At 34.9% G+C, this 60948-nt stretch overlaps 5 protein-coding genes, 1 long non-coding RNA gene and 5 pseudogenes across 9 annotated transcripts; 5 read left to right on the top strand and 6 right to left on the bottom strand.

The window, feature by feature from the left end:
• Positions 1 to 475: 475 nt before the first annotated feature.
• On the top strand, positions 476 to 2077 carry LOC120128202 (sm-like protein LSM36B). Of its 2 annotated transcripts, none has more exons than XM_039145939.1 (4): positions 476 to 614; positions 719 to 841; positions 1673 to 1786; positions 1949 to 2077. In XM_039145939.1, the coding sequence occupies exons 2-4, from the start codon at positions 727 to 729 to the stop codon at positions 1978 to 1980; spliced, it is 261 nt and encodes an 86-aa protein (XP_039001870.1). In that variant the 5' UTR covers positions 476 to 614; positions 719 to 726; the 3' UTR covers positions 1981 to 2077. The 2 variants fall into 2 exon arrangements, with proteins under 2 accessions (XP_039001870.1, XP_039001869.1); XM_039145938.1 differs by having other exon boundaries at positions 498 to 598; positions 681 to 841.
• Positions 2015 to 5210, top strand: LOC120128332 (annotated as a pseudogene).
• Positions 5211 to 7294: 2084 nt separating this feature from the next.
• On the bottom strand, positions 7295 to 11179 carry LOC120128253 (annotated as a pseudogene).
• Positions 11180 to 12917: 1738 nt separating this feature from the next.
• Positions 12918 to 16330, top strand: LOC120128255 (annotated as a pseudogene).
• Positions 16331 to 17202: 872 nt separating this feature from the next.
• On the bottom strand, positions 17203 to 19301 carry LOC120128256 (annotated as a pseudogene).
• Positions 19302 to 25475: 6174 nt separating this feature from the next.
• Positions 25476 to 30094, top strand: LOC120128252 (TOM1-like protein 6). 3 transcript variants are annotated; one of them, XM_039145971.1, is made up of 10 exons: positions 25476 to 25947; positions 26380 to 26458; positions 26565 to 26663; positions 27256 to 27369; positions 27499 to 27653; positions 27755 to 27836; positions 27926 to 28011; positions 28245 to 28419; positions 28450 to 28547; positions 28809 to 30094. In XM_039145971.1, the coding sequence occupies exons 1-10, from the start codon at positions 25817 to 25819 to the stop codon at positions 29899 to 29901; spliced, it is 2112 nt and encodes a 703-aa protein (XP_039001902.1). In that variant the 5' UTR covers positions 25476 to 25816; the 3' UTR covers positions 29902 to 30094. The 3 variants fall into 3 exon arrangements, with proteins under 3 accessions (XP_039001902.1, XP_039001901.1, XP_039001904.1); XM_039145973.1 differs by having other exon boundaries at positions 25479 to 25947; positions 28245 to 28547; positions 28809 to 29295; positions 29386 to 30094; XM_039145970.1 differs by having other exon boundaries at positions 25478 to 25947; positions 28245 to 28547.
• A 618-nt stretch (positions 30095 to 30712) lies between these two features.
• On the bottom strand, positions 30713 to 32861 carry LOC120128331. The gene is made up of 6 exons (XM_039146028.1): positions 32530 to 32861; positions 32297 to 32441; positions 32095 to 32196; positions 31631 to 31716; positions 31370 to 31455; positions 30713 to 31216 (listed from the first exon to the last, which is right to left on the bottom strand). Exons 2-6 carry the CDS (start codon positions 32332 to 32334, stop codon positions 30713 to 30715), a joined length of 816 nt encoding a protein of 271 aa, XP_039001959.1. The 5' UTR covers positions 32335 to 32441; positions 32530 to 32861.
• A 352-nt stretch (positions 32862 to 33213) lies between these two features.
• LOC120128257 (regulatory-associated protein of TOR 1-like) lies at positions 33214 to 34021 on the bottom strand. Its single transcript, XM_039145974.1, has 3 exons — positions 33916 to 34021; positions 33449 to 33769; positions 33214 to 33350 (listed from the first exon to the last, which is right to left on the bottom strand). Exons 1-3 carry the CDS (start codon positions 34004 to 34006, stop codon positions 33238 to 33240), a joined length of 525 nt encoding a protein of 174 aa, XP_039001905.1. The 5' UTR covers positions 34007 to 34021; the 3' UTR covers positions 33214 to 33237.
• A 1477-nt stretch (positions 34022 to 35498) lies between these two features.
• LOC120128258 lies at positions 35499 to 36777 on the bottom strand. The gene is made up of 4 exons (XR_005516619.1): positions 36677 to 36777; positions 36173 to 36256; positions 35975 to 36085; positions 35499 to 35572 (listed from the first exon to the last, which is right to left on the bottom strand). It is a non-coding gene; the product is annotated as an uncharacterized LOC120128258 (long non-coding RNA).
• Positions 36778 to 50707: 13930 nt separating this feature from the next.
• On the top strand, positions 50708 to 51843 carry LOC120128254 (annotated as a pseudogene).
• A 6901-nt stretch (positions 51844 to 58744) lies between these two features.
• Positions 58745 to 59293, bottom strand: LOC120128330. Its single transcript, XM_039146027.1, has one exon. It carries the CDS (start codon positions 59291 to 59293, stop codon positions 58745 to 58747), a length of 549 nt encoding a protein of 182 aa, XP_039001958.1.
• Positions 59294 to 60948: the final 1655 nt, after the last annotated feature.

The following is a 60948-nucleotide window of genomic DNA, read 5'->3' as shown; positions in this document are numbered from 1 at the left end:
TAAAAAAAATTAAACTTTAATAATTGAAATAAGAATGAGAAGAAAGTTGAATGATTGAATTTATAATTTACTCGTATTTTATTTTTTAAAATATATTTATTACTTGTTATATAGACCGATTGATAATATCCTTTAAGTTCAAAAGTTAACCAAGTTTGGAGATCCCATAAAGTACGACAATGAAATAATAAAAATCGTTCTCTTCATGAAATTAGCAAATAATGTTAATGGTAAAATAGGATATTATTTTTATTAAAGATTTTGATTCGAGTAATTACGTGTGTAGAATGTGTATATATTATCAATTAATTAAAAATTTCTTAATATATATTATTTTACAATCACTTAGATTATTAGAAAAAACCGATCCGCTCATGACACTTGGAGGATATATATTCTCAAATCCCAAAAATCTGTAAGGCGATAATTGAAAAGATGAAAAAGTTGAAGGTTGTAAATGTAATTTAATGAATAGCTAGGGTTCGTAATTTAAACGACCCGCTCTCGTAACTACTCGTCTACTCCAGATCCTCCAAATTGGAAAGCAAATTTATACTCCACACCAATTTCCCTTGCAACGAATTTCTATCGAACTGATCAAATCACTGCAGAAGGTATGCTCTTTACACAGGATTCATGAGCACGATTGGTTTAATTGAATACAACTTTCTTCTTGTTTCTAGGGTTATATTCTACTAATCGCTTTCTTTAATTCCAGTGAGGAAGATGAGTACAACAGGAGAGAAAGGGTCAACGACTGCAAAAACACCTGCTGATTTCCTTAAGTCGATTCGTGGTCGGCCGGTTGTCGTGAAACTGAATTCCGGCGTTGATTATAGAGGTTGCTCTCTGAGCATATGCTCTTTCGCTTTGTGATTGTTTCATCTGTTTATGTTTCTGTTCCTTTTTTATATTAGATTTGTTTGTCCATTTTCTTTTGGATTTTTATGTTCGATTATTGTTGTTAATGTGCTGGATTAAGTTAAAGATGGAATATCTTCGAAAGTGTTTGTTGCTGGAGATAGATTTGCATTGACATCTTGTTTGGCTTTGTTTATTCCAGGAAGTTCTCTCTTTTATGCATGTATGTGTAGAGCTTAGCTCAAGCTCTAGGAAAGGGAAACGATAACCGATACTTTCGTATAAACATCATGGTTTTATTGTACACTTTTTCTCGTGTAGATGGCCTATGCTACTCTGACTTTAGTGTGTCGGATATGGGTATGTGTCCGATGTCAGTTTGCTCAATATCTTCTATAAGTTCTTAAGTTTAATTGAGAGATCTTCCAATGGTCATGTCCCATGCCCGAGTTTCGATCATGCATTCTCTCTTTCTTGCATGTGTAGACCTTAGCTCAAACTCTCGGAAAGGGAAACGAGTACCGGTTACATTCATATAAACATCATGGTTTTACACTTTTTCTCATGCTGGTGGTCTATGTTACTCAGACTTGAGTGTATCCAACTTGGGTATGTGTTCAATGTGGGTTTGGGAGATGTCCAAAGGGTCATATCCCCATGCACGAGTTTTGATATGCGTCTAACATGAGTGTTTCAAGAAAAAAATGAAAAAATAAAAGCAAAATATAGCAGATAGTTATTCTGTTTTAGATTCACTAAATTTCCTTTGTCTTGGATTTTCACACCCTTAATATTCCTTCCTCATTTGCAGGCATTCTAGCTTGCCTGGACGGGTATATGAACATAGCCATGGAGCAAACGGAAGAATATGTCAATGGACAGCTGAAAAACAAATACGGCGATGCTTTTATTCGAGGGAATAACGGTAATTATTCTCGGATATCCTTAAAACTTTTGATTATTTGTGCATCCTTAAAACTTCTTAATTTTTTCTCCTAATTCTTCTTAATTTTAATGATGGAAAAAACACTTCTCTTGCTTTTAAGGTTGATGAATTAATCTCTAAATAGTTGAGAGATGTCTGCAGGGCTTTCAAAGCTGGATTTCACATGGAAGTAATAATTTAGGTATAGAAAGGAAGCTGATAAAAGAGATGGGTAGAAGGCAGCACAGAGCCAATGATCTTGGTCTAAGCAACTCACCTGTAGAAGCATTTGTAAGATAATAATAATAATAATTATTACTTCTTAATTTTTTCTCCTAATTCTTCTTAATTTTAATGATGGAAAAAACACTTCTCTTGCTTTTAAGGTTGATGAATTAATCTCTAAATAGTTGAGAGATGTCTGCAGGGCTTTCAAAGCTGGATTTCACATGGAAGTAATAATTTAGGTATAGAAAGGAAGCTGATAAAAGAGATGGGTAGAAGGCAGCACAGAGCCAATGATCTTGGTCTAAGCAACTCACCTGTAGAAGCATTTGTAAGATAATAATAATAATAATTATTACTTCTTAATTTTTTCTCCTAATTCTTCTTAATTTTAATGATGGCTATGGCAGATTAGGAATTTCTGTTAGGAAGCAGAAAGCTTTGGCTCATTCTGCAGAAAAACCCTACATTTTCAACCCCTTTAGTGTCAAAAGTGGTATAGAGGAGCAAATCAAAGTAAACCCCTTCTTCAAATCCTATGTTTTCATATAAACTTTATGATATCTGTGTTATATTCAGATTTTTGTAGATAAAAGGTTCACATTTGATTAATTTTTAATATTTAAATATTTAATTGATTATGAGAAAGGAATTAAGGTTGAATTAGTTTATATATATATATATATATATATATATATATATATTGTAATGTCCATAGATTGTGAAGAAAATGTCACTTGAACTAAGAGAGGAGGAACAAGAAGTGAAATCAACAATCAAACGCTTTAGAAATTGTAATTTTCTGCAACCTGATGGAGAAACGTCCGGAAAATGTTCTAATAAAAGATTGCAAAGAATTACGTAAAGAAGGATAAGCGAGGTTAGATAAATTTGGCGTGAATGTAACAAATATGCAGATCATCTGATGAAGATGGTAATAGAACAAGCCAATGATGTGAAAATTCTAAAGGATCCTTCGGAGGAATAAAACCCACCTGCTGCTTGCTGATGCCAAAGGAGAAGACATGTTGAGACTCTAGTGCGTAGGATGTAGTTTAACCTTCATAGTGTAAAAAAAAAAATGCTATCATTATATTTTTATTATGTTTTAGTCTTATATCTTTGAAAAATAAACAGAATTATTGATATAATATATTTTTTAATATTTTTAATGATGATATGATATTATATTATTATGATATGTCAATATTACTGTTAATGTTTAAAGACAAATGTCTAAAATGGAACAAAAGACTTTAAATCTTTGATAATGAATATTCATATCCCTGACACATGTAGTGCTCAAACTCAATACTTCAATGTATAACAACAAGAAACGTTGCTTCATGCTTTTAAAGACTGCACGAAAACGAGGGAGGTTTTGCAACAGTCAGGTTTGGACCAACGCTGCTATTCAGGCGAGTTTCTCTCTTGCAAGGCTTGGATCGAGGCGGAGGCTTCAAATATGACTGAAGAATGCTTCTCCAAACTGATGCTACTGCTGTGGAATATATGGAACCGAAGAAACAAAAAAGTGCACTCAGATGTTTTCCAACCGGCGATAGCGGTGGTGGAAGCTGCCTGGCTCCTGAGTGCTAATTTCAATTCTGCTGCGAGCTCATGGAACAGAACCGCCTCCTCCACACAGAGAACTACAGTCAAGCTTTGGAGAAAATCAGATTTTGATTGCTTCAAAATTAATGTTGATGGCGCTTTTATCGCTAATACTGGACAAGCGGCAATTGGTGTCATCGCTCGGGATCACAACGGCGTGGTGGTGGGAGGGCATGCTCGGAAACTTAGCGGAACACTCACAGCTGAACTGACTGAGGCTGAAGCTTTTCGAGTAGGAATTGAAATGGCTAAGGAGAACGACTGGACTAAGGTGACCATAGAGGGTGAATCTCTTGCTGTAATCAACAGACTTCGCTCCAAAGAGGCTGATCTTTCCGTTCTGGGAATTCACCTCTCAACTGCTCGAACAGTACTGGCCGACTCCCCGCTTCTCACCGTGGACTACGCTCCAAGAGAAGCTAACCGAGCAGCTCATGAACTAGCAAAATGGGCAGTGTTAAATTATAATGTTACTTTATGGTTTGCTAGTGATTATCCTCGACTTCATTATGTATCTGTTTGTCATGAAGGGCCCAATAGTTAGAAGGACAACTGAATTTGTTAGAGTTGGATGTGGGCGTTTCACATGACGAAGGAGCTTACATGGAGAATTATAAAAATGTAATCTACTTCTAAATATTCTAACCTTACGATTTTCTTGTACCGACAGTTTGTAACTGATGAGTCGACAGACCACCGTAAACTTCTGCCTATTTTTCATGCCCTGATGTATCCGAGAGGAACTCCTGTGCAATGACCTTATCTAGTGTTGTTTGAGACTGTGAAATACGATGTGAAATATATCTAAAATAGGTAAATGAAATTGTAAATCAGGTTGTAAAGTGGATGAGAAGCCAGAGGCCAATCAAGACAATTGGACCCACGATTCCTTGTAAGTACTTAGACAAAGGTAGAAGAAGATAATGATTATGTTATTCACTTGTTCAATCCTGAGATCGACATTTGTGTGAAATGGTTGAACTCTAAGCAAACCGATTCGGTGGTTTACGTATCATTTGGAAGCTTGGCATCCCTAGTAGAGGATCGAATGGAGGAGTTAGCAATGGGTTTAAAGAGAAGCGACAAAAATTTCTTATGGGTCGTCAGAGAAACCGAACGGAAAAAGATTCCGCCCAATTTCATAGAAGAAACTTCAGAGAAAGGGCTTGTTGTTTCATGGAGTCCTCGAGTACAAGTGTTGGCTCACGAGACGGTGGGTCGTTTCGTGAGTCATTGCGGTTGGAACTCGACGCAGGAAGGATTGAGCTCAGGGGTTCCAATGGTTAAAGTGCCTCAGTGGATAGATCAAACCACGAATGTTAAATTCATTGCCGATGTCTGGCACGTGGGAATCAGAGCCGAGGTGGATGCAAAAGGAATCATCCGCAAAGAAGAGATAGAGAGGTGTATAAGGGAAGTTATGGAAGGAGATCGAAGTGAAGATATCAAAAGGAACGCGTCCAAGTGGAAGAAACTGGCAATAGAGGCAGTTAATGGAGGTGGAAGCTCAGACAACAACATAATTGAATTCATAACTCAACTTACTTGCAAGGACCATGTTCCTAAATCCCAACTCCAACCATAGTTCTATAATCATGTCATTATTAAGAGTGCAATGATCACATCGAATTGTAGCTGAATTTCGATAAAATTCTTAAGTTCAAGTTTAAATTTAATTAAATATGATCTGATAATCCGATTAAATCAAGCCAGATTATGGTTTAATTATAAAAAAATTATTTTAAGTTAAAGTTTCAATTTGGTTGGGAATCTCTTATATCGTTCATATATTAATTGATAAAATATAAAAGATAAATAAACTTTTATTCTCAATTTATTGATTTAATGTACTGTTAATATCTCAAATTTGAAATTGTCATTATGAGTAAAAAAATTGAATTGATAATATCATTTTATAATAAAATTTATGTAATACATTAAATAATTAATTAATAAATCAAACATCAATTATTATAACATATTTTAATCAAAATTCAAATAGATTTCTCTATGTTTTATTTATCACGCTTAGAAGAAAATAAGAAAAAACGAAAACTCGAATTGATTCAATCAAATCAATTACGAACTGAATTATTTTTGTTATTTTTTTATTGCTTATCACAACTCACATCGCTGTGCTAAAATCAACACTTATTGCAAATCAAAACTCATATTATCAATATAAATGCAGGATATTACATTAAAGATCAAATTTATAAAAAAAATGGATTTATAAAATTTAAGAAAATAAAAATAAATTATTAATAAAAATATATGATAATTTAAGCAAATAACGACCTGTCACTCTTTTCATAGTTCATCCTTGTATATCACCTAAGACACCAAACATGTTAAAGTAAATGAAATATTTTTCTTTTAAAATTATATTGGGTGATTATAAAATAATATATATTATATATTTTTTTAGTCATTGATACCGCATACACATCATCCAAATGCAGTTGTTGAAACATAAGACCTGTAAAAAAATAAGACTTTCTTTTGTCACTAAAATTGCTCAATATAATCAAATAAATAAAATATATTAAATATATTTTGTCAAGAGTCTACCTGATGATTTTATTATCACATTTTCTTATTTAGCAAGATAAGGCGATATTAAATATATTTTTTATAAAGATTGCATTGTGGTTTTATTGTGTCCTGAATGGCAATCGTATAATTATTATTGTACCGATAATATTTTCGAAAGAGTTAAAACCTATTACAAGTCATTGTACTGTATCTCTTCGTATTTACATCTCATTGATATGAATTAAAATAGATTTTTTTAATTAACTAATAATATTTAAAAGGGTAAACTATGTCAGATGCCATTAAACTTTGTCCGTTGATTCGTTTATACCACTGATTTTTTAATTTCACAAATTATAATTATGAACTTTAGTTTTACATTCAATTTTTTACTTCGTCGTTAAGTCACTAACTAGACGATGACATGGCTAACGGTTGTTGATGCCACACCAAAACGACGTCGTTTTGGTACGGTTATTCGGACGCTTAAAACGATATCGTATTAGACATTAAACTTTTAAGGTGTATCAATTTTGCCACTGAACTTTTAAATAATTTTCTTTTTTACCACTACACTTTTCGACCGTCGCCGGCAGCCAAGCACTGCCATTCATCGGTCATATGTCACAACAAGATCATCACCAAAACGTTCGTATTTCACTCCTCTTTCTTCCCACTCAAAATTGAAGAAAATCCATTTCAACGTATTAATACTTCAATACCTTTCAATGATCGACCGATGAAGTTAATTTTGAGGTATGTTGTTCGTCTCCTCGAAATAATGTTCTTCACCGTTCAAATTTTTTTAACAAACACCTAAAAATCCCATAAATCTAATAGTCTCCATACATCTAAAGTATGGTAGATTTTTTTATGTTTAATTTCGTCGATTTTAAGTAAGTTTCATGAAGAACTAATCATACGAGAAGAATGGGTATCCAAATTTAAATATTTTGGTATCAATTTTTCTAATGACGAATGGTCAAACATAAAAAGTGTATTTGGCATTAATGCAACTCTGGACTAATCTTTTGAGTTAAATTAAGTTTTGTTCACTCTTAACTATAATACGAGTAATGCTATGAATTCCAAATTACTAGCAATTTAGTCTCTTTATAATACGAGTAATACTTCTTTGGATTTATATTATGTTCTTTCCCATTTGTAAGCTCTCTTACACATCAAACAAAACAAAGAAAGGGACCGGCGAATTCATCATTTTTCTTTCTTCTTTCATTGCCAGCATGATTTTGTACTTTGTTCAACTCAAAGTATTACTATAACATGCATTCTTGAAGATGAACCTTTCAAACACTCGAGCTCGAACTCAGATCCTCCCTCGGAATCTTCATCCGGTTTCCTCTCTTCCGAATTAACTAAACCTTCCCCTTATTTCCTGCAAAGAATCACAGGTAAAATATAATGTTCTCTGTTGTCTCACTCTGGTGGTCACAACTCCGAGGCTTAAGAGCAGTGGAGGTCTTCAGCAGATTCTGATATATATGTCATTAATCCGAGTCTGAGGAACATAGATTGTAACAGTATTTGAAATGAAAAAGGAAAGCCTTGAGAGAATTTGAGTTCATGATATGTCAGGGTACTCCAATAACATCTCATTCATGCGTAACATACGAACTACCGGTTAACGGAAGCATACCAAGGAAGCTTGAATGTCTCTTTCCACCACCCTTGTTTTGCGCTACTGGTAACTATCTTGTCTAATCGAACAATGATTTCTGAAAAAGTCGGTCTTACAAGAGGTTCTGGATCCCAGCATTCTGCAATAAGCCTGTTCATACAGTAATGGAAGTCAAGCTTAGAGCGTTAGCAAGTATATAATCCTATTCTTGATCTCGAATCCTGGACTTACTCTCTTAATTCTGGGGGATAACTTTTCAATTTGGTTTTGAGTGGTGGTCTCTTTTGTTCGAAACACATCAATTTCACAGCCTCTTCGGTCGGCTTAGGATGAAAAGGCACTCCTTCTGTCATCTGAACTCATATAGGAACAAAACAGGACAGGCATTAACTCTTTTGACGCATAGATAGTATTACAGATGAAATAGTCACAATGGAGGAATTTTTAGGAGACCATGTACCTCATATAGCATAACACCAAAAGAATATGCATCAGCACTTCGATCTAATATCATGTTTTTTTGAATCTCAGGTGCCATATATATATCTACAATGAAAATACCAAATCGTTATCGGTTCAACCGTTATCCGAAAGCCTACATGTATTTACTTGTACTGAAGGCATTGAAAAAACAGAAGAAAGTCTTTTAGTCACATACTTGATGGATCGAGTTGTTCATCTGGACATGCTAATTTCACCTTGTCGGCTGATAATTTCAACAATCTCAGCAAACCAAAACCGGCTATCTTCAACTTACCACCACTATCCAGCAAAATATTTCTGGCACCTTAAAATTTCAAATATTAAAGGACAGTTCATCACAACTAGATTAAAAAATTTCAGCCCTTATTTTAACTTCTAGAGTGGTTCCCTTACTTTGGCTGTAAGTTGCAGTGGATGATAGGATCTTGTTTACATTCATGAAGGTAATTCATTCCCCTGATATCAAGAAAATATAAGGTCATAAAGTGAAGAACGAAGAGACATAAAAGACCAGAATAAGATAAACGTAGGATAGAAGAACGAGAAGCATAACCAGAACGTTATCGTTTGAGCCTTGCATAGGTGAAAAATAGGACTAAAGGTGCTTAAAAAGCGATGCTATGGCAATATATTATTGAAATATGAACTAAACCTGGCAATGTCAAGAGCAAATCTTAAAACTTTGGATAGTGATAGACGCCCTTTCTTTTGAAGGTAGCTTCCCAAGTCACCCTGAAATGAGGATCATCACCTTAGTAATGTTAAAGTGGTGTCTTTCTCTAGGGAAAAAAAACAATTTTGCTGCTAAAACTACTCTTTGGTGTAGAACCAAACTGAATGAAACTATGTACAATGAATCCGAAATATCAGAAGCGTTAATATATAAATGCAGGAGAAAGAAAATGAAGTTTGTATCCTTAATTGACCAAAGACGGTTGTGAGGTTCAGTCCATTTATTAAGAACTCCGAACAACATATGTCTTTACTCGATACACTGTTTCTCCACACATGTAAAACATAGCGGTCCCGGTGTCGAAATGCTACATATATCCTAATATTTTCCCCCTACCTAGTATCAGTTTATCTGCTCACGCATTTACATTTTACATAGTAACATGCAAATATACTGATAAAATGGACAGATCAACAATTCAAAAACACATTCTTACATTTGGATGATAATCTAAAACAATCATCATGGGAATATTTTGCGTAACAGCTCCGACAAATTGAATGACATTTGGATGTCGAACTTTTTCTAGTAAAGTTAGCTCATACTTGAAAGCATTTCTGTTAAGAGAAGAGATACAAATATACTTCTGTATTAGGCTCTGCACCAAATCGGATGTTGCCATTCACATGAGTCAAACACATATCTAAAAGGAAACAAGGTAAGGTCATACATGCTCTCAGGGTCTGCATAGCTGTCCTTGTCTAATATCTTTACAGAAACCCTAGTGCCATTCCATTTTGCCACTTGGTATGATCCCTGGAACGTGATTTACGAAATGTCAACATTTAAGCATCATATAGGTATTCTACTCTTGCAAACATGAAGAATTCTAATCATTTCACAGCATAGTGAATGAAATGCAGAACACTATCTGCAAATCAACCGACTTCTTTCAGATTGGACCGTACCTTTGCAATACCGTCAGACTTCCGAATTTGAAGCTCCAATGGGTTGAGCTCGTACTCTGGCACCTCTTGAGGGTTAGTAACAGTCATCGGTGTCTTCCTGGTTTTCTAATATCAGGACAGATATGTAAATTACAATCTTCATACAGGACTAATTACATAAATCATTGATTAAAAAAAACAAAAATGATAAATAGATGGGAGAAAAGGAAGATAATTTGCAGCCTTACAGGAATTTTGGCTCCTCGGGCCTTCAAAATCTCATACGCTTCTACATTGCCATAGTACTTTGCATCAGCAGCTGCCTGGCCATGTAAGAATAACTATATTTACATTGCTTATCCAAAAAAGAGTCCCACGTTTTCCTTCAAAAGGAATATGTGTGTGTGTGTGTGTGTGTGTTAAAGAAGAAGCCTACCGTGCTACCCCAACGATCACGGGCATCAATATTAGCCTGCCTTTGAAGAAGAAGATTAACAACCTCAACATGACCTTCACAAGCAGCGATATGCAAAGCAGTACGACCATCAAGATCGATACTATTAACATCAATCCCTTCATTCAACAAATCCTCCACTCCTTTAACATCCCCACGACACGCCATGAACAATAGCTGCATGGTCGAGTCGAGGTTATCCGGCACCGACATCTCATCCCCCGATGCTTTTCCTCCGAATGGGGTCCAACGACGATTGCCGGCCGAAGCTGAACCGTCGGTTGTTCCTCCGAGGGTCAAGCGACGCCTGGCGCGTTAATTGACGGCTCAGAGTCCGTTTCAACGGCCCCGTCGAAAACTGCCGGGAGATCCCCCGTTTCAGCTGCGACGCTAAGTTGTCCATCGTCATCTTTGTTTCTTCTTCTTCTTCTATTGCAGTACAAGGAAAGGGTAATCCGGAAATCAAGAGAGAAATATGGGAAAACAAGGGGAATAGTGTGTTACATAATAATCAAAGAAAACCCAAAGTGCAAAAGATTCTTCTCTTTTGGCTCCAAGTAAGATCGAGAGCCAAAATGAGAAAGAAAAAAAATTAAGCTCAGGGGCTCTCGATAATGGAAACAGAGGAAGAGGAAAATGATATTATGACGATGAACAAGTAAAGGAAGAGATGGTGAGGGAAAGAAGATGATTTGAGATCCGAAGGAATCGCATGGAAACAATGGTGAATGAGAAAAAGGAGGGAAAATGGTGGAAAGTTTAGTTTTTTTTTTTTTTTTGTTTTATACAACAAACCATTGCCTTTTCCCTTCATTCTGTGTCCATGAATGTTTCAACTGAAAATCACCGAAAATGGCGTTCATGAAAATAAAAGGCATAATATTCAATTTAGCCCCCATGTAATAATATTGTTTTCATTTTGTTACCTAAAATTAAACTATCACTCTGTCCTCCTAAAATTTACTTGAAAATAACTAATAATGTGAGTCAATAAAAATGTGATAAGTGACAAATAATTTCATTATGATATGCATAAAGAAAATACATCACTCATTGTTATTTGTTGATATCGTTAGATTTTTAGGATAAGACATAATTTAAAAATTAAGACAAAATGATAATTTAAGTGTTAAAATAAAAAAAAAATTGATAAAATAAGTATAATTCAAGGACTAAATCATAGATAACGATTCTTCTTTTTTGGGTAAATTTTGTATTTATTACATAAATTATCAGTTTTGATTTGTTTTAATATTTAAACTTTTAATTTTTTCAAAATCATACTTAAAGTTTTCTTTTTGTTTTATTTTAATATTCGTCGTTAAAAACTTAATGCGTTTAGTACATAAAGTATTGGTTTTGATCCGTTTCAGTACCTAAATTTTCAATTTTTTAAAACATAAATATGATTTAGGTACTAAACATGTTTTGATACCTAGACTTTCATTTTCTTTAAAACTTAATGGCAGAGTATTAAAATAAAATAAAATTTAAACTTTATGTATTGTTTTAAAAAAATTAAAAGTTTAAATACTAAAATAAATCAAAACTAATAATTTAGGTACTAAATGCTTACTTCACTCTTTTTTTCTACATTACTTTTGCATCAACTTTTTGTATGCTTGTGGGTAACGTTTCTTTCGGTGCTTTAATGGTTTTTCTTTTAAAATATAAAACTATTGTAATAATATAATAGTAGATGATCTTTTTCAGTCATTATCGATGTATATATATCTCGTAAATACAATTATTTGAATTTAAAATTTTTATAAATAATATTATTATTTTTAACCATATGAATCATTTGATAAAATATATTTTCATTACGTCAAATTAAAATCAAATTAGATGAAATTGTATTAAGGTTAAAATCATACTGAAATCAAATAAAAGATGTTAAATTTTAGGTTGAGATAAGACAGGCAAAAACATATGTCGCACCACCTCATTTGTCAGCCCTACTAAGATAGCAGTAATAAAATAAAGTTTTGATTTTACCCCCACCTCAATGTGCCCTTGTATAAGAACGGTCCAAGATTCAAATTATGATATTTTGTAAATATATTTATCAAAAATATATTTTATGTACTGAAATATGTATAATTTTTATAACTTTTAAATTATAATAAATATTAAATTAGTATTCAACTGATTTAGATTTTACCCTTGAAGTGAGTATTCCTCAAAGCTAGTGTTATGACCCTAGGAGATTAAAAAAGAAAATTAGACGAAGAAGGGAGAGAATTGAAATTAAGGAGAGAAAAGAAAAGATTTAAGAAGTTTAGAATTCATTTAATCAAAAACATACCTTCTCCTCCTCTGATACATGGTTTATATAATTACAGTGTACCCTAATTACCCTACAACTGATAGTTCTTGTTGTACTAAATATAACAACATAAACAATTAAGCAAGTTGTTTCCTAACCTTAGTGGTTGTAGAACATGTCAGATCCATTCTCAATTCTAAATCCTTAATCCTTTTTCTGATTTCCCCAATTCTCTTATTCCGATTCTTATCTCTTCTCCTCTGTGCGTGACAGCTAGTGACTGGATAGAGCAACTTTTTTTATTGGAAAAAGTAGGGTAGGGATTGAATTATATTCTTGCAATGTTAAATCATAAGTTACATATCATGTGTTAAACCCAGGTAACAGGAGATCCTGGCAAGATGGTTGCTGTGCAAAGAAATTTAAGCAAGTTTGGGATCAAAGAAATTGCTAGAACAGGAAAGGTGATGAGCTTTCCTATAAAAACTAGATGAACTTTTCCAGTTGGTACTTGACTAGTCTTCCATCAATGCACTTCATTTATCAGTCCAACGCTGTTATTTCATATGCTCGTCCTCTATCTCCTATTAGATTGCTCTTAGAAGGGGAAAAATGGGTGCATCTGCTCCATTTTGGCGATTTTCAGCGGCTTCATATCCTGATCTTGAAGAAACAGCACCTGTTAACCCTCTTGCAGGGGCCAGAGGTAGACCAGTAGTTAGTGAGGCTGATGTTTATTTGGGGGGGGGGGGTAAGCATTTCTCTTTGTATTCCACTTCATTGCGTATGCTCCAAAATCGGTATTCTCTACTTATGCAGGGGGATGTTATCCAGTGGAGTCGCCTGATGGCTTTACAATCAATCAGGTTCTTGATGCTCATTGGGGTGTTCTCATTGATGAAGATATAAGAATTCTTATTGCTGGTTGTTGAGTGTGGAGACTCTTTTTTACTCACATATCCATTATTGTGATTTGTATGTTCTGTTAGCTGTTAAAGAATACATGAGAACCGGAAGATTAATGATTCATAAGAATCGTGTAAATTGACTTTGAAATTTTATTTCTTGTTTTAGAACACTGTTGGTTCTATGTCCCAAAGGGTACTATAATGGAGAAATTTACTAGCATAGTAGGAAGTTACCTTGTAAATCACCTGCATTCAACTTCTTGTCTTTTTTAACTTTCTCTAAATGTATAATTATATGATATTTTAGTGAAGATTTTTGGGACTCATTATAATCCATGAAGAAAATAACGGTCATTTCTTTCCTAGTATGAAAATTGTATTCTACCTTGTCCCCCATGCATAAGATGAGTCGTCTCTTGGAACTTTCTTATATCTTCCAAGCTAATACAGATGGTATTGCTTACTGTGTTCCTTTAAATGATGATATATGTAGTTTCACTGCTGCTTAATTTCAAAATACTTTTGTGTTTTCAGGGAACCTTAACTTTAAAGAAATAAAAGTCGCTCAGAGCTTAGTTCAGTTATTTTATTCCAATAGGAAATGAACAAGAAGATTGATGTTGTCATTAAAGAAAAGAATCTCTAAGAGCTTTACGGCTTCTGAATTTAGTAAAAAAAGGAGAACCAGTTATAAGCCAATATTAGTTTTGATTTTGGCCCAGCTTGTTGATGCTGAGCTAGCATTTCTTCTCAAGTCACAATTCTTGTCCTTATTTAAAATGCATCTTGTAGTATTTCATTGTATTTTTAACCTAAAACCATTGCCATTTGTGCTAATATGTCTCAGACAAGTGGACATCAATCTCATACTTTATCCATGCTTGAAGTCAAGGGGCTCTCTCGCATTACAACTGTCATCCCTGGTACTGATGAATCAATTAGCAAATTAGTGCAGCAACTCTACAAGCTAGTAGATATGCATGAGGTGAGATTATTTGGAAGGGTGCATTTTTCAGATTTTGCTGGAGCAGCAACTACAAAACTATGAATTTCTTACACCTGAATCCAGGCAACATGTGCATCTATATTTTTTGTTTATTCCTGATTAACTTCCATCCTAAATTCTCTTCATGATTCTCTTCATCCTAAATTCTCATATTTGGCTGCTTATACGTAGAAAGGAAGTTCTTTAAGGTGAAAACAAGATACATTAATTCACATTTTTTTATCTTTTGATTTTCATGTTTGATGAACACTACATTATCCATTGCATAAATATCTTTTCTGGTCTTATAATTGAAGGTTTCTTTCTTATGATATGTAAGTGAACATAATGGCTGAAAGTGAATTCACTTCTTAGGTACGAGATCTTACACCCTTGCCCTTTGCTGAACGAGAATTAATGTTGATAAAGATTGCTGTGAATACCCGCTACTCGAAGAGATGTCCTTGACATTGCCAACATTTTTAGGGCCAAGGCTGTCAATGTTTCTGATCACACTGTCACTCTCGAGGTAAATATTTGGACACCTTGATGTTGATCTTTTGTGCGATATTCTGTATCTGAAGTCCCTAGATATATATTCAGACACAGATGCCCCTATTGAACACATACTCGTTTTAGATACTCACCTTTAGCTTCTTTTTATCTTATAAGAGGTGATTTTATGGATGGACATTACCAGTTCCTGTGCTAACATTATTATGAGAAATACGCAATATGATAGAATGCAAAACCAGGACACTGGTTTCACAGAAATCTTTCTCCCATGTTCACTATCTTCCTTCTTTCCTTGCTAGTTTTCGGAATGAAAAGACGGCAAGATAGTCGGATGGATGTTCCATAGACCATCCTTCTTTAGATCCATTGTGTCATTTCCCCTAAAATATCTGCATTGGACATCCGTATTTTAGGACATTCAAACATATGATATGGGGTATTATTCTCGAAATATGCATAAAACCTTAGAAAAGTTATAACATACCCACATGGAGCATTTACCTTTATCTCGTACCCATCCCGAGTCCAAGTAATATAAGCACCTATTGCATGTGAACTGTAGTCTGAGGCCGGGGTGATTTTTGCATTCTAGTAACTATACTTTCCGACTGCCGGTCCTCTTTATGACATTGTTTTTTCATGCATGTTCCAGCTTACTGGAGATCTAGACAAGATGGTTGCACTGCAGAGATTGTTGGAGTCTTATGGTATCTGCGAGGTTCGTCTTCCATTTCTTAAGAAATTTACAATGACGTTTCTTATTCTTTAATATATCATTAACGTTTGGCTTCCATGTATTGCATGCAAAATCTTCACAGAAAGATAGCATCACCTTACACAGATAATCTCTCTGTTAATCTGACTCTTCATTTCGCCAAGTATTTGCCTCAAGCATATTCGAACATTGATATATGATACAATTCTTCGAATATGTGATAAAATTAAAAGAAAAAAGTCACTGCATATTCTCGTATCTGATGCATACTCATATAATAACATTCCTTTCTCTGTATTAGGTTGCTCGAACAGGACGTATAGCACTGGTGAGAGAGTCGGGTGTAGACTCTTAAATGTCTTCATGGATATTCTTTTCTCCTATTAGTTGTAAGAAGTTTCAAGTTATTGGTGTGATAAGAGAATTTTGCTTTTTTATACTACTTGTGTTTTGGGATTTTCTTTTTTCTAGTGAGAAGGTTAAATATTTTGATAATAATCAAGTTTAGGGAAGTTTGCATAGTCAAAGTTCTAGTGAAAAGATTCTAGCTATGTGTGAAAAAAATTTCTCCAACTCCATAGTTTTATATTTTTGTCTAAAAGCTTCAATAGATATGCATATTTGATAATCGAGCTCAATACTGAAGTATATCACTTTAGTTCTGGTTGACATATCAGGTTTCAGGTTCAGTCTTGGACAATTCCTCCAATAAAAATGCATATTTGTACTTAAGTACTTACACGAGGGTAAAATGTTCTAAAAGTCCTTCCATTCAAACATGATAATTATCAAACATAACCCGTATAAACACGAACATTAAAATGCGATCATGCGGACATGTCTAACACTACAGACAGCTTATTTATCCTTAACATTCAGTAATAAAGAAACACTACACAAGCACCGTTGTGCAGTATGGTTGCATCAATCATGGGAGACTACAACAACTGTTTCCCAACATTGCGACCGGTGAAGAGGCCAACCGGAACTGCTGGAGCGCTCTCAAGGCCTTCGGCTTTGTCTTCAACATATGTAATATTCCCTTCTTTGATCTAAGGTAAAACCATTTTTAGATATTTCGGATAAAGGTGATAGAAATGAGTAACGATAAACCCTTGCATCCTAATCGCCTTCGGCACAATATATATCCAGCTGTGCACTGCATCGAACTACTCATTGTTGTACTGTGAGATCATTCCACATGCTGCAATACGACCATGGACCCTCATGTTGGCCAGCACAGCATCGAGCATCTTTCCCCCGACATTTTCAAAGTAAATATCAATGCCTTCTGGAAAGAGCCAGCCACAATTTTACAGCATTGGAGGAACTGCTGTTACTAAGGTTGTAAAATGTATCATGTAATTCGAGAATTGAGCCAGTCTGGTTAGCAACTACTGATATACTTCGAGAATTGTAGTACTGACCTTTTCAAGCAGCGTCCAGGTCTGGTTTTCCTTGTAGTTGAATGCCGCATCAAAACGAGCTTATTCTTCAGAAATCAACCTTTGATAAAGAAATTATGAAGATGTTTATAAAAAAAAGGCGAAAAAAGCAAAATGAAGGTAGAAATGACAAAACAGAATACTTTCTCTTTGCTTCCAGCACTTCCAACAACATAGCAGCCCAAAAGTTTTGCAAATTGCCCACAAGCTGACCAACTGCTCCAGATGCAGCTGATACATAAACATACTCCCCCTTCTTAGGGGAGCAAATCTCGTAAAAACCAGCATAAGCAGTCATACCGGCCATACCTACATTGACAAAATGAAGAGCAATTGGATGGAGAGAAACATTATGGAGCCAGGAAAAAAAAGTTCTAAACTGAATAGATATACTCCTTAGTTTGCACGTCCTATCAACCATACAGGTTTTGCTCCACTTGGTAGTGACATAATATCAGGGCCTATAACTAAATCTGGATTACAAATAGGATGTAACCCAGATAATAAGTGGCAAGAACTAAACTATGTGACTCAACTTTATTCAGTTTCTCATGTTTATGTTCTCTGACAATATGTATCCTTGATGTTCTATCCCTCACAGCACAATATAACTAACAATTTTCAGTGACAAGAAAAAGCTAGCACGATTTGCTTAGAATATGATGCAATATTTTTGTCAGCGATTTCAGACAGATTACTGCTTATGTTTATGTAGAGATTTACTCTCCAAGGCTAGTGCAGTGGCTACAGCAATGTTGTTCCAACTTTGTTTTGCTTAAAGTACTCCTGCCAGACACATTGTCGGACATGGGTATGATGAGGATATGATCCTCCAAACACATGAAAAAATTATGAAAATGAATATAACTGAGTCGGACACATAACCCGTATTCGACACTCGCACTCAAATCCAAGTAACAAACGACTACATATCTAATAAAGGCCATTCCTTTTGTATAGTTTGATGCCATCTTCACAAATTAGCAATTCGACTTACCAAGAAGTCCTGTATAGTAGGTAAGGGGAACATCTGTGTTTAATTTTGAACACAGTATCGGTATCTGTTATGAGAGTATACTCTTCCCAAATCCCAACCATCACCCCCCAAATGAGATCGCCCTTTTCGTATCCCGAATGAGTAGAATCCAACTTTGGCCACTCCATAACCGCTTACAGCCGGACAATGTCAACATTTAAAGGCAAAGTAATATGAGTAGAATAAAAAAAACCACGTGTTCCTTTTCTTTTCTTTTCTTCCCATTATTCGAAATTGAATCGGAACTCGGTTTCAGCTGCAGCATTTGTACTCAGCACAATCATAATTTACTATGTTCCTCCAACTCTTCCTTTTACCTAAAGTACCCGACACAATTTCCGACATTAATATGTTCCTCCAAAATTATGAGAAAATTTTGAATATACAAATACACATACTCATACTCATACTCATACCCGTGCCCAACCCTCATTCCATTTGAATCTGGAGCATGTGAGAGAGCTCAGTCATCAAGGACTGCTGTTATGGTTCGGTCACTGAAAATCTAAATACAATTATCTCTAAGCATTGTACTTGAATCTTGAACATCCAACACAATTCACTAATTCACTGTTGTTGCACCTCTAATACATCATCCATGGTTGATGGTTAAGATTTTTTTAACAGTCAACAAACATAATCTGAAAGAACCTATAAATTCAATATATGAACATTTTCACGAAAATTGATCTACGACTCTACATTAACTTAGACTTGTGATAACCAAACTTCAAATCGACCCAATAATTACCAGAAAAGTTAACATCAAAACATGCATGCAAAGATCGGTAACTGAAAAAAAAAAGATTATTGTGAAATTGCAATTATCCAACTCACCGAGCCAATCTGGGAAGACGCCACATACGAGCCTTGGAGATTCTTCAAGCGATTTCTCATGAAGGATCACAAGACAAGTAGAGATCTTGACTAAAATCGCATCTTTAGTACCCTCTGGTACTTCCAAATGAATGGTGGTTTCTTTTATCTCCATGTCCGATTCTTTGGTAAACCGGCATTCACATAGTTCTTGAGAACCACCTGCTTGTTCCTCACCGATTCTACACCAGCCATTGTTGTTTGAAACCACACACAAAAGAAAATTGAAGACTGAGAATTCAATGTGAAGATGCTTGCAGAAATGCCGTGATCTTATAGTGATGTGAAAAGAAAAGAAAAGAAAAAGTCAAATTTGATATGTTGTAGAACGGAATCATTGATGAGTCCATATTCGGAGGCTTGAGCTTATTATATTATCTGTCCCGCGTGAATGGAAAAAACGTTCACATCATGGAGTCTTCCCGAATGGGTAGCAAATAGCAGAACAATAAGTTTAGGTGTCAATAAAAAGAGAGAGGATAAACAAAGTTTTTCATCACTTAGTTTAATGGGTAAACTATTCTAATGACCACTTATCTTTTTATCTTTTTACACTTTTGCTCACTAAATTAAAAAGAAATTAAGTTTTGGTCACTTACATTATCATTGTATTAAGTTTTAATCATTGGAAAGTTAAATTTGTTAATTTAACATAACACATTAATAAAAAAATTTATATTTTTAACCCCTAAACTTTAAGTAAAGTGCTAATTATGAGTCTTTTCGTAAATATAAAACAGTTTAGGGATACATTTTTAATAACCTTTTTTTATTTTTCTTTGGCATTGAAATCATAGTTTTCCTCCACCAATGTTGCACGTCTCCATCCATAAGTTGTTTATCTTCCCGTCGTTGGTCAGTCCGACTTTTAAGATTATGATGGATAAAATTGTTGGAGGGAATTGAAATTTGACAATATTACTCTCATTAATCTTTTGGTAACTTATTCATATATTGAATAAAAATATTTTTTTATTATTTCAGGTCGGCTCGGGTTTCTAATTCATATATTCGGGTCGGGTCGGGTGAAACTTTATTTTAGTCGGGTCAGGTCGGTTTTTTAAGTGTGATATTCGGGTCGGATCGAGTTCGAGTTTATGGTGAAAAATACTCGACCCGAAAATATATATACATTTACCTTATATATTTAGGAATAATTACAATAACACCCTCCTATATATATTTTTTCAATTAAGTCACTGTTTTTATTGAATAAAAATAATTTTTTATTATGTCGGGTCAGGTCGGATTTCTAATTCATATATTCGGGTCGGATCGGGTGAAACTTTATTTTGTTCGGGTCGGGTCGGTTTTTTAAGTGTGATATTCGGGTCGAGTCGGATCGGGGTTTTTAAGTGTAATATTCAGGTCGGGTCGGGTTTTTTAAGTGTGATATTCGGGTTGGGTTCGAGTTTAGGGTGAAAAAAACCGGATCGACCCGAAAATATATATAATTTTATCTTATATATTTAGGAATAATTACAATAATACCCCTCTATATATATATTTTTTCAATTAAGTCAATGTTTTTATTGAATAAAAATAATTTTTTTAATATTTTGTGTCGTGTCAGGTCGGGTTTCTAATTCATATATTAAATAAAAATAGTTTTTGGTATATTTTTTGGTAACTAATTAACATACTCCGATTGGAATGTATCGAAATATTACTCTATCTTTTGGTAACTTATTAGCATATTTTGATTGCGATAATTTTAACTTATGATGTTATTAGCATGATTTTTTAATTTATTGAAATGAATAATCAATCAATAAAGTGAAGATTTAATATGTTTTAATTTTTTTATATAATATATATATAAGTTGTAAAACAAACTAAAAAAATAATAAGAATGAATTCTGTCATTTTACATTACTGAAATTAAATTCATCTGACATGTCTGCGAACCAAACAAGATATGGAATTTGATTTCAATTCCTTTGCATATTCCAATTCCCTCATAAACATTCCAGCGAACCAAACGTCACCGTAGTGTTTCAATACCACCTTCATGTTGCTGGCTTCATCCATGCCTTCCGTCCCCATCTTTCTTTATGTGATGCTATGGAGATCTTCCATTTTTATTTTATAAATATTATCAAATATTTTGATTAGAGTCGTTGATTATAACTCGAATTCGATAATATGTTTCATTCAATTATATTCGAATTTGAAATCGTAAAAAAAAATAGCAACTTAAACTAATATAACCCGAGCTTGAAATTCATCACATCGGACTGGTCTACAACAAATGGATTCAAACTCGAAACTATGAGGTACGGATCAAGGAGAAAAAGAAATGTGCTTTTGCAATTTGCGGTTAATAGAGAGAGAGAGAGTGACAGATAGAATGATTGCATATCCTGAAATCATATTTTCTACCGCACAACGAATGATTGTCATGTTTTAGCGTTGACTTGCTTTTAGCTTCCATTGTCTCACACCAACAATAAATTCCCTTAGAAAATATATTTAATTCTTAACTTATAATAACACTTAATTTTATTAAATAAATGAAAATACAATCTCGAACAAAAAATCTACAAAATCTGAAATAAACTAATCACATTGAGGTCATTTTATTAAAATCATTCACTAATATTAATTATTCACTAGATAATAAGAAGACGATTAAAAAATATTAAAAAAGTACAAATAAATAGGTGGTGAAAGATAGGCATTATCTATACTAATACAATAATATAACAATAACAATGATGATGCAGACTTTATTACAACTAAAGCGTAATATATTTGGAGTGATTGTGAATATTTATTAATACGAGAGAATCGATCTGATATTTTAAAATATGAGTAGATCGATATGATATCCAAGTAACCACTCGAAAAGACGACGATAAATTTAATAATATTAAAATATTGTGAAAGGTACTATAAGAACAGAGAGACTTTTTTTTATATAGTTTGGGATGATTACAAGGTACATATGTTCATATTATTTCATAGCCATTGACAAAACATGCACACTCTACTGACACAACTGCTTAAACTAAAGACCTTTAACGAAAATAATACTCGTTTTAACCATTAAAATCATTAGATGAATTCATCTATCATTTATTACTCGTCGAAAAAAAAGACTTAAACAAAATTAAACAACATAACTTGGATGCAAAAATATAATTAGAGATATAGATAAGAGAAAAGGAGAAAAGAAGAAAATTAAATATATGAAACAGTACAAAAGGAAATAATAGGATGATAATTGTTTGAATCAAATATCGTAACATAATTCTCCTAAATAAATAATTAAAAGATTTATTTTTAATAATCTGAATAATTACAAGGTAATATTTATTTAGAACTTTTTAATCTATTAATAATGTACACACATTTTATAGTTGTTGCTGCTTAATTTCAAAGTTTTTATAAATATCAATATTCTCTTTTACTATTAAGCCCAATTGATGGATATTTAAAAAATTCTTTATCATAAAAATTCTTTTATTTGAGACAGAGAAAAACTCTAACGGAGCAAAAGAATAAATGGGCTAGAGAAATTTGAAAATAATTAAATATATACTTATTTTTTATACATATTATAAATTTATAATATAATTATTTGATATATTAACATTTTATAATATACGTTAACTTTGAAAGATATTTGTAAGATTAAAAGTTTATTATTATATCTCAAACAATAATTTTTAAATATATATATATTTAAATAGAATCACTACTAACATGTCTACATCAAATAATCAAATCAATAAACAATTGAATCCATGATTAAACAAATTTAAATTAATAAATTAGCTGGCTCTATTCTCATATGTAATGGGGTGAGGGGATGTAAGATAGTATGCTAACCCTAACGCCAGATTGAGAGTAGCTTCTGTGGAAGACCTCCGGCAGTCAGAATTATGAATTGCCCACCGTGAGACTCAATCCCACGACCACAAGTTTAAGAGCATGGCGTTCTACCAACTGAGCTGGACGGGATTCATTATATTTACTTGCAAGATCTTATAAAATTAAGGGTAAATTATTGAAATGGACATTTTCGTTCCATAAATATTCCTTTTTGCTCGCTAAGTTAAAAAATAAATAAAGTTTTATTCATTTACAATTTTTTAACCCCTTATATTATCGATTTATAAAATTTTGATCATCAAATTATTAAATATGATAATTTATTGAAAAGTTTCATGTTAATTAATAAAATAAAATTATTAATTCAAGATCACTATATATGCGACTAAACTAGGATTTATTTTTCATTACCTTTGAATTATATTCTTAATTATTGATTACTTCATGGCTAGTGTAAAGCCACTAACAACCGCACACAATTAATAAACCAAAGTCAATATGATATCCATGATTATCTCACTGTCCATCACTTTAACATGAAAAGACTATTTATAGTTGATGATTAGGTATTATGGATAATATTTAAAAAATATATTTAATGAAATAAATTAATAAAAAATATCTTCTATATTATAGCAAATTCAATATGTCATATATAATGGGGGATTTTTTAGTTCGATTTATATTTGGGTTTTATTTAAAAAATGTTAATAGAGAAAAATAAATACCTAATTGGGTATAGACCAAGTAGGATGACGACCAGTCAAAATTAATTAAAAAGATTATTAGTGTATTTAATAAAAAATATTAGTTGCTTGGGTCAAAGATTTACGCCTCCAACAAATACAAAATTCAATGTCACAATCATTTATTTTCCATTAAAATTAAGGGTAAATAATAAGTACACTTAATTATACTCAAACGATGTGTTAGATTATTGAATTTTAAATATTTTAATAATTATTAAAATTACTAAATTGTTACAATCAATATAACAAGATGAGACACTAGATCCCTTAGTAAGATTATGAGTTCGAATTAAATTTATGAATGAAGCAAATTGAATCGAGAATGTTGTATTGCCTCTGCAATATCAAATTTAGACTAGTTGATGATTATACTAATTTTTTTAAAATTATTATAAAATATATTGATGTTATGGTACGTATACGAGTTTAATAAACTTAATATTACTTAATATCGGTTTAATTATTTTGTAATTTTTAGAATTTTAATGATTAAAACTATCGTTTAAAGAAAATAAAATAATATAATTAAAAGGCAATAAATGTAAGGGGGAATTGGAATTTCTGAGTTTAGGGGAAAATGACAGGCAAATAGCATAATGGGTATCGTATGATGAGCACATACCGACAATAATTGTTATTATCAGTAAATTTCTATGAAACTTTTGTCCCATCTCACATTACTTTCCAAAATTATACTAAATAAATAGTTAAATGCTGAATAAGCTTTTTTTTTAAATAATTTAAATAAAGTTGTTGCTATTACCTTCTTGTCCTTCACCATGAGTTCGAGAGAAACCAAAGAACTTGGCATGACTCATGAAATTGAAATGCTTTTTTTAAGCAACTCACAAGTTTAATCCATTTTGCTTTCATTGATAAAAAAATGTAAGTTGATAGATTCTTTTATTTAATTAAATTATATTTATCATTTTAAATTTTACATACCCTAGATTGGGGAGTCACCCTTAACTTAAACTTTAGTGTACCAAAAAAAGAAAAAAAAGTTTAAATGTAAATTTATAAAATAATATAAGTACTCGAATAATACCAAAAATATTTATATTTATTTTGAATAAAACCATTGATGCATATCGATTGAAAACTTTTTATGTTTTTTCTTTTTCATTGATTCCCTCAATTATATAAAAATATTACCAAAATAGATAGACTAAAGATCTTAAATCGTATGCAAAATAAAATTTCAATCGTGAACCTACAAAGCAACATAAATGCTCGATTAACACAATTTTTTTTATGTCTATCTTGAATAAAACACGAAAAAAGATCTTTAGTCTATCAATTAGAATTTTTAGGTTTTATTTTATTTTTTTATGTTTATTTCAAATACATATGTTATGATTCATTTAAATTTAGTTACAAGAGTTAAATTATAAAAACAAATAAAATAAATTATTTTAGGTGGGACTCAATCACAAGTCCTTTTTATGTTATGATGTTAAAAAAGACTTATTTTTTACAATAAAAATGGATGTCCCTTGTTCCCATATGTAATGTGATAAGGAGGATGTAAGATAGTAGGTTGTCCCCAACACTAACTTAAGAACAATTTCCATAGAAAACTTCAAAATTATGAAATACCCTCTAAATTAATTTTTGACAACAAATTACTCCTAATTTGGGCCACATTTTATTTAAGATAGAAAAATAGAATCTTTGAGATAAAAGGGTAAAATGGTACTTGCAATAACTTGAAGATAAGAGTGGGATTATTTCGCCCTTTTCAATAAATATTTTTCAATGTAATCGTTGACATAAAATAATTTCGAGCCGACCGCCTTATATTGAAATTCTCTCCCCCACCCCCACAAAAAAAAAGGAACGAATTTCCCGTAGAAAAATGAATTCTCTTGCTTAAAAGTTGGTTTAATCTTTATAAAAAGGAAAGCACAGAAAGAGTTTCCCTTTTATAATTTTCTTTAGGGGTTTGGTTCCCCCCCCTTAGATTCCAAACACAAGGTAAGGTAAAGGTGGCGAGGTTTTTGAAGCGGAAAGCTTGAGGTTGTCTTTGTCGTTGTTCGTCTTCGTTCATTGCGTGGAATTTTCTCGGGAAACAAGCAGAAGCTGTTGTGAACGGAAAAAGGGAAAGCGAAGAGAAAAGGAAACATGATGATGATGTCATCAGCTTCATCATCATCAGCCGCGGTAGCTGTAGACAAGGCAACGAGCGATCTTCTAATCGGTCCTGATTGGACTATGAACATCGATATTTGTGATTCTGTGAATTCTAATCATTGGTAAAAAGCTTTAATCTTTATTCATTTTTTCTTTTCTTTTCTGTTTTTTTTAAAGAAGTTGTCTTTGATTTTCTTTCTTTTATTAGCTTTAATTTTTTGAGTTTTACGTGTATGTTTTTTATGTTTTAATAATTTGTTAATTAGTTTCCACAGTTGTTCTTGTTTTCCTTTGGCTTGAGTACTTGATATGATTGGATTATGGATTTTGATTTTCTTACTTTTTGTGGATGGAATTTATTGAATATATTTTGGGGTTTAGGTTGAATTATATGAAGATAATTGAAGAAAAAAATGGTATAATTTCTCTTTGATGTCTTTGTTAAAATCACCTATTGTTCGGATTTAGAGTACTTGTTCTATTTATTTTTCAGTGTTTTTCTTTTACTGATAGGAAATTAATGTAAAATTTTGCTTTGGATGTGAACCTGTCAGGTCAGCAAAGGATGTTGTAAAAGCTGTGAAGAGAAGGTTGCAGCACAAGACTTCTAAAGTTCAATTACTAGCCTTGACGGTAATTTTTTTCAGAGAATAATTTTTTGAGTTCCTTTCTCCGTTGCGTGGATATCTCGTGTGTAGATGTATTTTTGAATTAACCATGTGCCGTTTTCCGTTTGTAGCTTCTGGAAACAATGGTGAAGAATTGTGGTGATTACGTCCATTTTCAGATTGCCGAGAGGAATGTATTGGGGGAGATGGTCAAAATTGTGAGGAAGAAGGTAACTTCCTTTAGAATGCATTATACTGGCTTAGAGCTATTGTGTTTCGAGGATCATTGATAGCAGTGGAGCAAAAGCTATGATAAAAAGCAAGGAGCACTGTGAATATAGTTGTGCAATGATTTGTATGTGGTATGAATATGTTGGTGGAAAATGAAAGCAGTGCCATAAATCCCTTCAATTATGATGGATGTTAGTTATACTACGCACTAGTGGCCATACATGCATATTGAAATTTAAGTTTGGGTCGCTGTTAGGTGGGAGGACACCAGTTGTGTTCTAGAAAGACATGATGACTGGTGCTAACGAACAAGTGATGGATGCTGAAAATCGTTGAGCTAGTCATGAATGTTAATGTTACTGGTTGTCTGGTATTTTTCTTTTGAGGAGATTTCTTTTACCAAGTCATTGGTTCTGCTGAAATGTAGTGTTTCCTTTCTATCCATGTTCTCATATTATTTTAACAGCATCTGATTTCTATCTGTTTCAATCATGTTCTCGTATTATTTTTGCTTCATCTGTCATCTCTTTCTATTTAAAACCTCAAGTGTATTTGTCGGTTTTAATGAACCTGGCTCCCTGAATTCTGCAGGCGGATATGCTAGTGAGGGATAAAATTTTGACACTGTTGGACTCTTGGCAAGAGGCATTTGGTGGTCCGGGGGGTAAACATCCTCAGTACTACTGGGCATATGATGAGCTAAGGGTAAGGATAGCATCTTAAGTAGTTGCATTTCACAGCAGACTGGCATCAAGGATATGATATCTGAGGATGTCCACTTCTAAGATCAACTACTCTAGTGATTCTAAAATTTTGTATCTGTATAAATGATAGCGTTCGGGAGTAGAATTTCCCAAGCATTCATCAAATGCAGCTCCCATCTTTACACCACCTGCTACACATCCAACCATGAATCCTGGTTATGGAATGCCAAACAATTCTTCTAGAAGGCTTGACGAAACAATGGCTACAGATATTGAAAGTTTAAGGTCTAAAATCATTTTTCAAGTTCTGTTTATAAAGTGTTTGTGTTCACCTACTGGTGTTTTTGTCTCCTTTTCCGGGCTGAAATTTTCCTTGATAATCTTAGTTTGTCTAGCTTAGACTCTATGAGGGATGTTATGGAGCTCTTAACTGACATGCTGCAAGCTGTGAACCCCAGTGATAGTGCGGTATGAACAACAATAATAAAACCTTTTTCTTTAATTTAATTGACAGCAGAATCTTATATTACTGCATTTGTTTTTTATTGTATTGGCAGGCAGTGAAAGATGAAGTGATAGTTGATCTTGTCACTCGATGTCGATCCAACCAAAAAAAGCTGATGCAAATGCTGACAACTACTGGGTTAGTCGTCTCCAAATTTAATTTTTTAAATGGCATTAATGCTGACAAGTTCGGATCCTGTTCTCTTATAAATCATCATAATATTCATGGTCCTTTTTCTTACCTTTGGCATTCGACCTGTTTGCTTTTGTTATTTGTCTGCGTTTATGTGCCGATTTCTTAAAACTGGAATTTCTTTCTTTTGTACATGGCCTATTGTGTATATCTAAAGTTCGTTATTGTCTATGTGATAGGGATGAGGAACTTTTATCTCGAGGCCTTGAATTGAATGATGGTCTGCAAAGCTTGCTTGCGAAACATGATGCCATCTCTGTAGGTTCCCCCTTGCCAGTTGAGGCTGCTGGAGCAAGTTCCAAGCCTACTGAAGCAAGTAGCTCCAACAAATCAAATGAAGTGAAGAGCCCGGCATCTAATATCAGTCCACCTAATATCAGTCCGCCTAATATCAGTCCACCTGGACCCGTTGCTACTGTGACAAGAAGCCAGATCGATGAAGAGGAAGAAGAGGAAGACGATTTTGCACTGCTAGCTAGAAGGTTCCATACGACAACTCCTAATTTATTTTGCATGGTGCGGTTGAATACAGCTTGTAGTTAAGGCAAAATCTTCCTAGAAAGAATCGCGGCATTAACAACATCCTTGTTTTATATAATTTATTGTATATCGGACCCTAACTCAATCCTTGTTAACTATTTGTGGCTTTTGTAGAATGCCGGCAATTGCTTATAAATAATCAGACCTCATAAATATGTTAAATTTAGTCCGGTTCTTGACTGGTTCGCTTATTCTGAGTGCAGGCATTCCAGAGCACAGTTCCCGTCTTCTCAGAGTGCATCTGCTGGAACAAGTAGGGCCATTGTGCCAATCAGCAATGCCACTGCGGAAACTTCATCTGTGTCGACTGCCTCAACCACTATTCCGAGCAATGCTTTAGCTTTACCAGATCCACCTGCACCAGTTAGGACTTCAAAAGACCAGGACTTGATTGATCTTTTAAGCCTCACCCTGTCAACGACATCGGCTTCCACTCCCCATACCCCTCCAACGCCATCTTCATCTCACCAAAATATGCACCAAGGTACTCCTAACAGCCAGGGATATCCTTATGCTTCCCAAACCTACACTGGAAGTCAGGGACTAGCGGCATACAATAGTTATGTTGTTCCATGGGCTCAACCTCAGACACCACCTCAGAAACCATCCCAGCCTCAATACCATTCCCAGCAGAACGTACAAGCATCACCTCCAATGGACCCACAATCCCAATCACAGACCCAGTTCCAAGCAAGACATCAAATTCAAACTCAAAATCAGTTGAATTCACCATTGCAGGCCCGACCTCAGTTTGAAACACAGCCCCATCATCAATTCCAGCCACAATCCCCATCCCAAAGGCAGTCTCCGCTCCAAGCACAACAGCAAACTCATCGTCAACCCCAGGCACAACCCCCAACTCAAAATCAGTCATATGGACAACCTCAATATCAACCATATTTTCAGCCTCAGTATGGGTATCCTCCTCCACCATGGGCTGCTACTCCTGGTTATTTCAGTGGCCAAAATCACCATTCTTCTGCAACCATGTTCTCTGCTCCCCGAGCAAATAGCATCACATCAAATTCTCCCACGGCAACCAGACCCTCGCAACATAATAGTTCATTCCCTGCAAGAGAAACAAACGGAGGAGCACCAATGAACGGAGATGCTTGGACGAGTACCGGTCCGAGGAACGCCCCTCCTGCTATGGGACAAAAGCCCTTTATCCCATCATACCGATTGTTTGAAGACTTGAATGTGCTTGATGGTAGGCATAAGATGACAACAAGCAGTAGTACATCTGCTAACCTGTCAGGTAATAACACACAAAGCATGGCTGGTAGGAGGAAGTAAGGAAATTGTATTAGGGGGTCGAGCTGTATGCGTAGGATATATGTCCATGTTAAACCTCTGGTGTAAATTCGTATCGAAGACGCGGGTTTGTCTTTTTCAGATTGATGAGCCTTTGGATTTTGTGTTTTAGAATTGATTTGTGATTCAATATTATTGTTGTTATATTAGTATGGTTTGTCTGGTTTGGTGCCTTAAAGATGTTAATAGCCTCCTGCCACTTTCATCTTCAATTTTAATGATCAGCGTCCCTTGGTTCTGATTCTAACCAAGTCCATTTGTGACTCATAAATTATTGGGTAAATTACATTTCATATCACTAATATTGTTTGGCTACAAAAGAAATCTCTTTTCAAAAAAAAATAATTTAATTATCCAATTTAAATATTATTACAAATAAGTTATTTTGTTATTAAAAGTGAAACAAACGTCTACCGGGAATTGATTGATATAATGATAATTTGTTTTTAAATTCATGTATTCTATTGATTTTGGTATTGATTTGAAGTAACATTTAATGAACAATCCACAAGTAATAATATTTAATCTTCTTTTTGTTTTAACAACGCCCTTTATGATTAATGAAATATAGTTACAAATTTATAACTGAATTAATAATCTAGTGATCTCAAGTATATTTTTAGAAACTTAGAACCACATATAATTGGATAAGCTGTGTTATAGCAGAATTTGAAAGCAAACATTCTATGAGGTTTTAGCTTTAAAGGGACGAACTTAGGGCTTTCCATAACTAATGTTCTTGCAGTACTTGAATTTATTAACACATTGAAACCGATGGAATAAATGAAAATATTTACAATGCATCCACCTCTCTCTCTATATAACATTCAGAATGAATATACATCCACAGTGGAATTGCAAATCTGGCAGCAGCATATTCCCAAATGCTGATCTGGACTTGAATATTTCTTTTGCAACCATTAACTTGGATCTCCCACTTCCCCAAACAATCAAATATCATCTTTGTATGAGAGTTGTCATCAGCATAGATAGATACACAGGTATCGGACGCACTGGCAGCGAGTAAGACTTGGTAGGGATGGAAGGTAAGGCAGCTCACAGAACCAATCTTCTGCGCCATGAATGTATGTTGCTTCTGAATGGTGCCAAGTGGCTTGCCTTCCAGACTGAAGACTTTGATTAGCTGTTTTGCCAACCCACTGGCAATTATCGGGGCATGTCTGTGAACATCCAAAGCTGTAAGCGATCCTCGGTGAGCAACTATTGTAAGGTATGCATCTCTCTGATTTCTAATATCGAGGAACTGAATATCACCGGCCTGGGATGCACTAACAATCTGACAAATAACAAGTGTAAGTTTGTTAATTTTCTATATTTCCTTGATCAAAACCTTGAACTAGACGTTCAAGGAGGAACAAGGATGATTACTACTGTAACATTGAATCGAAACACCTATTTTTACTAGTGATAAGACCTATGAGTTGCTTACCTTTCCTTGATCAAGTCCAGGTTGAAAGCCAATACCGACGACTCTTTCTACTTTGCTGAGTGTGCGGCCTAGTTGTGCAAACCAGCCTAAACATTAAAAGAATATTAATGGATCAGATAGATAAATAAATACCGATGACGTGAAAGTATTTTCTTCTGGAAAACGGCACGGGGTCGATTAATGAAATTTTCAGGAATGACAAATCAAAGAATTTCATCCGTATGTTAAAGTTTTATCAATCTTATTCATCGGAGTGCTTACATGACGGGTGTCCGGATGTCATATAGTCTGACAGAACCATCCACAAAACCAGCTGCAAATTGACCAGCATGAACTTAAGAAGAATCCTGTTAGTGTGAAAAACAAAATATTCAACACGAGATGAACTACCAATAGGGGAGGAAGGGGCCAATGACAAAAACTATATTATGAATGGTCAAAACAAATCTGATTACAAGACAAAACAAAAGAGCTAAATCATCAACGAAAACGAGAGAAAAATCACTCGCCACTGACTGTTCCAACATAGCACGTTTTCAACTACAGATGCCTCTTATTGGCCAACTCAATAGTGATATGCAGTAAATTTTTAAAACTTGTACATCATAACTTTATAAGATTACTACTTTGAAAAGGTACCTGTTGCCGCTGACGTGTATACAAGCATACTCAATCCAGTCGTTTAACAATATACTACCGCAATGCATAAGAGATTGAAGACTCATCAGTGCCAAGACACTGCAATCCGAGGCTGACGGTATTGGCTTAACAAGTTGCTCATTATCCAGATCCCAAAGCATGATGGATGATATCTCCCCAGATGAATACTAGTCGTGTGACATCAGAGCAACGAAGAACACTATATTAGGCATCCAACTGTACAAAACGAGAATGTGCAAGAGATAAACCTTCTAAAGAAGTACATACAAGATACCCAGACTGCTGCTGCCAGTCCAAAACTGCATTCAAACTCCGCACACCAGATTTGTGACCTTGGATAGAAGAAAACGCAGTAACGAGTTTCTGTTCCCCCTCAGTGTATAATCTTTCCAAACTCGGATATTTCCATCGGCTGCATGAGATCAGCCATGGATCATTACCATTATTATTAAAAAAAAACCACAAAAAATATGGGACAAAAAAGGGGGAAAGAATATTACTTGAAGCAACAAGCTGTCATCAAGCTCATTCCAAAGACAGTTTAGAAATTCCCTTTCTGGAAAATCATGATTGTCAAAACCATTGAGGAGAGTGGCCTCCTCACAATCCCATACCCTGGAAAGGAAAGCCCAACAATTAATATGGGAGCATGATTTACAGAAATAAATTGTGAAAGTGTCAACAAAAACAGCATATAACAAGCAGCTACAAACTCACTCAACTCATTTCAGAAGCACTGTCCCTTTTTTAGTAATAAAACAAAAGCTATTTGTAGAAAGCAATTTACTATATATAACCTTTCATGCAGAAAAGAATTATACTCAACTCATTTAAGAATCACTACCTCAAAATGATTCTTCCAAAACGAAACAAAGTATCATATCTACTTAATACAAGGATAAATGCCAAAATCTTAGGCCATCAACTTTGCTTCAGAATGGAAGAGAAAAGTTGATCAGATTCTCATGGGATAAAAAAAAATTGTTCTTACAATGTAGAAGTACTTGAGCAAGAGGCTCTCGGATTTATATAACAGGCATATGCAAGCAAATTATCAATGCACAGAACTATAACTTGTGCCCACAGGCTTAAAATGTTTAAAAACCATTCCACACGCTATAGCATGTTAACTAAGATCATGTAACATTGAAATTAGCTTGCTTTAGGAATCCATAAAAGCATAAATCACATACCTTATCCGTTCATTCTCATCTGCTGCAATTACAATAGGAGAGAGGTTGCAGCAAGGCTGTTCTAGTACCTGTCTCAAATCTTGTATCCCAGCTAGCAATTTGACTATTATTGTTAAGTTTGCTAACAGCTATCAAAGGAAAAATGAGAAACCTATTAGTTCCATAGTTAAAATTGGCATAAGAATGGGATAAAAAGAACCAAAAAAAAAAGAGTCAAAAGGAATACAAGAGTGCTGGCATTTAGCAATATGCTCCAGTGCAAATCTTTCCTGCTCCTCTCTTTTGGTCAATAGTTCTTCACTTTCATCTGATGCAGTAAGCAGAGGCTTGGAGAAGTGGCCGCAACTAAAATTATATATAGTTGATTCAGGAAGTAAACTGCGCTCTGATCCAGAAACAGAACCTAGAAGTGGGTCAGCCAATCCTGAGTCGGGGGAATTCATCAGGAGAGGCCTGAAGTCTAAAGAGCAAACTCTACGAATTCCTGCAAGGTAATTTTGCCGAGGAGGGCTAACAGGAGGTGTTCTAAATGTTAAAGGTAGATGACCTGCCAATATCATCTCCAGATTAAATCTCGTAATTTTAACGTCTAACTAGTATAAAAGAAAGCATCACAGAAAGCAAATACCAGGTATAAGAAAATGTGAGAATAAGGATGTGTGTTAAGGAACTAACAGAGAATAAATGAGTTACCTCCACTAATGTCCAACCATGAAGAAGAACGAAGAGTTGATGAGGAAGTGGTGGGATCACCAGGGAAGGCACTGTTACCAGAAGGCTTCATAGATTTTGTTCTTGTTCAATTCCAATAATGGAAAGTACCCGCCACCCTAGACTTGATACACATGGAGATGGGTCCTTAGCTAAAGCACACATAGCCAGTACACACTGTGAGTACATTGCATTGTCCAAAGATTTTGGCCTTAAATTATGAACTTCCCCATTACTAACACAATCATTCAATATTTCAGAATCAGACTGATGAGATGAATCATCAGACAATGGAGACCCATGCATGATTCCAGCAGTAGTAAGAGGACTGCTGGTGGATACCCTTCCGTCCCGAACTATGGAAGTTAAAGGACCTATCTGGGATGAAACTATATTTCCACTTACTGGGCCCTTTATATTAGCCATGAAAGGCAATGAATTTAACCGGGAATTAGGCTGAGATTTCCAGTATGCAGCAGCAAATGATTTGAGGTGCTGCTTATGTCCACAGGCAAAGTGTGCCAAAGCTGCCAAAGACAAACAAAGCATGAACATTCATCCACCAACATAATTCAGGGACATAGTGAATCTGTAGAACACCAATTCAACCCCCAATCAGGAAAGAAAGCAATTCGAAGACAGAATCGTGTTTGTTCTAATGATGGTTTCAGAGGCTGAGAGAAATATACATAGAAAAAGGTATTCTAGAATCATAATTGCAAGTTGCTCTAATGTTTTGCATCACAACATAGAACATAATCTTTTAGTTTTATGTACAGAAACATGTATCTTAAAAATTATAGGAAGCTCACACCAACCTAATTTGGAATATATTACAGGTAATCATCAGCCAATTACAAAATAGAAACTTTTCAAGGTGTTTCAATGTGTCAAGTTTCTGTCATATTCATTCATTTTAATGTTAATAATTGGGAAGAAAAAGCTCTTAAGAAAATTATCAATCCTAACACAAAACATGAATGAGATAACCACCAGATACCTACAGCAACTTCTGCTCGGACAAGTGGGCTTCCATCAGAACCAACATTCAGAAGGCTTTTAATTATAATATTCTCAGCTCTATTCTTTTCAACATCATCACATTCTTCATCCCCTCCAATACCATCTCTAGAGTCAAACCCAAATCAAGCAAGGTAGCCAATGCATAAACTGCAGAAGCCCTAACCTGAAATTAAGCAGGCATATATAATTACAAATATCTGTAACCAGAAAACTAGAAACAATCCATTTATAAGGTACATCTAAAATAAGGGAGAAAATATACCTCAGGTTGAGGCTCAGAGAGTAGAGGAGCACATGTTGCAGGCACATCTGCCTACAGACCTATCACCTGAGCCTCAGCAAAATCCTCCCACAGCTTTCCAAGACAAAGGCAAAGCCACTGAAGCAATAAGGGTTCAGTTTGTTCCTCATTTAGCATGAAAGCATGAAGATGCTTCAAGCACACCTGGATTAACCCTGTTTTAATACAAGCTTCCTGGCCACGTCTATGACCATCCACAATGACAGCCAGAACAAACACAGACATTGCACGCTGCTCAGGGTATGCTTCCACACTATTAAGAAAACTAATGAAATAGACATGACCACCATCCTTTACCAGATCAACCTGACAGGACTGCAGACAAAGATGATAGAGTTTCAAGATTACCATTGTATTAGGTAAAAGAAATATTATAGTTCCACAATAAGGCATCAAATATAATAAGAGAACCAGAACCGATTCCCAAGTGTCAATAAACAAAAACAGCAAACTGTCCATACATATTTTATTCACGACTAAGAAGAAGTGAAAACATAGAATGTTGATGCTACAATGACAATTTTGATCACAAGTAGACCAGCTATATAGAAGCTTCAACCAAATAGAGAAGAGCACTTAACAACTCCTTGAATGCCAGACTAAAAGGCAAGCTAGGGCAAGCTATGCGTGTTATCACGATATAGTATTCATAAAGAGCTATATTGACATATGCAAACAAATACCCATCTCAATACTATGAAGCGTCAGTTAACACACCTTATCAAGTGCCAAAATCTTTGTCCAAATGAAGACGAGGATTTGCCGCAGTTCTGGAGTGGTTGTTTGCAACAGCTTCAGAACATAGGGAAATATTCCAACAGAAAGGGCCTAAAAACAAAATCCACTCTGCAAGTAAACAATAGCATGAAACACAACAAAATGCAAATAGTGAAGTGTACAGCCATAAAGAACTACCAGATCTACAGCCCAGGGTCCCATATCAAGGAATCTTCCAAGAAGATCTAGAGCACGAAATTGATGGCATTGACTAAGCAAAACCTGAAATATCAAAGGTTGAGCTTCAGGTTTTGCTGGTCAGATATTACATTGAAATTTTATGTATAATTAAACATAATGAATATGAATTGTTCGCATGTCACTGTCAGTGGCCCTGAATAGTAGCACACCTATAATGGATGTACTTCCATATAGACTACTCTTCATATGGACAAATGAAGCTCAAATTCATAATAAATGGGATTTCAGTCCAAAAATGAAGTTGTTAGCTACTGCAGCGTTAGGCAGCTGTGATTCTGAAGGATTGTTTCCCCACCTTACCACAAAAAATATCTTAGGTGGCTGAGGACTCAATATAGAGTGAAATTGTTAAACATAATCCAACAAAATTTAAAATCACCATCAACAAGGGCAATTGAATAGTGACCCTCACAACTAAATGACAAGGAAATATTACAGCACCTGAAGCACAATAGGCAATTGCTCTGGTGGCTTTTATGCTCAGATCCATGGTCAAGCCATACCTCAAAGGTTGTCAGCTGTTCAGTGAAAAATGAACTTGGTTAAAACAAAACAAAAGTACACCCAGATATGAGGGAACACAAGGAACAGAAAATAAGCACCTCCTCACTTTGCTACTCAATTCTTGCAGGTTCCAGTACACATTAATCAAATTCAGGGAAATAAAATAATATTACTGTCAACACACTTTTTCGTCCTACTAGGATTCAAACTCCTAAAAATAGGATAAAATTTTGCTAGGATTCAAACTCCTAAAAATAGGATAGAATTCTACTATGATTTAAACTCCTAAAGATAGGATACACAAGCACTATAAATAGCCATTGTAACTCACTATTGTAAGACATGATTTACAGACAAAATACAGAGGAAAACACGGAAAATACAAAGGCAAAGCTATTGTAAACGATTCGAAGTAATAAAGATGAAAGCTTTTTTTATCTTTCGTTTGTTTCTCTTTACTCTTCACTTTCATGCGTTGTTAATCGTGTTTTTTTTGGAGAACCCCAAAGACAAATGTTTTAGCCGATGACTCAGAGAGAGTTTTTTCGAAACTTTGATTTCAGATCTACGCTCTCTAGAGGCTATTTCGCAAAAACAAATTACATTTTTGGAATGAGTGTACGAAAATCTATCAAAAAATGAATTTTTTTTTTATTTTTGCCGGTTTTAATCTTCAATGTTCTTTGACATTTACCCACTTAATTTACATTCCTTTCATTTTAATCCCTTAATTGGTTTTTTTTATATATATATATATACATACTTGCTAATTTTATTTTTAATTTATCACTTTTTTAATTTCTCTATTTATATACGTTATTACCCATATATATATATATATTTTATTTGCATTTTTATTATTACTATTATATTTATTATTATTTTTACTATTATATTTTCCTTTTATTCTACTTATTTATATTATATATGTATATTTTTTATATTATTATTATTATATTTTTTTACTTTCTCATTCTTTTATTATTCTTGTATTATTACTTGTATTATTTTTATATTATTTATTTTGTTATATATATATATATATATGCGTATGCTCTTTTTAAATATTTTAGTTTTTATACCTATTATTAATATATATTTGGTTTTTTTTTAAGTGCTATATTTTATAATATTATACATATATTTTTCTATTAATTTTCTATATTTTTTTATTATATATATTTATTTTCTTTTTTATTGATATTATTGTTTTTATATATACATTTTACTATATATATATATATATATATATATATATATATATATATTCTACACAAGTTATTTATATCTACCTACTTTGTCCCCACCCCTCATCATTTTTTCTTCCTGTCAATTATACTTCACCAAATCTTACTTTCTTTTCTTCCCTTTTCGGTGTAATTGTCTTTTTTAACTACTTATTATCATTATTAGTATTGTTACTATATATATATATATTGTAATTATCTTTATTTGGTCTTTTTTTACCATTATATGTGTATATGTTCTTTTCGTCATTTAATTTATTAATTTATATATATTTACTTTTTTATTTATTATATATATATATATATTATTCGTACTTTGTTATTATTATTTGTTTATTTGTTTTATTTATTTTCTTTTTCTTTTTTATATATATTTTATTATTTGTTTTTTTACTTACTATTTTATCTTTGCTTTCTTCATTTTATCATTTTACTTAATTTGTTTTCTTTTCATTTTAATTTAATTAATTAATTTCTTACCATTTTATCTAACATGGCTTTCTTACTTTCTTAAGGGTACATTTTCAATCAATCAAATGTAGTTTTGGATCGTTATTTTACCTTTCAATTTAAACTTTCAACTTTCTTAATTATAGACAACTGAAAATTACATAGTACCGAAAGGGCGGTTCAAGGGTGCTAATCCTTCCTTGACCGTAACCGACTCCCGGATCCGACATATCACTGGTAAGACGCAGATCAGGTAAGAAATAAGGTATCCGATCAACCCACTTTTCGTAAAGTAAATGATCGGTGGCGACTCCCAATCCATTTTTCACGTCGAAGCCCAATTCCGGGGCACAACCGAAAGACGGTTGCGACAATTACCAATGGTTTTTGAAGAAACACACACCTGGAAATCTGCATTAGGATCAGTGACCAACTACGGAAGCTGTGAAAGGCAAATTTCAGCAGCCATGTCCCATGCATCCCTGGAATGTAGAGAAGAAGATTTTAAAATAAGCTACTGACAAGCAAGTTGAGAAGTAAGTTGTCGACACCGTTTTTCGTCCGGGCGGGGAAAGATCGATACCGATTCGGGGATTCTCTCTTTGAAAATCGTTTTGAAATGTGAGGAGTCGCCACCAATTATTTAAGGTGAGATTGGAACACCGTAAAAACCGAGTGATTTTAATAAAACATTTTATTTTAATAAAATACCTGAGTTTTGGGGTCTGTGAAAATCCAGAAATCAGGTTCGGGAGTCAGTTACGCGTGGGGAAGGATTAGCACCCCCACAAGCGCCCAAAAATTAGTACCTAGTTGATTACCCTTTATTTAAAATTAGAAATTTTGAGTTCAATCTTTATTTAATTTGAAAATCATTACGGATGCAAAGTTGAAAAGAATATTCGTTTATTGAGACCGATAGCATTTGCCCCCGAGCGTAAATGCGGGAGATCAACTATTGTGTCTAATAATCGAACATTGCCTCGTTTTTTTAAAAAATATGATGTGGTTTTGAAAAGGATGTCGGCTTATCTAGGGAATTACCAGTAGTCACCTCTTGAGCACGATCGCGGAGGATATACTATTAACTCCTTAATAAGTGAACAGTGCCTTAAGTTTTAAAAAACAATGTAATCAAGCAAAATTTTATTTAATCATAATTAATCTAATGTACATAAGGCTTTTTCTAACCTACGGGGACAAATTATGAAAATTAGAGAAGCTAGGGGCTTAAATCTAAAAACACGTAAGCTCTAATATTAATTCTATTTGATTTTAATTAATTAATCAATCGGATAACCAAGATGGTCACTCGAGCGTTTACGCGAGAGCCATTTTGAATTATTCCCTAAATTAAGAGACTAATTTGAAATCTAAGTAAAATGGAGGCTCTAAAATAAAATTAAAAGGAATGTAAAATAATGATCTAAAACTAAAAACCTAAAATAAATAACCAAAATGCATAAAAACAAAATGGTAACAAATAATTCAGAGGATTAAAATTATAATTAGCAACATAATATAGGGATTAATTTAAGGTAACCTTTGAATAATGACCAAACCTAAATAAATGTAAATTTAACATGCAAACTTGGAAATAAAATAGTGATCAAAATGCCAAAATGTGCATAAGTTATTGGCCAAATATAAGAGCTGTCATAAAATAAAAACATCATAAACTCAAGACTAAAAAAATAAAAACACTTAAAATATGAATACCAAGTTAAAGAAAGTAAGAAAAACGGATTTAAGGGCCAAAACAAAACGTGTCAAAAGATAATGGATTTCACACATAATTATTCCACTCACCACAAGCATATTCTCCTAAGGCTAAACACTGTCGTTTTACCTAAATATATTAAAGCCCAAATTAAGCTAAATTTGACCTAAGATCATAACACAACTTATGGCTAAAAATCATCAGCGCCGCTTTGCTTCCTTCTTCCCCTGTCTTCTTTGTTCAACGAAACCAGAGGCCCAAACAACGGCCACCATCAACCCCTAAATTCTCTCATAAGGCTACTCTCAAAACCAAACCGAAGAAAAACTCGACCTCGACGGAGCCAAACTGACCCAAGCGACGAAAGAAATTTCCAGCAAGGTGCTTGAACACCTAAGGTAAACTTCCATCTCCTTTCTCTTTTTTACTTACTCGTATTCATACTGTAAACACACATAAATCACTGAAAAATGAAACGAGAAGAAATATACCTTAATGAGTACTATGGTTTTATTTCGAACGAAAGAAAAAGAGAAATATGGAAAATTTCTTTGTATTGATCTTAAAAAGATTCTATTACAATTGTTGCTTTGGGTTCTCTCTCTAATCTGAATACAAGAAATCTCCCCCTTTGTGATGATTTTTTTGTCAATTTGCTAATGATTTTTTTTGTGAAATCTGGACTGCCCCATTGTTGATGATAATCTTCTGCTTGAATCCTCTCCCCCTCTTTTTTATCATCGACAACCCCCCTATTACACTCATTTTTGGGTTCTTATATAACCCATAAAAAAATAAATAACAATGTTGTTAGTGGATGAGTTGGAGCAGGGCACTAGCATGGGCAGCTCGACATGGGTCTTCTCGTGGGTGGCCGACAAGTACGGGCTGGTGCTCAGGCGTTGTGTTGGTGTACATGAGCTGCTACTAAGTTGGGGCGCTTCACGTAGGAAGCATGGTGTGGGGTATGGGGCTTTAAAATATGGTGCTCACAGCTGCCTCTCTTTGCTCATTGTTGTGAAACGGGAATGAAGCAAAGATAAAAGAGCACCATTTTTTATCTTGGTCTCTTCTTGTTACGTTGTGAACTCTTCACTGGGAATGTCAATACTCCTCCTTATGTGAAATCGTCGAGTCTTTGCTACAAATGATGCCATATTGCTTCATTTTCTCAGTTGAGTTTTCATCTTCAGTTTTCTTCAAGTCACGGGTTCTTTTTATCCTAGTTTTTCCACTGGAAATGATGATCTAAGGTTGAAGAAGTTCTTCTCAATATGAAATTCTTCTCCCTCGTTGGATGAGTTTTTCTCATTATGAACTCTCCACTGGAAATCTTGAACCAAGGTTGAATAAGTTCTTCTCATTATGAACTTATTCTCCCTCGTTGGATGAGTTATTCTCATTATGAACTCTCAAGTGGAAATACTGAGTAAAGGTTGAACATGTTATTCTCATTATGAACTTCTTCTCCCTCGTTGGATGAGTTCTTCTCATTATGAACTCTCCACAGGAAATGCTGAGATAAGGTTGAACAAGTTCTTCTCATTATGAACTTCTTCTCCCTCCTTGGACGAGTTCTTCTCATTATGAACTCTCCGCTGGAATGTTGATTGGTTTATCTTCTCTTTGAAAATCTTCCAACCTACAAAAGATTATCATGTGTCAGTAATAATTGTGTTTGAAGTACTCGAAGGTATTGACCCAAAGGTCCTCGAATTTTGCTGAGATCCATTTCTTTAAAAAATGAAGACGTGAATTGATTCTTTGCTGAAATCTTCTTCTTCAACATGGAACTGTGAAATAAAACCTCTGCTAACTTTAGAATTCCTGTCAAATATTCAACATATGGATGAAAATGAGTAAGAAACTTATTTTAAGAGAAGCTCTCTTGAGTGAGATAAATTTTATTTCGAGGGAAAACTGTCTTAAGCGACGAAGTTGGTTTTAAGAAAAACCATCTCAAGTGAAATAAAATTTCTTGTTTCAAAGGAAAACACAATCCAAGTTTTTGTGTTTCAAGAGAAACTGTCTCCATCGAGACAAAATTTAGTTCAAGGAAAACGATCTCAAAGATCGGTGTTTCAAGGGAAACTGTCTCAAGAGAGACAAAATTCTTTTCAAGAGAAACATATTCAAAGATTTTGTGTTTCAAGAGAAACTGTCTCAAGTGAGACAAAAAAATTCAAGGGAAATTGTCTCAAGATAGACAAAACTTGTTTCAAGGGAAACTGTCTCAAGAGAGACAAAACTTGTTTCAAGAGAAGCTGTCTCAAGAGAGACAAAACTCGTTTCAAGAGAAGCTGTCTCAAGAGAGACAAAACTCGTTTCAAGGGAAACTGTCTCAAGTGAGACAAAATTTGTTTCAAGGGAAACAATCTCAAAGATTGGTGTTTCAAGGGAAACTGCCTCAAGAGAGACAAAATCTTCATGTTTCCAGGGAAACTATCTCAAGCGAGATAAAATATTTTGTTTCAAGGGAAACTATCTCAAGCAAGATACAATATTCTTTAAAACAATCTTGAGTGAAATGAAATGTATTCTTTCGAGTAAAAACTGTCTCAAGAGAGACAAATCTTGTTTTAAGAAAAACAATCTTGAGTCAAATGAAATGTCTTCTTTCGAGTAAAACAGTCTCAAGTGAGACAAAGTCTGTTTTAAGAAAAACAATCTCCAATGAGATAAATCTTTTGTATTAAATGAAACTGTCTCAAGCGAGACAAAATTTATATTGGAAATGTTGAATCTGAAGATGATTGCTCCCTCTTGTTGAGGATGTCCTGTTGTCTTTTAATCTCATCTTCTCTGAAAGATCTGTAAAATGTAACTGGATGTAACTATCCTGATGATGGATGTTTGATGCAAAGATGCAAATTTATGCATGTATAATGCATGTTCTTCTTGATTAATAGCAGTGAAAATGTGATCAAGCAATCTTGGTTCTCTTCTTAATCTGTTCGACTTCATTCTTCTCTCATACCAGGGTGTATCATCGCATTTCTTTGCAAACATCTGCTTTCCTGGCTCCCTAACATTCAAATTCTTTGCCCCGATTTCTGATTCTGAGCTTCTAGGTCTGATGGACCTCTGTCAATTTCCAGGCTATACTCCCCAGAGAGATTGTCCTGTTTGAAAATGTTTTCGTTCTTTTTATTTTCAAAATATGGAAAGTTCGTTTAAGAAAATGTCATTCTTTTAGGCTCACGATTGAAGCAAATCACAGAACATGAGTTCGGTAAATACCAAGAGAACCAACATCTCTTTTAATATTTCAAAGTTATACCTCTTTGACAAGTGTTAAAATTGATGGGTTGGTTTCAAGTTAGCTCTTAAAGTTTTTAAGGTTTCACTCATCGAAATATTATTTCTTTTTCGGTCCCTGTGAACCTTACGACATGCCCCTCTTCTTTGGCTTGACATTTTAATTAGATGCGGACAAAATGACACAACCAGCATAATTAATCACTAGACTTTCTAGAACACTTCTGTTTCGGTTCTCTGAAATCTTTCATTTATTCAAGCTTCATAGACTTCCTTTAACAAAGGTAGTGCAGGACATCAGTCTAAACATAAAATTCCTGCGTGCTTGTGTGAAGTTGACTATAACAAGTGTTCCTCGATTCCCTTAGTCCATTTTCATCAAACTCATTATTAGATCAATTTGATTTAATTTGCCATTGTCGGCTAGCTGAATTCAGCTTTATTGTATATACCTTATAATCACCCTCATTGGGCTAGCTGAAGGATTCATGTCGTCACAAAGTCTTTGACCTGACAATCACAATAGAGCAAACACTGAACTGCCAAGTATCCGATCAATGTCATGGTTTGAATGCAATCTATTCATAAAGCCAGGGCTTTTGAGTTGCCTCTATAACCAATTGCTTTAGCGGAATTGCTCAGCTTTATTGTATAATTTATTAGCCTTTCGAGCATTCAGATTTAGAATTTCTTAAGCTCATCGAGAAGAACTTGTTATAGTCTAGGTGTCTTTGATAGTCAGGAAATTCCACATTTAGAGCTCAGTTCCTAAACAACTGACCTAAACTAAATTCATCTACTCCACCATTCCATTTGTGAAGATTAGTATCATCACTGAACGTCTTCAACAAAAGTATAATCTAGGCAGTTTTGCAATGTCATACACAAGAGATGCCCCATGTTATCTGCTCCTGTTCATACATGAATGCCAAGCCTTTTGATATTTCCCCATGAGAGGATAAGGCTAAAGTGGTCCCTGCGAGAGAAGGGTATGGGGTTATAATGTATCATATATGGTAAGGTCAAGGGTCCTTATTTTAATAGTTTTCAATCTTGTCATTTTGTCAAAGATCTATAACTCTGATTCTTAAAAGAGCTTTTAATCAAGAGGATATTTAAAGAATTTTGAGTCTAAAAATTACTCATTGCTCGTAACCTCAGAAGGTAACATTTAAAATGTTCGATTGTCAAGTGACTTACAAACTTTTTAACGAAAAGAAAAAGAAAAGAAGTTCAAACAAGACAATATGCGAGTGCACAAAAGTTTCTAGTGGCTGCAATGATTTTTCTCTGTTTGCATCAGAATGACCCATTATTCATTGAATGTCCATGCCCCTGATCGATTAAATTTTGAACTTTGTGCTTCAATGCCCTACTGTTCTCAGTAAGGTATCATGATCTCAGATTGTGATAGCATCACGTCCATAGCTCTCAAACCATTTTTTGGTGCGAATAGGGTGACTTCATATCACCTCAAAACCTTTATCACAAAATTATCCGCGAATTACTCTCGGGATCCATGATTAATGCAAATGCTGAGATGCAATATATACCATGTAATGCACAATGTGTATATACTAATGCAAAAGATGCAAAGATGTATATGAAAATGCAAAGATGCAAAAATGGGAGTGCAAAATGCGAAATGCAAATGCAACAAGGAATTGATCCCAAAATAATTGTTCCTAGAACAATTCTCGAAAAAACCGATAATGTCTCGGTACACTGGGGAAGTTAAGATTTGGTCCATATGTAAGTCGCATAGCTCCTGCGAGCATCATGGTTCTGCCTCGTCTTCAAAACTTCTACTTCCTTCTACTCTCAGAAATCTTTCGAGCTGGTTCGCGATCTTCAACTGTTGGCTTCTGCATTGAATCGTCTCGAGTCCAACTTGTTACCTCAACAGGCAAATGCCTGGATCGTCTCCTTGGTAGATAGACTCCCTCTAGTTCCTACTTCCAGAAATCCTTTGAGTTGGTTCATGATCTTCAACTACTGGCTTCAGCGTCGAATCGTCTCGAGTCCAACTCGTTACCTCAGTAGGCAGGTGTCTGACTCGTCTTCTTGGTAGGTAGACTTCTTCTAGTTACTCGATCTACGTGGAGCATCTTCGAAATCCTATCGATCCTAGAGAAAGGCATTGATGTGGCATTGTTTTTCAAGAACCTTCTAAATGATCAATTATTTAAAGATCAATACCTTTGAATGATATGTCATGTTCATGCAAAAATGCAATAAGAGCAGATAAAAAGAAACCAATGTTAGTAGAAACAATACAAAAAGAATCAAGTTAGTTGAACAGATTAGTACATAAATGTAATCTTAGCAAAAATAAATAAACATGACTTAAAGTTGAGACTGAAAAAAAGGCATACAAAGAAAATTAATAATCCTAACCGCATGCGTTCTAGTTCTCCTAGGTTATCCACATGGCTCTAGAGGGGTAGGCTTACTAAATTCTCTATATGAGGTTGGGTTCTAACAAAGGGTTCCCAAGCCATTTTTTTCCAACCTGCTAAGGTTGCCTCTGATTCTGGCCCATTACAGACTTGCGAATCGAATTCGGCTCAGGGGATCACACCACTAAAAGCGTACCTCGGATCCGATATCCAGATAGGCAATTTAGGATGCTTTCCAGATATACTTTGTCAGACCCACACAAGAAAGCCCAATGCTTCTCGTGAGGTGTGACGTTTCTCTCAACTTAGTTAAACCGATTTGAGCTCGGGTTTAGAGCTATGATATGCAACAATCCTAAATATTGCACAGAAGTGTAAGCATTAATCAGAGAGAAATTTTTTTTTTTTATCTTTTTTGAAATAACATAATGAACAATAAATTAAACAAGACCGAACTTGTAATTTCTAAAATAATAAATATAGAGTAACTAACTCGTGGCTCGACTCTCAATTTGTTTTAAAATAAAAATCCCCAGCGAAGTCACCAAGCTGTCGACACCGTTTTTTGCCCGGGCGAGGAAAGACTGATACCGACTTGGGGGTTCTCTCTTTGAAAATTGTTTTAAAATGTGAGGAGTCGCCACCAATCATTTAAGGTGAGATTAGAACACCGTAAAAACCGAGTGATTTTAATAAAACATTTTATTTTAATAAAATACCGAGTTTTAGGTCTGCGAAAATCCAGAAATCAGGTTCGGGAGTCAGTTACGCGTGGGGAAGGATTAGCACCCCACAAGCGCCCAAAAATTGGTACCTAGTTGATTACCCTTTATTTAAAATTAGAATTTTTGAGTTCAATCTTTATTTAATTTGAAAATAATTACGGATACAAAGTTGAAAAGGATATTCGTTTATTAAGACCGATAACATTCACCCTGAGCGTAAATGCGGGAGATCAACTATTGTGTCTAATAATCGAACATTGCCTCGTTTAAAAAAAACATGATGTGGTTTTGAAAAGGATGTCAACTTATCTAGGGAATTACCAGTAGTCACCTCCTGAGCACGATTGCGGAGGATATACTATTAACTCCTTAATAAGTGAACAGTGCCTTAAGTTTTAAAAAACAATGCAATCAAGCAAAATTTTATTTAATCCTAATTAATCTAATGTACATAAGGCTTTTTCTAACCTACGGAGACAAATTATGAAAATTAGAGAAGTTAGGGGCTTAAATCTAAAAAAACGTAAGCTCTAATATTAATCCTATTTGATTTTAATTAATCAATCAGATAACCAAGATGGTCACTCGAGCGTTTACGCGAGAGCCATTTCGAATTATCCCCTAAATTAAGAGACTAATTTGAAATCTAAGTAAAATAGAGGCTCTAAAATAAAATTAAAAGGAATGTAAAATAATGATCTAAAACTAAAAACCTAAAATAAATAACCAAAATGCATAAAAACAAAATGGTAACAAATAATTCAGAGGATTAAAATTATAATTAGCAACATAATATAGGGATTAATTTAAGATAAATAATGACCAAACCTAAATAAATGTAAATTTAACATGCAAACTTGGAAATAAAATAGTGATCAAAATGCCAAAATGCGTATAAGTTATTGGCCAAATATAAGAGCAGTCATAAAATAAAAACATCATAAACTCAAGACTAAAAAAATAAAAACACTTAAAATATGAATACCAAGTTAAAGAAAGTAAGAAAAACAGATTTAAGGACCAAAACACAACGTGTCAAAAGATAATGGATTTCACACATAATTATTCCACTCACCACAAGCATATTCTCCTAAGCTAAACACTGTCGTTTTACCTAAATATATTAAAGCCTAAATTAAGCTAAATTTGACCTAAGATCATAACACAACTTATGGCTAAAAATCATCAGTGCCGCTTTGCTTCCTTCTTCCCCTGTCTTCTTTGTTCAACGAAACCAGATGCCGAAACAACGGCCATCATCAACCCCTAAATTCACTCCTAAGGCTACTCTCGAAACCAAACCGAACGAAAACTCGACCTCGACGGAGCCAAACTAACCTAAGCGACGAAAGAAATTTCCAACGAGGTGCTCGAACACCTAAGGTAAACTTCCATCTCCTTTCTCTTTTTTACTTACTCGTATTCATACTGTAAACACACATAAATCACTGAAAAATGAATCGAGAAGAAATATACCTTAATGAGTGCTATGGTTTTATTTCGAATGAAAGGAAAAGAGAAATCTGGAAAATTTCTTTGTATTGATCTTAAAAAGATTCTATTACAATTGTTGCTTTGGGTTCTCTCTCTAATCTGAATACAAGAAATCTCCCCCTTTGTGATAATTTTTTTGTCAATTTGCTAATGGTTTTTTTTTGTGAAATGTGGACTGCCCCATTGTTGATGATAATCTTCTGCTTGAATCCTCTCCCCCTCTTTTTTATTATCGACAACCCCCCTATTACACTCATTTTTGGGTTCTTATATAACCCATAAAAAATAAATAACAATGTTGTTAGTGGATGAGTTGGAGCAGGGCACTAGCATGGGTCTTCTCGTGGGTGGCCGACAAGTACGGGCTGGTGCTCAGGCGTTGTGTTGGTGTGCAGGAGCTGCTACTCAGTTGAGGCGCTTCACGTGGGAAGCATGGCATGGGGTCTTCACGTGGGCAGCATGGTGTGGGGTATGTGGCTTTAAAATATGGTGAGGGCAACTGAATAGTGACCCTCACAACTAGAATGACAAGGAAATATTACAGCACCTGAAGCACAATAGGCAATTGCTCTGGTGGCTTTTATGCTCAAATCCATGGTCAAGCCATACCTCAAAGGCTGTCAGCTATTCAGTGAAAAATGAACTTGGCTAAAACAAAACAAAAGTACACCCAGATATGAGGGAACACAAGGAGCAGAAAATAAGCACCTCCTCACTTTGCTACTCAATTATTGCAGGCTCCAGTACACATCAATCAAATTCAGGGAAATAAAATAATATTACCAATGGTTTTTGAAGAAAAACACACCTGGAAATCTGCATTAGGATCAGTGACTAACTATGGAAGCTGTGAAAGGCAAATTTCAACAGCCATGTCCCATGCATCCCTGGAATGTAGAGAAGAAGATTTTAAAATAAGCAACTGACAAGCAAGTTGAGAAGTAAGTCAATAGCCCCTGTAGTACCATATATGGTGCTGATGGGTTGGTGGCAACATTGGGTAAGAAATTGGAGAACAATTTGCAGAGCGCATAATCTTCTCGGCAAGCAAAAATTTTCTAAACAAACTGGCAACTAGTAAATCCTGTCTGAACAACCTCCGAAAAAGGTCTGCATCACAAAAGAAGTGTTGATTAAATACATCTATAGTTTAATATAATTTATAAAATTAAAAACAACCAGTCATCAATACATCAAATAAAGTTTTATTATATATATAATAATTTCATATAACTAACTTGATATCTATAATATTTTTTTTATAATTTTAAATTATAATCTTATTTGTTCAGAACGATTTGATAACATCACAGCTTAGATAGTGTGATTCATACATCTAAAAGGAAATCTTTAAATAAAATAAAATAAAAAAATTAATTACTATGACTTATGTTGTGATTCGAGTATGAACTTTGGACATGAATATGTATTGTTCTATTTTAATGTTAGAAAACAAATATTTTATAAAAATTAAAGAATTGGAATAACATCCAACGAGAGAAACTCACATGCATCTTCCTTGGTAAGGCAGAGAAGAAAAGTAATTCTAAATACGTTGCCATAACATCCACCTTTCTCAACCAATATTCCAATCTCTGCAATGAGGTCACCGATTCATTAGTAACTTGAAGCAACAATTAATCTGGGGATCATAAGAATCCTAACCTTTCATTTGGGCCATCACATGAAGTGTTTCGAACTTTGCAGAGTCTTGAGCTAGTGATCAATGGTAGTTCGACACCAACCATCGACATCCCTGATAACTGAATCCATTGTACAATCAGGCAATCAGCTATGCTGGTTACAATGATCTTAACGAAACCAAAAGCAATGCTGGTATAAAATCGAAGTAACTTCGGCGGGTCAAGACCTCTGCAAAGCATGCACCCAGAGGGATGCCATTTCCAATGCCCTGTCAACCTACAAGCTAGCTGCAAGTGAATGCCCGAGCCGTGCAAAAATGTGGTGAAAATGTGTCGCAACACTAGAGCGGTTATATCGCTATGTATGGGTCAGCAAATGCTAAAATTATTGTCTTCACCAGGACATCATGAATATGTTACGTAAACTCAAGTGTGAGTGCCAGATACCGGTAGCTATGTTAAAATGTGTGACGGACACGAGTACTTCAAGCATTCCTGAATAACATTGAACTTCCAGTTACATTGGGCAGTGGCTCCCATGGCATCCAGTATATAACCTCGCCATCATCATCGCCAACTACTAAGTCCCTGTCCCTGATTTTGCAAAGAATACAACCTGCACAACGGAAGATAACAATTTGAACCTGAGATATGGCCAGAACTGAACATTTTTTATCACCCAATAGACTAACTGTACGGATTACAAACAATGGGATATTCATTCCTATTTTTATGAACGTGTTTTTTATTTTCTTCCATACAAAGACAAAGTGATGTTCCTAATTAAAGGAAAATCAATCAAATCCATTGAGAGTGTGATAGGTAGAGGAAAAAGACCTTGAGATTGTCGGGCAACTTGTTAGCAAGGGCCTCAACGATGGCACGGTTGAGTAGAGGATAGTGGAGTGTTGCAAGCGCTTGGTCTGGTTAACGACGGCGTCCACTAAGTCAGGATGACAATGGTCAATGGCCGCAACACACTATAGCTACACCTTCAAACTTACTAGATTATACCATTTGTATATTTTTCCCTTCACTTTCTCTTTCTCCGCTTCAACCCTTATGAAGCTTCATCTGATTTGTAGTATTTTGATTCCGACTTTGGCCTGCCATGGAATATGTGACTCAGCTATTCGAGTCCTTCATAGGGTTAGCTTTGCAATCTCATTGGAATACAGTGAGGGGTTCATCGGGAGAGCTTTTCTGATGGATTATGCTGAAAAAATGGAACCGGCTTTCCGAGTTGCATTGAGTGCTGAAGCTAATAAGTGGAAGTATTCATGTTCCTCAGAGGATTTTCTAGGTGATGAGAAAGTATGGAATTCTGGCCATTACTCCAATTTCTACCCTTTTGATGTATCCCTTCCAAAGATGGCTAGCGGATCGAAACTTCCAGACAAGGCGTCTAGATGAAAGTTCTTGATTGACGCATTGCTTGAAATGTGTTTGATGCATTCCTCAAAGTGTGTGTGTGTGTGTTTTGTATTGTGTTTGCAGAGATTGCAGATACTTTGGATTGGTAATCTGGTACTTGTAGATGTTTTGAACAAGATAAAATGGTAGAGTTTCAATTTCCTAAATTGATTTAATGTTATGGGGACGAAGACTAGATGTGTCCACTTGGTTAAATCCTTCCGAGAACAGAAACATCACATTTGTTGAATGGGTACTAAAGGGTTAGAGTTATTCAACGATAAACTCACAAAAAATGGCGCTGATCGCGTCGTGGAAGGATCAACCGATGAGGTTTTTAGCACTGGGGAATAAGACTGGGAACTTGGGAATTTATATCTACTCACCAACCACTCGAAAATTTGAAGCTTCGTTCCAAGCACTCAACCCCACTTGTGACCTTCCTTTAGCTTGTAATCCTTATGGCATATGTACATTCTCCAGTGCTTGCGACTTTTAACGATAGGAAATGATACGGTCTCCGGTTGTAACGAGGGGAACATCCGGAGCCATTTCTGCGGCAGAACTCAAGCCAAGATGCTCAAATTAGACGGTGTCATTAGCGTACTCAAAGATGCTCCCAAAAAGGTTAATGTTACCAAGACAACATGTGCACAATTATGCTTGAATGACTGCAAATGTGTTGTTGCATTACATTCATACTGAAATTATGGGGACTCGAGCTTCGAAGAATGCTCCCTTTTTCGGATCGTTGCATGCATCAATGTTAGTGTATGTAAATGCATGGCATATAAGTTCACTGATGTGCATGATGGTTGTGCAGCTGAGGATTGGTTCACTGCAACTGATCAGTTGAAGTAGTTAATTTATTGTGCAATTAGTTACTTCATCTGTTATAGCTATAGTACTAGCCATAAATACTCTCCTTGAGAGTTGTAATACACACGCTTGAAAATAATGAATTTCAGAAGATTTGTTTTCTCATTTGCTTTTCTCTGTTCTTGTTTAGATAGATTAGACATCTATTGTTAATCTTTACATGGTATCAGTCGCCAAAACGGTCCTGCAGTTTCTGGTTTGCTTCTTTTCTTGGAGGTTCTTGAAGGTTCTTGCTTTTCTTTGAAGATGGTGGACTTGCAACAAGCTGGTATTCAATCTCCGGTAAATACCACAGTTACTTCAACGTCATGTGGTTCTTCAGTTCTATCCAGTGTTCAATATATACCCAAACAGGATGTCATAAAGCTTACCGAGTCAACATACCTTCTTTGGAAGCATCAGGTGACCCTTATAATTGATGGCTATGGATTGTTGGCTTACATCTCTGGTGATAGTCCTGCTCCATCTCAGTTTGTTACAAATGAGTCTGGGCAGCTTGAGGAAAATCCAGTGTATCATGTGCATAGGCAACAAGACAAGTTGCTTGCTTCGTGGTTGTTGACAACGGTTATCATTGAGGTTTTGCCACATCTTACGGGGCTCACATCCTCTCGCACAATCTGGAATGCAGTTTCAAGATTGTTTGGAGTTCGTTCTAGTGCCAAGATTTCTTCTCTCAGACATAGTTTGCACTCTCAGAGGAAAGCTGGCTTGACTATGAGTGATTATTTAGCCAAGATCAAGACAATCTGTGATTTGTTGAATGCTGCAGGTTGTGTTGTACCTGAACAAGAACAAGTAAGTGTGATTCTTGCTGGATTGTCAATGGAATTCGAGTCCATTATTGTTATAGCGTCTCGTGATGTAGTGTCATTGGATAGCCTCACTGAAATGCTCCTGGATTGTGAGGCTAGACAGAAAGCTTTTTTAAGCGATGATATTTCTGCAAATATGGTTGTTCAACCAAAAGAAGAAAGTGGGTCGAGGTCTCTGTCTGTCACTGAAACAGATGCTACAGAAAAGAAAAATTATCCCATGAGAAGTCAACAGGGAAATCAGCAGGGAGGCTATCGTGGTCGAGGCCGAGGAAGGTTCAATAATTCGAATCGACCACAGTGCCAGTTGTGTGGAAAGTTTGGGCACATTTTTCAACAATGTTATCGTCGTTTTGATCGAGATTTCACTGGAGTTATCAATGAAGACCAGTCTGCTGAGCAGTGGAAGAAACTGTCTGAACAGTTTGTTCCTGTGAATGGACATGCGTATAATCACATGTTGAGTTCTCCAGTCTTCTACCACTATCCATCCAGCTCTATGCAGGCTCATCCTACAGCAACAGAAAGACAAGAATCATTTGTTAATACTGCACCTACCGCCTTTTCCACTATGCCTAGTATGGCAACAGCTCACAGTGTTCCAAAACACTCCAATGCTTTGTGGTATCCAGACACGGGTGCCACTCATCACGTATCAAATGATCTTGTTCCGTTCAACTCTGGTATGACATACAAAGGTAACAACACTCTTTTAATGGGAAATGGTGAAGGAATTAAAATTGACCATGTTGGTCAAGGCTTTGTGTCTTCTAGTCTTAGACCTCTGGTGTTACAGAATATGCTACATGTCCCACACATTAAGAAGAAGTTGTTGTCAGTATCTTAATTCACTTGTGATAACAATGTATTTATTGAGTTTCACCCTTTTGAGTGCTTGGTGAATGATGCACAGACTCAGACCATTCTGTTGATAGGGAAGCTCACACGTGAAGGTTTATACCAGCTACTACCGTATGAAGAAAAGCCAGTCTGGAACTTTGGCATAGGCGCTTAGGACACTCCTGTGAGAAGACTGTCAAAGGTGTTATGAAAATGTGTAATGTTTCTTCTAGTGAAAACAAATTGAACAATGTTTGTTCTGTGTGTTTGCAAGGCAAGGCTCACAAACTGCCTTTTTGTAATTCATTGACTGAATACAAAGAAATTTTCAGCTGGTTTGTCAGATGTGTGGGGACCTGCACCTGTAGTTTCGACTGAGGGTTACGCATATTATGTATCGTTTATTGACGTGTTTAACAGACATACCTGGGTGTATTTAATTAGAAAGAAATCTGAAGTCAACCAATGCTTTCTCAACCTTGTTAAAATTGCTGAAGTTCAGTTTGGGAAGAAAATCAAAGCGCTGCAGAGTGATGGTGGAGGTGAATATCAAGCCCTGAAGAGTTGGTTTTTTACCAATAGTGTACAACATCGAATCTCCTGTCCCAGCACGTCAGAACATAATGGGAAGGCTGAATGAAAACATCGCCACATTGTTGAGATGGGACTAGCCATGTTAGCTCAAGCATCACTGCCAATAAAGTTCTGGAGTCATGCCTTTACTATGGCAGTGTATATCATAAACAGGCTCCCATCTGAGATAATTTTAGGCAAGACCCCATTTGAGGTTCTCTATCAGAAAGCTCCTAACTACTATGGAATGAGAGTGTTTGGATGTGCTTGTTTTCCCTTCTTGATATCGTTTAATCAACATAAGTTGGATTTTCGGTCAAGGCAATGTGTGTTTCTTGGGCCCAACACCTCACATCATGGATACAAATGTCTAGACAGTGATGGCAAAGTCTTTGTGTCTCGACATGTGAGGTTTGACGAGTAAGTATTTCCTTTTGATAAGAATCAACTCACATGCAGTTGCTACAAACAAGAAATGATCACTACCGGACAATTTCCTATAGTTTATAATGAACATGGGGCCACACCGAATTCCAATGTGCATGTGCCTCTTGGTGTGGTGATAGATACGCATAATCCAAGCCAAGATGTCAGTAGGGCCATGCCCTTTGAGATGGTGGATGCACGTGGTAATGAATCCAATGCGCATATGTCTCCTAGCGTGGTGCCCACCCACGTTATTACTCCAACAAACGCACATAGTCCAAGTGTTGATAGGGTTGCGACAAACATGAATAATGAGAGTGATGGTCATGGTGTATTTTTACGTGGGAATCAAGAAGGCATTTGGCATGGTGCATAATCACATGGGGTCCAAGAATTTTGTCATGATACGCATGGGGTCCAAAGTCCAAGCAATGGTGTTAGTGCGCATATTGAAGAAGCACGTGAACTAAGCAATAGTGGATGCACTGGAGATTTAAACGTTGATGCGCATGACAATAGTGGGCGCACTCATATTAGAGATTCAAATATTGATGCGCATGGTATGGTTCCCACTCAAATTCAAGAGTTAATTAATGGTGATGTACATGGCATGGTGCCCACCCACGTTGATGATTCAACAAATGCATGGGTCCAAGAAGAAGTTAGTGGTGCGGTAAACATAAATAATAATGGTGGTGACAGCTCACATGGGGACCAAGGTGCGACAAACATGAATAATGGGAGTAGTTTTGATGGCAGTCTTGGTGGCAGCTCACGTGGGGTTCAAGAAGAAAATGGTACAGCAGAGCCATGTGTTGAAATCCAACGCAATGTGGAGAGTGGTGTACCACAAGCTGTCTCTAATGCACATCCCATGATGAACAGGAGTAAGCATGGAATCTGGAAGCCAAAAGTTTATAACGTTGCAATTTCAGATCGAGCGCCAGCTAATATCAAAGAGGCATTGATGAGTCCTCTTTGGAAAGAAGCTGCACAAGCAGAGTATGATGCACTGATAAGGAATGGCACGTGGACACTAGTTCCTCTTCCTAGAGATAGGAAGGCAATAAACTGTAAATGGAGTTTTAGAATAAAGCGAAATGTTGATGGCTCGATTTCAATGTACAAATCACGCTTGGTGGCGAAAGGTTTTCTTCAAAAACCAGGGATTGATTTTGATGAAGTCTTTAGCCCGATGGTTAAGCCTGCAATGATCAAGGTAATCATTTCCTTGGCGTTGTCATGGGGGTGGAAGCTGAGACATGTTGATGTCAACAATGCCTTCTTGAATGGGCTGCTCACTGAAGAGGTGTACATGACTTAACCAACAGGGTATGAGCAAGGCAATGGTGAGTTGGTATGTAAGCTACACAAGGCGATTTATGGGTTGAAACAAGCACCGAGGGCCTGGTTTGACTGAATGCATACCTGCAATCTGAAGGTTTTTGCCTAGCTAAGTCGGATGCCTCTCTTTATGTTCGAAAGACCTCGGATAGCTTGGTGTACTTATTGGTGTACGTTGATGATATCATCTTAACATGGAATAAAGAGGTGGTTGTTCAAAGTGTAATAGACAGACTGAATGCTCAGTTTTCGTTGAAGGATCTTAGACCATTGAATTTTTTTCTAGGAGTGGAAGTCGGTTATGAAGGTGGTGATGTTGTTTTGAGTCAACAAAAGTATATCCAAGACCTTTTACAGAAGCATGGTTTTGGTGAGGTAAAGAGTCTTCCCACCCCTATGGTCTCTAACATCAAGTTGTCAGCCAAGGAAGGAACACCACTTGAAGATGCTGCACGGTACAGAAGCATCGTAGGTGCCCTACAGTACATTGTGATCACTCGACCTGATGTGGCGTTTGCTGTGAACAAGGTGTGTCAATTCATGCAAGCCCCACTTGATGTTCATTTTATGGCAGTCAAGCGAATACTTCGTTACCTACAAGGTACTGTTGACTTTGGACTGCGTTTTACACCCTCCTCGAGAATGGCTTTGATTGGTTTTGCAGATGCAAATTGGGGCTCGGATGTTGATGATAGACGGTCAACCTCAGGGTTTTGTATATATTTTTGTGGGAACCTAGTCTCGTGGAGCTCTAGAAAGCAACAGGTTGTTGCACGTTCAACTGCTGAGGCTGAGTACAGAAGTGTGGCTTGTGCAGCTGCTGAGATGGTGTGGCTTCGATCGTTGTTGGGGGAATTGCATATAGTTTCACATGGCAAGGCCACATTGTGGTGTGATAATACAAGTGCAGTCGCTGTATGTGCTAATCCCGTACTGCATTCCAAGTTCAAACATGTTGAGTTGGACTTGTTTTTTGTTCGAGAAATGGTGGCCATGGGACAGCTACAAGTGCATGAAGTGCCTACAGTTGAGCAGGTTGTTGATGTGCTAACCAAGCCTTTATCAGCACCTTTGTTTTTTAAACACAGACAACAGTTGCTGGTGATGCAGATCAAGAGTAGATCAATTTGAGTTTTGAAGGAGGTTTGAAGTTGAAGATTGCAAAGGGAATGTTAGTATAAATGATCATTCATTTCATTTTGAGTTTGAATGAGCATTGACCATATTTGTGCGTGAGTTTGAAGGAGGTTTGAAGTTGAAGATTGCAAGGGGAATGTTAGTGTATGTAAATGCATGGCATATAAGTTCACTGATGTGCATGATGGTTGTGCAGCTGAGGATTGGTTCACTGCAACTGATCAGTTGAAGTAGTTAATTTGTTGTGCAATTAGTTACTTCATCTGTTATAGCTATAGTACTAGCTATAAATACTCTCCTTGAGAGTTGTAATACACACGCTTGAAAATAATGAATTTCAGAAGATTTGTTTTCTCATTTGCTTTTCTCTGTTCTTGTTTACATAGATTAGACATATATTGTTAATCTTTACAATCAAACTTTAGTTAAATAGATCTTAAAAAGACTTGTAAAATTTCTTTATGTAATAATTGGGTGCTTAAAAGTACTTGGTATGTGTGTGCAAACAAATGATTATTTGATTTTATCGATTTGAATTTGAGGTATAACTCTTTTTATAATAAAAATAATAATTATACAGCTGGTCCAACTATTATATCTTTTAATTGTATATTACTGATTATACCATCAATTTTTGATTCAGTCAATTTAAAGCATAAATTCATTCAATTCTAACAAGATGAGTTACGACAATATATGTATGTGTGGATATTGTATAGTTCTAGGTATGATAGGATAGATGGAGACCATACACATAAGAAATTAATTTTGGAAATATCGATGAGTGAAGTAGGTGGGGAATTTATGTTCTCGTATAAAACTAAATTATAAACCAATGTTTGAGGTTTCTCTCTTTAAAATGGGACAACATTTGTATAGTTTGATAGGAGTGAGAGAAGATAATCAGTCGGATTGGGTTACATTTTTGTTTATCTGAATTTGATTTGAGTATTATTTTTTTATTTGATTCGATTTGAGTTTAAAAAAATTTTATTCGACTCGATATCTGACTTGAAATTTTAGATAAAAACTCACACATAATTTAACTTGATCCGACACAAATATATATATTACGTAAAATGGGGACCTAATTGAAAATAAAAATAGGGACATAATTTGATCCGATTGAATAGTTTTTACTTTAGTATCAAATTCAACTTGAGCAAAACTCGAATTAATAAAAGAATCATATAAAATTAGATCAAAATCTATTAGAATTGAATTAAATGCTCATCCATAGATATGAGAGATTCCAAAATTCATTGAACCGAAAAATCCAAATTAAATACCAAGATAGGAACTTATCCATTTTCTTAGATGTATTAAGTATAAACTTTTAAATTAGAGATATATAATTATGTTTGAACGTACTCGAATTTAGTTCTTAATTACGAAAATAAATAAATAAATAAATTTAGTTCTTAACATTTTCATATAATTTGTAAAATTATGCTTTATTTGTTTAGATTAAGATCAAATTAATGGGATAAAGTCATAATTAACCGTCCTTAATTGCAGATTTTGGGGGCATTTCGCAGTTTAATTACCATAACAACAACTAGGATTACCTTAGATGATCACAAAGCAAATTCAACATTTGATAACGTAAGTGATATACTGATATTCACACAAGCCATACATATTATCCCCAGCAATAGCATGCACGACACTTACCGGTGCTCCCTATACCAAAGGCAGCAAAACATCGAGCCAAAGCCCGCGATGATGATCCGACATCTGCTCTCGAAACAAACGATGAACTCGGCCGACTACTCTGCCGGTGCTTTTCGAAACTCAAGGACCACGATGCTGATGACAAAGAAGAAGGCGACGAAGGCGCAACATTGTTCATCTCGTTCAAGTTAAAGCACATCATTTTCCCGAACAACGCGCGCAAAAGACCGGATCTCGATCGTTTCTTGATGGATTTGGGGTTGGACTTGGAATAGTAAGAAGGTGGAGGAGCTAGAGGAGGAATGAGAGATGTAGTAGAAAATGCATGTTTCGGGGTACGGGGCTGAGACTCCCACGTGAAAGGAATAGAGCCCGAGACTCCACCATAGTAGACCCTTAAAGAAGAGTTTCCCACCGAGTTTTTTTCCTTTGATGAAAGCCTGGAAAAGAACTTGTCATCTTGCTTGATTCCCACAGCCTTGCTATGGGGAAGATCAGTGCTTGATGTGTGAAGCATGTTGTAAATAAATTTGTGGTGGGTTTCACTGAGAATTCAGAGAGAATCCAAGAAGCAGATGAGGGAAGGTTTAAGCTGTAGTATACGTGAAATGGGGGGTGCCGGGCATCTTCTTCGCCAATTTAAGACTTGAAAATGACTCGCTCCACTGTGGACCAAAAAAACAGCATTGGGACTAAGTGAAAGAATCTAAGCTTACAACCTAATCACAAGATTCTAAAAATCTAAGGGCTGAAATTTTATTAAAAAGATTAAATTAGGACTAAAGTGAAACTAATTAAGAAACTAAATGCCAAAAGTATACTAAGTTGTTAAATTAAGACCTAATTGCTACATTCACAACTTCATTGGGACCAAAATGGGTGAAATATAAGATTATCGACCCTAATTACTGAAAAAGTTAACGAAATAAGGATTTCCAGCGGCTAAATGATGAAAATTCCAATTAATTTTCATATAGCATTGTAATTATCAGTAGGATCAAGTAATTTGATTGTTTTGATATTACTTTTTCAGATTTTTTTAGTCCACAATAATGCATAAAATTGCGTAGTTGTAATTGTCTGAATCTAAATCTTTAAGGAAAATAATATTTTTTTGTTATTAAAATTATTTAATAAATTTCATAAATAATTACATTTAAATTTAAAAAGAATGAATAAATATATTTGATTCTACTTAAATTAAGTAAATTCAATTTAATTAGAAAAAAATCAAATAAAATTTAAATAATAAAATGATACTCATAAATTAGATTAATTCAATATTTTTTATTTGACTTGATTAGATCAAATATTTATTCCTAATTATCATGTAGTCTTGAAAGAAAGAAAAAACAATTTGAAGTTTAAATGGTTTTAAGGTAGCAATAAGCAAAGGCTGCAAAGAAAGGCATGCGTATTTGGATGGAACAGTTATTTTGTACTTTATACTTTTATGCGGTTTTTACCTTTTACTGTCTACTTTAACTTGTGTATATATATAGTGTAGATACAACGTAACGGTCGAGTAATAATTAAATGGGTAAATTATACATTTATTATTTAAACTATCAGTTTTGATTTATTTTAATACTTAAACTTTTAATATTTTTTAAAAGCATACATACTATTTAGTTTTTATTTTATTTTAATACTCGTCGTTATAAACTTAGAAGAAATGTTGCAACTTGGCATTTTTATGGGTAAATCACATCATGTATCACTCAACTATCTTCTCACTTCTATTTTGGTCATTGAAGTTTAATTTTTTTAATTTAATTACTTAACTTTGAAATTACTCCAAATTTAATCACTCTAACTTTCAAATTTAATTTTTTTAATTATATATTAATAAAAAATTCCATGTCACAAAATATTATTAATAAAATAAATTAGAGTGATTAAAATATAAACAAATAAAAAGTTGAGTAGTTAAATTGAACATTTTTAAACTTTAATGATCAAAATAGGATTAAGAAGATAGTTAAGTGATGAATGATGTAATTTACCCATAAAAAGTGCCATGTGCAAAAGTTCCATTAAAATTTTAACGATACTAAAATGAATAAAAACTAAACGTTAGGTATAATTTTAAAGAAAAAAATTAAAAGTTTAGATATTAAAACAGATTAAAACTAATAATTTAGGTATTAAATGTATTTACCCTAATTAAAT

This window comes from Hibiscus syriacus, unplaced genomic scaffold, assembly GCF_006381635.1.
Source record: "Hibiscus syriacus cultivar Baekdansim isolate YM2019G1 unplaced genomic scaffold, ASM638163v2 tig00110478_pilon, whole genome shotgun sequence".
Lineage (NCBI taxonomy): Eukaryota > Viridiplantae > Streptophyta > Magnoliopsida > Malvales > Malvaceae > Hibiscus > Hibiscus syriacus.
Note: the sequence above shows the minus strand (reverse complement) of the source record. Positions and strands in the feature narration are given on the sequence as shown.

Bases quoted from the DNA above. Each gene is read 5' to 3' on its own strand.
- LOC120128252 (XM_039145970.1), top strand. From the start codon at position 25,817: ATGATGATGATGTCATCAGCTTCATCATCATCAGCCGCGGTAGCTGTA. The intron at 27,370-27,498 runs GTAAGGATAGCA...TATAAATGATAG, and splicing joins GGGCATATGATGAGCTAAGG to CGTTCGGGAGTAGAATTTCC. The intron at 27,837-27,925 runs GTATGAACAACA...TTGTATTGGCAG, and splicing joins TGAACCCCAGTGATAGTGCG to GCAGTGAAAGATGAAGTGAT.
- LOC120128330 (XM_039146027.1), bottom strand. From the start codon at position 59,293: ATGCTTCACACATCAAGCACTGATCTTCCCCATAGCAAGGCTGTGGGA.
- LOC120128331 (XM_039146028.1), bottom strand. From the start codon at position 32,334: ATGCAGTTTTGGACTGGCAGCAGCAGTCTGGGTATCTT. The intron at 31,717-32,094 runs ATGAGTCTTCAA...TCACACTAACAG, and splicing joins ATTGCAGTGTCTTGGCACTG to GATTCTTCTTAAGTTCATGC. The intron at 31,456-31,630 runs GTAAGCACTCCG...TTTAATGTTTAG, and splicing joins GACATCCGGACACCCGTCAT to GCTGGTTTGCACAACTAGGC.
- LOC120128202 (XM_039145939.1), top strand. From the start codon at position 727: ATGAGTACAACAGGAGAGAAAGGGTCAACGACTGCAAAAACACCTGCT. The intron at 842-1,672 runs GTTGCTCTCTGA...CCTCATTTGCAG, and splicing joins TTCCGGCGTTGATTATAGAG to GCATTCTAGCTTGCCTGGAC. The intron at 1,787-1,948 runs GTAATTATTCTC...AGATGTCTGCAG, and splicing joins TTTTATTCGAGGGAATAACG to GGCTTTCAAAGCTGGATTTC.
- LOC120128257 (XM_039145974.1), bottom strand. From the start codon at position 34,006: ATGAAGCCTTCTGGTAACAGTGCCTTCCCTGGTGATCCCACCACTTCC. The intron at 33,770-33,915 runs GTAACTCATTTA...TGATATTGGCAG, and splicing joins ATGGTTGGACATTAGTGGAG to GTCATCTACCTTTAACATTT. The intron at 33,351-33,448 runs GTATTCCTTTTG...TTCCTTTGATAG, and splicing joins TGCTAAATGCCAGCACTCTT to CTGTTAGCAAACTTAACAAT.